The following is a 60333-nucleotide window of genomic DNA, read 5'->3' as shown; positions in this document are numbered from 1 at the left end:
CAATGTATGAGAGCTACTGGAAAAACTGGACCATAAAGAAGGCTGACCACTAAAGAATTGATGCTTTTGAATTGTGGTGCTGGAGGAGACTCTTGAGAGTTCCCTGGACTGCAAAGAGAACAAATCTATCAATTTTAAAGGAAATCAACCCCGAGTGCTCATTGGAAGGACAGATCCTGAAGCTGAGGCTCCAGTACTTTGGCCATCTCATGAGAAGACTCCCTGAAAAAGACCCTCATGCTGGGAAAGTGTGAGGACAAGAGGAGAAGGGGACGACAGAGGATGAGATGGTTGGACAGTGTCATCGAAGCTACCAACATGAATTTGACCAAACTCTGGGAGGCAGTGGAAGACAGGAGGGCCTGGTGTGCTCTGGTCCATGGGGTCACCAAGAGTCGGACACGACTTAACAACTAAACAACAAAGAAGTTGTTGTTGTTGTCCACAGCAACAAAGAAGTACAGTGTCTTAAATACAATGTCTGGATACATACATGCTAAAAATTCCAGCTCATTCTAGGACTGCTCTATTTGGAGCGTTGTCCTGCCAGGTGATACCAAAAATGCATCGGAGATCCTGAGAGGAAACAACACATCAGTTATCCTCCCTGGTGTGCAGCTGGAAGAGGGGCTTACCAGAAGTCTCAAGCAATCAATGTTACTACTAATAGGGCTGCCGGTTCTCAGGACCCCAGTAGAAATCTTAGGAATTGCTATACTTCCCCAACCATCTTGGTAGGATCCTAGGCCAAATGGAGCTGGAAGAAGTGAAAGTTTTGTGTATGAAAGGCATCTCCAAAGTCTGGGTAGTCTTCACTACCTCACTTTCCTGCTGGTGTCAGGACTCATTAATTCAGCTAAAAGACACCTGAATATGTGTTATGTTTTATTTCCCTCCCAACTCTTATCAGCTCTGCCTCTGTGATGTCAGAAGAACCTGCCAATAGTCTTCAGTTCTGACCCTGAAATTTCAGAGGAAAATATACTACTAACCCAGCATCTGACTGCCTTGGCAATTTCCATGCTACCATGCCAAATAGTCACAGATGCATAATCCATGGCAGGTTGAGTTGATAGAGATGGCACATCACACATGCAGAAGATTTGAGGAATAGTGAATTGTTATGAAAACCACTCTCCTATCTATAATACTCTTGTTTTCCTTCAATGAGTCTTGATGTCTAGCTGACATGAGTGTGAAACCATCAGCCCTTTGACCAGATATGGCTTACAGGACTTCCTTATCAAGGCTCTTCTCATCAGCCTGGTCACCTGCAGCCTCCCAATCTCTGGCAGCAATGGAAACTGTTTTTATAGCAAAATGGATATACCCTGGCAGACTGTAGTGTAGCTGGTGGGAGGGCTTACTCCTCTTCCATGTGGGATTTAGAGTGTGATAATACAGATGTTTGTCCTGAGTTGAAGAGAACTTCTCTATATCACACCCTGGGATTTAAATCACAGCCTCAGTCCACACAGAAATGTTTAATTATCCCACGAATGTGTGTTTCAAATGTCTACCAATCACACAGCCCCCCCATTTTCCCTCAGCCTTCTCTGCACCATTGTCACCTCTTTCCCAGGCACACAAATCCCATTTGCTTGGGAAATGAAATAGCACTGACCTGATAAAACCTGGTAAACATCTGAACTAGTGTGGTATCAGCAGGGCCAATCCAAGGTTCTGGTGAGCCCTGGGCAAAAAATATGATAGTGGGGGGGGGCCTTCCTCCTCCATTCCTCTCCTTACCTCCCACCTAAATAAGTCACACAATATGAACAATGTAATACAGTGATGCCCCGCTATACGCTTACCCCGCATGATGTCGAAATCACTTAACGATGACATTTTTCAATGCATTCCAACTCTAGCTTATGGGGTTTTTTTTCCGCTTGAAGACAATATCGCTTAACAGTGATTTCTCTGGAACAGATTATCGTCGTCAAGCAGGGCACCACTGTATAACATAAATAAGACTGCCTGGATAAGATAATCTTGGTAGCAGTAAATGAGTGAACAATGCTTAGGTAAACGAACAAACAACATAACATGGAAAAGAAACTCTAGCTTATGGGGGAGGGGCAAAGAAAAGGAAGCCTAAAGCTGAACTTCAAGGCACTCTGCATATGCCCAGTAAAGAGGAAATGTTGTACATTCTGTGTGCAGAACATACCAAAACTGCAACTCAGAGCAGGCCCCCTGTGGAAGGGAGGGAGAGAGGTTGCCTGTTGTGTGCCATTGTAGGACACCGGGCTCAGGTGTGGGAGGAGACAGAGGTCCATGGGCACTTTGAAGGAACAGCCACTGCTACCCAACGGAAGGTGCTGGTGGGAAGAGTGCCTCTGAGCCTAAGCAGAGTAGCCCACGTGTCATGGCTGGCCTTACTCCCCCCCTTTCCTCATCTGACCTGTTGGGAAAGGTGGGTCTTGATGAGCTACCTGAGCTTTAGGACACCATCAAGCCGACTGGGGACAAAGATGGCTGCGTGCACTTCCAGGGGCGCAGCACCCTCAGGTCCCTGGAAGACGTCCCAGAGCAGAACTTCATGGTGCAGGAGGTTGCCTTTCTCCTTTTTGGGCGGTGGTGACCAGCAGCAACTCCCGCAGGAACACCTTCTGCTCACGCAGTAACACCACCCAGCACAGGAATACTGTATCAGCTGCCCCGGCAGCTCATAAAGCAGAAATCGCTTCCCCCTGCACTTTCTTTGCAAAACCTGGAGAGGGGAAGCTGCTTTTTGCAACGAAAATGTAGGGAGAAAGCCGAAATCGCTTCCCCTGCATTTTCTTTGCAAAACCTGGAGGGGCACTTTGATCCCTCCACCCTTACTTCCAAGTATAAAATGACCCTCAATTTTTCCTTCAATTATTTTAGGAAAAAGTGTAATTTTATACATGGAAAAATACAGTATATGCACTGGTTAAAATTTCTTGTATCTCAGCAAAGCAGTTACCCATGTGCAGAGCAGCTTATCTCTCAGAAATGCTTAATCTTCCTTACAAAGCACTTCTTCTTTGGCATTTGCTTCCACCTTACAACCTCCATGCACTGCACCACCGCCCCAGGCCGGCCTCGCCCTCACAGCCCCAACAGCTTCCAGCCAGCTGCTGTTGCTGCTTTGGCTGCTCCATCCCCCTCTTCATTTGGGCTCCTACAGACAGTAGGCCCTGGGCAAATGCTCACTTTGCCCTCTGAATAAAGTGGCCTTGGGTATCAGTTTAGTGCTACAATCCTAAACTAGGAGATTGTCATGTATTTGTAGTCCTTAGCAATGTGAGCAGAAGACAAGCAAAAAAAGTCAAGTTCACTCCCACACCAAGCCCCCCTCTGTGCTTTATCAGTGATGTCATCTAGACACACACAACAACAGTCCTAAAGGACAAATATAAGTAATTACACAAGCAAAAAGAATGACTAAATAATTTGAGTGAAAATGCTACCGAAAAACAAAAACAAAACAACAACACAAGCCCTGCCATGGGAACAAAATACAGTGGTGCCCCACTTGATGATTATCTCATTAGACGAGGAAATTGCTTAACGATGAAGTTTTTGTGATTGCTTTTGCGACTGCAAAACGATGTTTTAATAGGGGAAAATCGCTTCACAATGATCGGTTCTTTGCTTCGGAACCGGTTCAATGCGTTCCGATGGGTGAAATACCTCAGCGTCCAGCGAAGATCCTCCATAGGGTGGCCATTTTCCGGTGCCTGTAATGCGAGGAATCCGTCCTAAAGCACAGCGGGGAGCCATTTTGCACAACGAGAGGCCATTTTGAAGACCTGACGATCAGATGTTTTGATCGTCATTAAGCGAAGATTCGGTTCCCGAAGCAGGGAACTGATCGTCGTAAAGTGCATTTTCCCTATTTAAAAACTTCATCGTAAAGCGATTTCCTTGTCTAACAAGGCAATCGTCAAGTGGGACACCACTGTGCCTTTGTCCTCACAACAAACTTGTTATGTGGGTGACTACAATCCCTATTTAATTGTCTAGCAACCTGAAGCTGAAGAAACAGAGCACAGCTGAGTTGAGATGAGAAGCCTGATTTTCCCTAGCCCAAATCAACTAAGCTGTTAATACTGATCATTTATTTAGCATTCAACAACAGCTTTACATATCCTGGTCCAAAAAACAATGGGAGAAAGAGAGGGTATGTCACCATCCCACAGCAAGAAAGCACCCAGTGTACAAATATCTGCACAGGCTGCATCAGAAAAACTATTATGAGGCAAGGCACATAATTTATATGGGCATTACTGCACTGCAGAAACACAACACCCCCCCATATTCTGCCTTCCAGAAGGCATGCATAAATCCTGCAAAGCAGATCTGCATGCAGTCATTTGTTTCTGTACACAAACTGTATCTAAAGAACTGGGCAAGTGAGCTGCTGGCCCACCTCAGGTACATACTGACCTCAACCATCTCACTGCTACCTGCCTTCTGCCCAAATGCACAGGACATGTGTGTTAATGTGTTTGGTTGTCTGCCTCTATACATGAGTGTGTGTGCACCTCAGAGTGTGTATATAAACACTGACTTTTGTCTCTGGCTCCTCCCACCATTCATTGCTGCACCTCCTGCCTCACCAACTATAGTGGGCACTAGTTGACATTGTTTAACTGTCTCAATCTTGTTCATAAACACATCAAGCCACTGAGATGGCCAATTTATTTCCATTCCACAGAGCGGTAAAGCAGCCAAGCCAGAGAAAATATCGTTCACTGAGATGTAGAGTGTCTGGTTTGAATAGAATTTGAATCAAGGACTCACATACCCCAATCCATCATCACATCTAACTTTGAGAGCACTAATGGACAAATATGCTGGTGGAAAATAGATGGGTAATGGAGTCCTGACATATTGCCAATTTGTAAGATAAACCCTGTAGTTCCCACCTTTTCAAAAATACAGGGAGTCCATCATATATGGAGCATCCTGTCTACATGAAGAAATACTGTACATTTCTGCATGTAGGTTACATTTATTCTAACAGAGGGATTGAAAATGGTTTCATCCTTTACAGATGGAATATGTGTACACATCATAGAAGTAGAGACCCACATGTATGAATCCAGACTGAAGTAGTCAAGTGGAGTGCCAATGAAATCAACAGGACTTAATTTAGTCATGATGCTGATTTAATCTGAAATGAATCCATACAGTTTTGTTTGAAAAGACATTGCAATTGTGTGCCGAACTCTCTGAATCTTTTATGCTATTTGCTGAAACTCACTGGAACTCCTCTCATGTATGACAAATGGAGATAGATTGTTGAAATCTGCAGCAAATGTCCAGAGACAGTCTTTGGAACAGTCACTTTTACAAGGGGGTGCTGATACCTATATATCTGAGAATATCATGTGAGAGAGTTGGTGCCATTAGCCACAATGACTTGGAATTGAGAAAGCTGGCAGCAAAGTGGATCCCCAAACTTTTGACAACCCAACAAAAGAGGAAATGTGTGGAGTTTTGGAGTTTCGGTGGCTATTTTGGAACATTTTGCAAAAGATGAGTCAGATTTCCTGGGCAAACTGGTAACGAGACATGGATCTACTGTTATGATCCTGAGTCTAAGGAATGAAGGCACATTGGTTCCCCAGGCCAAAGAAGTTCTGAGTGCAAAGGTCGATGCAGAAGCAAATGGCAACAGTTTTTTGGGATAAGAAGGAAGTTCTGCTGGTGGACTACCCCCAACAGGGTTCAACCATCAATGCAAAATATTACTGTGCTTTATTGACAAAGTTGAGGCAAAACATCAAGGAAAACCATCAAGGAACGCTCTCCAAAGGTGTCATCCTGTTGCATGACAACGCTTTGTCACACACTGCAGGTGAAACAATGGCAAAACTGACCTCCTTAGGCTTTCAAGTGATGCCCCATCCACCCTATTCTCCCAACTTGGCTCCTTCTATTATCTTTTCCCCAAACTAAAAAAAACACCTAAAGGGACAACTATTTGTGAGTAGGGATGTGGTGGTGCTGTGGGCTAAACCGCAGAAGCCTGTGCTGCAGGGTCAGAAGACCAAGCAGTCATAAGATCGAATCCACGCGACGGAGTGAGCGCCCGTTGCTTGTCCCAGCTCCTGCCAACCTAGCGATTTGAAAGCATGCAAATGCGAGTAGATAAATAGGTACCATCTCGGTGGGAAGGTAAACAGCGTTCCGTGTCTAAATCACACTGGCCATGTGACCACGGAAAGATTGTCTTCGGACAAACGCTGGCTCTATGGCTTGAAGAGCGGGATGAGCGCCGCCCCCTAGACTCGAACACGACTGGACAAAAATTGTCAAGGGGAACCTTTACCTTTACCTTTATTTGTGAGTATTCTGGAGGCAACTAATGCTGCAAATGAGTGGTTATACCAGTAGTCTAAAGAATTTTATTTGCAGGGACTTAAGAAGCTGCAGGACAGATGTTGCAAGTGCATTGACTTCTTGGGGGACTACGTAGAATAGTGTGGCAGTTACAGATTCCTGGCTCAATTTTTTCTGGGAAATGCTCAATACTTATCAGCACCACCTCGTACAACTCCCTGAATCCTCCAGCCTGCATGATACAAATGTCTGAGCTATATATCCAGTAAGAATGCCCACTGCAGAATAATTTCTAGGGGAAGGTTGTGGACAATATGAAATACACAGGTTATATGAAGGAATTTGGAACAATAACTATTACACTGATCAGTTAAAAAGAAAAAAGCTCGAGCATTAAATAAATGCTACTATGGTCATTGTTATTATTATTAATATAATTAATATCCTGCCTATCTAGTCAACTCAGGACCACTCTAGGCAGCTAACAAATGCAAGCAACTGGTCTTGTGAGTTCCATTAAACTCACATGACAGATACTACTTAGTGCACAAGCACAAGTCTCATGTGAGTTTAATGGAACTTACAGAGCAGAAGATGGATTTGATTTAAATCATTTTAAATCTATCTGATTTAAATTTTAAAAACTGGATTTTTTTTCCACTTAAAAAAATCTAATTTTTATTTGATATTTAAAAATCATTGATTCCCCCCCCACTCTGTAGACTAGTTAAATGGATAAAGGATTGTCTCTTTACTCACTGCTTTAACTATTATCTTTCATTCCTCTTCCAACATAGGATCAATCATATCTGACAGAAATTGTATAAATGACAGTAAACAACAGCAAATAACAAAATGTTATTTGATGTCATGGATTAGATGAATAGATAATTGGATTTGCCAATATCCAGTCCAATCCTACTCATGTTTACTGAATTCAAGGGGCTATCAGGCATCAAGTAGACTCAGATGGTCATTTCAGATAGCAGAATTCTGGTGTTATGAAAGGACTGCAGGTTCATTAAGAACCTTGATCCACTTGTGGCTTTGTTTTTTTAACTGTCAGGGATGAGAGAAGTCTCTTGTAGGATATGCTAACTTAAATGGTCCAACAACAAAACACTTGGTTAGTCACCAGTAAAGTACTGTACCTTAAGACTCAATGAAAACGTATACAGACTTTCTTTTAATTTCCTTGAAGGTGACACTTGAACATTATGCATCAAGCTTTTTAAAAGCAGTATCTGCATTTCATAGTATGCTGGGATGCTTTCATTTTTACTGCTGTATCTTCTTTAATACAAAACCAAAATAAAGTGCTACACTACCTTTAAACTAAATTTAATTCCACAACTTCAATTTGCTTTTTCAAACATTGCATTTGAAATGCCGTAGTGGGTTTTAACCAAGCTCTCAATGAAAATTAATTTGTTAGTCTTAAAAGTACTGTACACCAAGGCTTATTTTTGTTTGCTTTTCCTTCTTCTTAAAAAAGACTAACAAAGCTATCTGAAGGCATTTATAAAATAGGCACGGTACTCATAAGACAGCCACGTTACACACTTTTTAAATTTATACTGAAATTGAATAAGCAGAAGGCACTAAGAGAAATAAAAATGTTGCACTTTAAGTAGATAGGAAAAATATCAAGCGTTTGTGATTAAAATTACATTTTAACTTTATTCTATTATTTTTAGTCATGTACTTGGTTAATTTATATTCTCCTTTCATTTGAGAGACATAGATATGTAATGTGTCTACCTAAAACCAAAACCCAGTACAGTAGTCACAAAATAATTAGAAACAAGCTCAAGAAATACAGTATTTTATCCTTTATCTCACCAAGGGTTTAAACACAAGGACGTGTTTCTATCCCTGCTTTGCCCATTCCGCTCTCTTTCCTTCATGACATCGATAGGCCTATCCTTCCTTCTTTCTTTTTCCCTTAATACCAATTAGCTATCTCGACGGTCTGAGGGTGTTCTTTTCCCGCCATTTCCTCCCGGCAGCAGGTCTCTCCTGGCACATGCGCAATGCCACCACCATCCCTTCTCTCCCCCCCTCCCCGTTGAATGAACGCGGCGTCGTGGCAACGTCACCGGAAAGTCCCGGATGTGTCAGGTCAGGGCGCTATGAGGAGACCACAAGGGGACGGCCGCAACCACCGTATATCCTTATCAGGTGAGGTGGAACGGGCGGTGGACATAACTCACCACATTGCAGGGGTAAAGGGAGAAAAACATATTACAAGCGGGCGGCTGCTTGCAAACTGCTAGCCGACGGCGCCTGACGCAGGAGAAGGGGCGGGGCAGAGGGGAAAAGGGCTTGGACGAAAACTGCGCAGGCGCAACGGCGTGAATGCCTCCATTAGGGACCTTGGCGCATGCGTCTTCATTCAAAAAATCGCGGAGTCTGCGCAGGCGCGTTATATAGACGGGCTGTCTAGCTATGGGAAGGTACAGGTGAAGTCCAGGGCAACCATACGATACAAAAAGTTTTGTGGCATGATCTGTTGCGCCTGCGCAGAAAGCAGTAAGAGAGGAACAGTCACATCCTGCAGCTTCGTGGCTTTTCTTTCCCCCATCCCACCCCTTTCCTGTTGCGCCTGCGCATAATGTTGCTGCAGGGGCCTTGCGGAATAATGATCCTCTGCAGCTGCGCAAGGGGGAAAGAATTGCGAGTGGGAGACATGCTGCCAAATAGTGAGCTCTGAGTGCTATTGCTGCTTCTCACAAGGGGAAAAGAAGAGAAGGAGGGGACCAGGAATTGTAGTGGAGTGTGGAAGGGAGTCTCCCTGTTTGTTACCTTTATTGTCTCCACCCACTACACCTGCCTGGATCATTAGCTTCCTCCTGTTTGTCCTGTTAGAGAACAAAGTGGCAGAAGTTATTTACTGAGCCCAACAGGTAAGAGTCCCTTGACCTGACCGTTTTCCTGAAAGGTGAGGAATGTGGGTGTCAGTTGTAAGCAAATAGCATAACATTATGTTTATCGGGGAATATGGGGATGCTGAACCTTAAAAGTTGAGCTGAGATCTCCTGTGGTCTAATGGCTGAAGAGTGTTGTGAAGTTACTGGTGAAGTCTGACCAAAGTAAGAGACTGTACTGCCTGTAGGCAAGAAGCTCAGTTTCTATTTCCCTTGTATGTTCCATGGTAAGGAGTTTCACAGTTTTTTGGTCAGGATCAACGTCTTAGGATCTGGGATGCTTCTAGGGAATGAACATGTACACACTGTGGGAGATATGGGCTGGATGGCCTTTGGGTTCCTTCTGGCTCCATGATTTAAAGATTTCTTCCACTATATAGGTTCCTTCAAATGTGGAGTAGTTGGGCCCTTCTGAATTTATAAAGAACTTTTGAGATACAGTGAGTCAGGAATGTAAACAGAGGCCCACTTCATGCAACTATGTCTCCCCCAGTCAGTGATTGGTGAAGAACATAATGCTTTATAATTTTAATTGTAATGATGATTGGGACAGAGTGTATCAGATTCTGAATGAAAGAGGGGAAAAAAGCAAAGCATAGTCGCAGTTCTGAAGTTTGTCTTGTCACTAATTAGAAAAGGTCTGAGAAAAAAGTTATGTGGAGAGTGCAGGTTACTGCATAAACAGGAGAAATTTTAGCAGGTGCAGCTTTACCTGTCACTTTATTGCAGTGATGGGGGAAGCTGAAGCAGCTAAAAGTCCCCTTGCAGCTAGTGAAATTGTAGAAGCTTCCTTTCCAATACTCAATCTGACGATAGTATTTTTTGTTATGGATTAAAATACAAGAGCTGGACATCTCTTGAATGCTTAGTATGTATATCTTTTTAAAAGTTGCACCTTGGTATGATGTATGTAACTTCTCTGAACAACCTGACAGAAGTGCAGGGACACTGAACTTAAATGAGCTGAATTAACTTGATGAAGTGTAGTGCTGGTTGATCAATACATTTAATTTTGATTATTAATGCCCCAAATTGCAGGGTAGATGACATTTAAATTTTAATAAAACACGATTTGTTCTTTAAACATACCCCAGTAGTCAGAAAAGCACACCCCTTATTCATTTATACCAGCTTGTCAGAGGAAATATATTCTGTCATTAGTGAAGGATATTGTGGCATTACTTCTGACATACTTTTAGGAAGAATTCCACAACTAGGGCTCAAGTGTGAAATCCTATTACATTGCTGTTGTATTCTGACATAATAGTTAATTGTGAGCTGTCAAGTCAGTTCTGACTTATGACAACCCTTTTCAGGGTTTTCTAGGTTGAGAGTACTTAGAAGTGGTTTACCATTCCCTTCTTCTGGAGTCATCCTAGGACATTGCAGCTTGCTGAAGGCCACACAGGCTGGCTCTTCTGGGATACACAGTCGGGAACTGAACTCCCAATCTCTGGCTTTACAGCCAGATATTTGAAACACAGCACCATTTTAGGGAGAAAGCTCAGTCTGCCCTCTTAAGAGAGGGTTAGGGGCAGAGAGAGGTGTTGGAGTAAACAGTGGAGAATTGCTAGGATAGAATAAAAAATAATGAGGTGATTTGCTAGTACTATGCTATAGCATGCAGTCAGTTCCCACCAATAGTGTGGCATTCTTTTCAGGGTGGATTTGATTTAAATCACAATTTAAATTTTTAAAAAATGATTATTTGACAATTTAAATCAAAAATCATTTTTAAAATTTTAATCAGTTTGATTTTTTTTAACAAAATCATTAATTGTTATCCACCCTCATTCTTTGGATAGGTTACTCACTACTGTCAATTGTACTGTTTATAGCAATAGCATGCAGGATGAGATTGATGGGTCAAAATAGTCTTGTGAATAGCTACTTAACTAGTCACTCATGACAAGCATGAATAGCTTCCAAGTAACCAGGCAGGAAAACTTTTGTAACTTGCTGCTTGTTTTCTTTTCAATGACATATTATTTCACACTGATGTGTGTGGGCAGGAAAGCTAGTTTTACAAAAATTATTTTTGTAGCATTAATTTGCAAGACTGTCTTAAATGTCTAAACTAACAACTGCTCTGTAGTTGTGGCTTGTTTGTTCATTGCAATGTTAATGAGACAGGGGTGTTCTAAAATGAAAAAAAAAAGGTTTTGAAGTGGTGAACTTAAACAATACAAGGATAGCTCATGTTCCCTAAAAAGTGTAGGATTTCTCTTGGCCATCCTAATAAAAAGAATGAAATCCAATGATGGGATGTACTCAAGCTTGGAGTTTCCTAGGGTAGAAACTGAAGGAGAAACAAAAGCTGCCACGACTCCACAGAGAAGTATTGTCCTTATTATCTGCCTGTTGAGGATGAGAGCGGAAGAAGAATACAGAGAAGTATTATCCACCTGTTGCGGAATGTGAGAGCAGAAGCTCTACATGGTGGCTCTATGTGCTAAGCCATGCCATTTCAGAACTGTGATAAAATGAAATATTAGAATGCTCTTCCATTTAAAATACATCGCTCACGTTAATCCAAGTTTATCAGCAGAAAGAACTGTCTACAGTTTTTTACTTGACCTGGTAGTTCTGAGTATGAATAGAATATTTGGGCACATGTAGCATTCATACATTTGATCCTCACTGAAGTGACATAGTCCAGGAACATATGAAGCATGTGGAGATCTACCTTTCTGTGTGAGCTCTGATAGTTGTAATGAGTAACCCAGCCACTCTGTTGGAGAACTGGTTGGAGTGGGTGTAAGACAGTCTCATAGCCTGATCAGCACATGGGAGGAGTCAAGGAAGAAAAGCCTTGTCGCTTCTGAAAAAGCTTTTTTTTCTGTTTTGAAACTGCTTGTTCAGGTATCCTGACTTAGATTTTTTTCCCTTTTGCTGATTCAGTAGAACCCAGTGTACTCAGGTTGAATGTGTTGTTTTTTAGCACCCTGAATTGGCAAAATTGTCTGTTTTAGTCAGAGGTGAGGGTTTCCTGCAAAGTACAAGCAGCTAAACATAATGAATAAAAGTGGCATGCATGAAGCTAGCAGAGTTTTTGCTTTAATGAGGCAATTTGAGTACCTTCTGTTCGAACAAATGACATAAGAATGATGGAATTCGTATCTACCTGCTATATAACAATACATTCTCTCTTCCATATTGTCTGATGGCTGGTGTTGATGGTATCAGGCATGCACAGACAATGTGAGCAAGAAAGGCCGGTCATCAGTTCTTGATGCTTTGTCCCTGTACTAACACACCACCACCATTCCCAGTGATCTTGACCATTAATGTTTTTCTATTGTTGAAAAAAGGAATACTGTACTTCTTTAAAGTAGTGGGCATATTTAGGGAAGTTGCCAAATCAAACATTGAGGGCATGCTATGATATACAGCAGGGGTGGGCAATTAATTTCTATAGGGGGGCCCACATGAAAAATCTGAACTGTGTTCAGGGGCCGAACCAACTTTACTTAAAAATAAAATGAAACAGTGATGGTTGTTGTGGGTTTTTCTGACTCTTTGCCCATGTTCTGAAGGTTGTTCTTCCTAACGTTTCACCAGTCTCTCTGGCCGGCATCTTCAGAGGACAGCATCTTCAGGCCAGAGCACAGAGTGTTGTCCTCTGAAGATGCCAGCCACAGAGACTGGCGAAACGTTAGGAAGAACAACCTTCAGAACATGGCCAAAGAGCCCAAAAAAGCCACAACAACCATTATATTCCGGCTGTGAAAGCCTTCGCGAATACAATGATGTTATGATTGTTTAAAGTACAGATGGTGTTTTATTAAATTTTAAATGTCACCTACCCTGCAATTTGGGGCATTAAGTACATTAATGATCAAATTCAAACATCTTAATCAACCAACACTACGCTTCATCAAGTTAATTCAGCTCATTTAAGTTCTCAGTCCCTGAGTTCTGTCAGGCTGTTCAGAGAAGTTACATACATCATACCAAGGTGCAGTTTTAAAAAAGATATACCGTATTTTTCGCACCATAAGACACACTTTTTCCCCACAAAACAGGGGGGTGGAAAGTCTGTGCGTCTTATGGAGCGAAGAAAACAGATTATATTTTCCTGTTTTCTTCTCCTAAAAAAAATTGGTGCGTCTTATGGAAAGGTGCGTCTTATGGAGCGAAAAATACGGTACATACTAAGCATTCAAGAAATGTCCAGCTCTTGTATTTTAATTCATAACAAAAATACTGTCTTGTTCTCTTTCTAAATGTACTAGTTCTGTGCCATTCCTAAACTCCATGTGCTTCCCTGGTATATTTGCCTTGCTTCTGCTCTTCCCTTTCCTTCCTCTTCCACATAGCACCTCAAGCACATTCTTCCAAGATGTTTTATTCTCTACTTAGCTGGTGTTCATAGTCTGTGCCACTTTTTCATCTTGGCTCCTGCACACATTTGCATGCGCACAATCCATTTCATACCCAGAAGATGGTAACTGAGCTTTGAACAGTCACAGGATCAACTTCCACCTTTTCCTTACAGCAAGTCTACTTGAGGTCAAAACCAATGCTTTGAGCAGCCACATGCTATGAATGTTTATAGATCTGTTTCCAGTAAAGCATGCAAAACTGAGTTCCCACCCTGCTGGCCTAGCTTTGTTTTTCCAGTTTGAACAGAGCTGTCACAGGCAAAGACCAGAAGTGTATCAACTTGTTTTGTCAAGAGCTGGGTTCGTAGTAGAACAGTAACAGCAATATTTAGGACTTAACATTGTTAAAAGTATATTTTAGCTTCACATAGATTATTTCTGTAATTTTTTAGAATGGCTGTAAAAGCAGACAATTTCCCATTCAATTACACATATTTGTGCACCAAGAGAATTTCCTGAAGGCACATTACACTGTTATATTATTAAAATTATTTAGAGTTCGTTCTGGCTAGTGCTTAGATGGAAGGCTATGTGTGAACTGTGCATAAAACCCTTTAAGTTTCTTAAAGGAAAAAGTGGTGTTCTGTGTGCACACGTATTCTGATAATCCCATGCAGTTCAGTGCTTCTTGGTGTAATGAAAGCTAGATACTTTCCCTCACAGCAGGAAAGACTGTATTTCTGGAATTCTGACTGGCCCTGGCATGTAGCTGTAAGGGTGTTGAGTGCCTTTGCTTGTCTCTGTTTGTGGTCTGTTCTTCTGGATGCAGCAATTATGCCAATCCTCAGAAGCTTCTGACAGTCTCTTAATTGTGGTTGCTTACCACTTGGAGACTATCTTTATTCCCTTATTTAACCCTAATTGTACTTGATTAAACTTGCCCCAAGAAAACACAGGGGTGTACAGCTGGCTTTGGAAAATGTCACAGGGATACAGCTGTCCAGAATTATCTTTATAGATCAGGCCAGGATGGTTTGGCTTCCTTTAAAACAAAACTGAGTAGTCTATTTTTGAGCTATACCTACTTAGGAGAGGCTTGAAAGTTGTTTTTGTTGAAGTTGCATTCTTTCCCCTTAAGCTTATTGTCTCCTTTTGGACTGTATTTGGAACGAGATCACCTTCTTGTGTTAGATAGTTCACTTCTCAAGGAACTAGATTCCTATTGGCTTAGAGTTCACTTCTGTGGGAGCATTAGAAGTGTTCTATCTACAGTGGTTCACTTCCCTGTTGAGGCTTATAACTTATCCCCTCTCCAGTCTTTGAGTAGGAAATGAAATAGGTTTCCTATTCTGAAAGCTTGCACCTCGATTATAGCCAAGTCAGCCAAGTGGTTGGCACTGGCTCTGCTATAAATAGCTTGATTGCATTTTAAGTCCCTCCCTAGTTCCACCTGCCTTCTGCTAAAATATATTAAAAAATATAAAAGCCAATTTAGCTGTTACTTCATTGTGATAATGTTGCCTCCCCCCCTCCATGCTTTCAAATGCTTCTGTACTGGGGAGGCAAAGCAATTAGTACCCCCTGTAGAGACCAGTTAGTTCAACCAACCAGAAAAAAGGGTTATTTAGCGTAGATGAATTTGCTCAATTATGAGGACTTTAACAAGTACTGGCACATAAATAAAACCAATATATAAACTGCTTTCTTGCTGGACATCCCTCTTACTGGCTTTCCTTTTCATCCATGAATTCAGTATGCTCTATTAAATTCATTGCTGTCCATTTGTTATGATAATGTTACCATTTTCATTTAGCTCTGTACACTTTGGCAACTCATTCTTGGTTTTAGTTCTTCCGAAGCATTCCATTTCCATCACTTAGACTGTTCTGTACATCCTTGTCCTATATCAGTCTTCTTTTTGAGGCATCCTCCTTAAAAGTGCTTTCTGCTACATTGTGTCCTGTACCTGAAGAACTTTTCGATTGTCTCTTTTTAAACAGCAGCTGCTTGCTGGTTCATTGGCTTTCTTTGACACAGTTCTCTGTGGGACTATGAGACTTATCATGTGTCTTACATCTGTGATCTCTTCTCTCTACTTCTGCATGTCTGAATGCAATAGATTGTGTATTCTTTTTTTCAAGAACAGCTGTTTCATGTGCCCAGGAATTCATAGCTCTGCTTCCCCGCATGTTTTTGGATGTCAGCTCCCAGAAGTCATAGGTAGTATGACCAGCGGAGAAGGGGTTTTGAAATTGTATTCCAACATGTAGAGTTTTGCAGGCTGGGAAGCAGTGTGTATGGAGGAAGAGGCTGAGCGGGGCTGAATTAGGTGGGAGCTACAAGGCATTAGGAATATGGTAGTCTTCCTGCCCATTATGCTCCATGCAGGATGCCCCTAAGAAAACTACTAGACCATTAATGCTTTGCAGCTCTCACAAAGCTTGGCCCTGCCCCCCTCTGCCATCTACATGAAGATTCATCATGTGTAACTGAGCTGGAAATCTTGCAGGAATTCTGAAATATGTTGTAGAGTTCTGGGGTAGGCACCATGTGGTTCTCCAGATGTTTTAGCCTATAACTGGCAGCATTTCTTACAACTGGACATGCTGGCTAGGGCTGATGGCTGGTGCAATCCTAGAATATCTTGAGGGCTGTACAGTATTTTGCCACCCATTGCGTAGAGAGGCACCTTGTTTCTAGCTGGGGGTGTAAATATTTACCCAGCTGGACTTTTTCCCCAGTCTCGCTTGATGGCTGAACAATATTTTAAAACCTGGAAATGCTGCAGGGCTTGTTAGGATGTTGGCTCTGCTGGATTGATACTAAATGTTCGGGGCCAAGTCTTGCTTCAGATTTGGCTGCCACCATTTTTTCACTACAGAAATGGAAGATTTCGGAAGATTGCTATTTGCAGAGAAGCAGGAGGAGTCAGGAATGGGAATGCTTAAGTATTTTCCCTGCCCTCTAAATGTACAGGAGTTTTTCCTCCTGCATTTTCAGTAGCAGGGCTTCTAAATGTAGAGATGGGATTTTTGGAATTCAAGAACTCATCCCATAATTCAGCCAAGACTCCCCAGGTGAAATTATGAGAGTGGGGGCCCTCAAGCCAACAGGAGGCAAAAGAATTTCTTCAGTTCCATGCTGTTCCCACACCCTTTCTTTGAGGCATTGAGAAGTGATCTGCTGCACAGTGGAAGTTGTGACAATTCCCTGCAACTTCCAGATGTACATGGGAGAATGGGTCACTGTGGAAGCTGCTTCTCATCTTCCACTGTGTAGCAGGACACTTTTCTAGCAGTTTAGAGAAGTAGTGTGGGAATAGCATGGAGATGAGTGGACAGCTATGCTTTCTGCTGATTTGGGGACTCCTGCTGATTTACTTTGACCTTGGTGGTTCCTGTCAAATTATGGGACTGGGAGTATTTGCATCCCCAAAATCCCATCCCTCTAATCCTCATGGGGGAAAAAAGTCAGGACCCCATCTCTAGGGATAGGTGCATAGGACAAGTGACAGAAGGTGGAAGGTTGAACACCTTAATCTCATGTATTCCATACAAATTAAGCCCCTCCCTTGAATGTTGTTCTTCAGTGGGCACATGGTGCCCAGAGTTTTGAAATTGTTCTTCTATACACTTTCCATCAGTTATAACAATAATTATCATATCGGTCTATAGCAGGGGTGGGCAGTTAATTTCTATAGGGGGGGCCACATTAAAAATCTGAACTGTGTTTGGGGGCTGAACCAACTTTACTTAAAAATAAAATGAAAGTGATGTTATGATTGTTTTTATTTTAAACTTATATTCACAAATACTGTACTAAAGAGATTTTTTGCAGTATGTTAAAGATAAGCAACTGATCAACTTTGGACAAAAAGCTAGAAATAATTTTGATGTTCAAAACTGTCCGCAGGCTAGACAGGAGTGGCTCGGGGGCCGTATGTGGCCCTTGGGCTACACGTTGCCCAGGTCTGGTCTATAGCAATCCTTTCCAGCGTTTTGTACAAGTAGAGTACTCGGAAGTAGTTTTCTGTTCTTTTCTGAGAGTACTCTGGGAACATGTAGCTTGCTCAAGGCTACCCAGGTTGGCTCTTCACCTCCAAGCCATAGTGGGGAATTGGACCCCTGACCCGCAATCAGGTTCTTCTGCTTACTGAACTATCCTGTGCATTTTCATCACATAGGAAGGATCACAAATGGAGAAAAATGGGGATCCTGAACTTATTTTTTTTCTATTCATATATATACTTTAGAGGTGAAAGCAGAGATTTGACCAGGCATTTACCTTGTCTAGCATATATTCATTCATTCTCTCTCTCTCTCTCTCTCTCTCTCTCACTCACTCACTCACACACACACACACACACACACACACACACACACACACATTGTAGTTGTGTTTGCAGATGGTTACAGTACATCACCTGAGAAGCAGCTGTCACTATGTCATCTACACAAAGTCCCCAAATGTCCATTCAGTTTGGTACATGGGTTTTTGCTGGGGAAAAACATGACATCATTCATTTCCTTTCAAAGTTCAGTTGTGGGCCAGGCGGCACAGCCTGCTCAAGAGACTGGGATGTGTCTGGAATGCAAGGTTCACTTAGCACATGATTGTGTAGCTGGCTTATGCTGCCAAACAAATAGTGCACCAGTAAAGTGTTTTCGGTTTGTACCAAAGTAAATGATATCTACTCAGAAATCACTTTTATTAGAAGTCCACTTTGATTTGTGAATGATGGCATGGAAGGCTAAAGCCCAATTCCTCCTCTGCTTAGTGGCCTGCTGTCAGATTTCATTGCCACAGATATTTTTATCCACTTCTCCCTTTTCCATCTGGAGTAATGATGGAAAGGGCTGTGTAGCACTTCCCAAGAAACATCACTTGAATCTCTTTTATTTAATTAAAAAAATAAACAGACCATAACACTGGAAGACTAATTTTTCTTAATGTAATTATATAGCCTTCAATTTTTCTAGGAAATACCATAGGAGCTTGGTGATGATGCCCATTGAATACAAGTGCTCTGCCAAAAGTGATGTTTTCCTGAGGAATTATCTATTTGGAACTGATATCACTGAACAGCTGACAGATGAAAGATGTGCAGCTGCTGAGGAAGCAGTTTTATAGATCTTAATACCATGTGGTTTCCAGACTATAGCCTGTGACCCCAGTGTCGGTAGCTTCTGGTCCTTAGTGATGTTGCAGCTGAATATCTTGTAACAAATTAATGATCTGTCGGCTAGTTATGATCCTATAGACCCTGCACATCCAGATGTTAGCTCTTGGTGCCAACGTTTGCACAAATTGCTGTATCACTTTCAGTCAGGGCAGTTTTGTGACACTGTAGTCAATGTGAAAACTGGTAGTAAAGCAAAGGTCCTTGTATTCAGTGAAATCTTGCCAAGCTATAGAATTTGGTGTTTATTTTGGGACCTCATCATAGCCACTTCCTTTTTAGATTGGTTTACTTTTGGTACTTGAGCATTTGTCATTTTGATGTGCTCCTAATTATTTTCTAATATCCTTCCAGTTTCTGATATTTTCTTTATTTTTCATTTTTATCTTTTATTTTTGCTCATTGAGTTTTGCAATAACAGATAAGAAAGGAGTGTGCTTTAACTATCCTGTGCTCCTAGAAGTAAAGGTCCCTGATTAGCTTGGAATGCTAAGTGTTTTATTTCAAACATAATGAGTGGTTTCCTTGTGGAGGTTTAAATGTAACATCTGTTTTCTGAAACAATGTATATCTGCAATAAGCCATGGACAGCAATGATGAAAATGGAAAATTTCCTAGAAAAACATTCTAGTACTTAATTTTTGTCAGCAAACTTTTTCTTTAAGAAATTTTTAATAAAATTAATCAGGAACCGTGTATGGATGCTGATACAGTGCTAGGCAAACTTATCACCATCTAAGTTGACTTAGCCAACAAAGTCATTCTTGAACAAGATTTAAGTCAAGCATCTGTTTCAGTTCAATCCTAATTATCTGTTGAGGACATTAAAAAGGGTAGTTTAAGAAATATGAGTCAGACAGTGCTAAATTAAATCACATTCTAAAACACTGGAGAATTTTCTGGAAAATTTGTCAAGTCGAACTTTTGCAGAAAACCCACATCATTGAAATGGTTGATGCATTGCAGGCAGAAATGCCCATTTTATGCCTTCTCCTGCTTAGATTCAAGGCATCTGTTTGTCTCCCCAACAATCACAATACAGTATAAACAGGCCATCAATTCTGAAAAAAACTCAACATGTCCTGTGGGTTATAAAGATTAAGGCCAGAATTCTGTTTGATCATTCCATTCATGCAGTGGGCTGTTGCACAAATTGAATAGCGTTGGCAGAGTTTGTGCATGGAGATGTGAAGTATTTTCTTGCACAAACAGAAGTCATATATTTGAGTGGGTACACTTCATTATATCTGCCTGCACAGTTGAAGTTGAGGAGAATTGCTGCTGGCAGCAGGGTGGATAAAAATCAATGATTAAAAAAAACACATTGATTTAATAATGGTTTAATTTTAAAAAATTGTTGTTTCATTTAAATCATCCCCCAAATCTGATTTTTTTAAAAATTTAAAAACCAATCCCACCCTGGGTAGTAGAGCATCACACTCCACTGATAGTCAACAGGATACTGCCCTGTCAATCCAGTGTTAGTGCCAAGTAGAATAGACCCATTGAATTAGTGCAACTTTCAAAATTGTTGTCAAATTGTTGACTTAGATTAGGCTCATTGAGTCAGTGGCAATTTGGCCAATTAACATTTATAAAAATTCCATTTTTTCAGTGAATGCATTCTGGTTGGTACTAATAGTTGGATGTGGCCTAAGTTAGTCCTTTGGGTGCTCTAAGAGCTTGTGGTGTTCAGTGCTACAGACTGAGACAGCTACTTTTCTAGAATTTGCTTCGAAATGACTTGAATATTTAGAGTCATATGTTGTCTCACTGCTGTTGTCTTCCATCTGTTTGTTCTCTCCCTAAATTTGGCAGGCCTTCATTTTCTGCTGCACATGCCCCAAGAAGAGTGTTATCTAACCCAGACCAGTCAAAAGCATCACTGTTTAGCCTCATGTTTATTTCTTCAGTAGAGAATGACTAGAATTTTGTGTTTACTAGATTCATTCTCTTGTAGCATCAGTTTAGTACCGAATTACATACCATATTTTTCGCACCATAAGACGCACTTTTCCCCCACAAAACGGGGGTGGAAAGTCTGTGCGTCTTATGGAGCAAAGAAAACAGATTATATTTTCCTGTTTTCTTCTCCTAAAAAATTGGTGCGCCTTATGGAAAGGTGCGCCTTATGGAGCGAAAAATACGGTAGATCTGGCAATACAGTATTAAAGAATAGCATTGACAGCAATTTTCCTTTCTGGACTGTTAAATAATCTTTCATATAAATGGACCAGTGTTTTTTTTTTCTTGGTAGCTTTTGCAACTTGATAGTCAATCACATTTCATTCTGTTTTACCTGCATGCCTCTTTTTCCTAATTATATGTCTCATCTCTTGCTTTTGCCTTACAGGTTCTATTGTCTCTTTCACATTAATTTCTTTGCACCTTTTGTTGTGCATGGAATGTTTTTGTGTGCCTTTTTTAAGGCCCTAACACATACACACCCTTTCTCATCAAAGATTTTACATTATTGCTGATTTCTATCATTGATGGGGATGGCTCTCTGGTCAATTTTTCTCTGATAGTGTTTTATGGATCCAGCAATTTATATTCACTTAAAATCAGGCCTTGCTTGTTTGCTTCTGTTCCATCTCGTAAGCATCTGAATGGAAACTGTAGCCAATTACAACTAATATCTGAATGCTAGAATATTTTATCTTTTGCCCTACACCATAAATACTGAGCAGCTAGATGAAATGAATGTCAGGCTCAAGTTGAGCATAGTTTGCCTTGAAATTTGGCAGTCCTCTGTAGTGAAAAAATGGTTCATCCAGCGTAAGCTAAGGATGCTCCTCTCTATGCTTTTATTGTTCTATGGGATGTGTAGTTAATCTTGTTGGAACATTAGTGTCATCTGAACTTTGACATTGCAGTGGGCTGTAAGAAAGGCAACAATTTCTTGATTCCTACATTTGACCATGACTGTGCTAGCTTTATATCATGACCTTGTTCGGTGTAGCTGAAGCAACACTTGGACCTATTACCATGTTGGAAGCTGCAGAGAAGGAGGAATAAATCAAAATGCTTAGAGGCTTGCTTTATGGCATTAATCTCTATGTTTGGTGTGTAACAAGCAGAGGAAGCCTGTTTAATGAGAATTAGCCTCCATTCTTATACTCTCGTCTGAGATTAAGACCACTTTTACTTCTGAGTATACATTTATAGGATTGCACTGTTAATTGCTCACTAAGTCTTGTGGGATGGTGCATCCTTCTCTTTCTACTGGCTTTTCTAGTTTCTCTTAAAATTTAAAGGTCATCAAAACTGAAGAGGTATGTTATTTTTAAAAACAAGAAACTAATGGCAACCTATTCAAAGAGTGCAGCTCCGGAATTGGTTTTTAGTTTAAAACATGAGTCATAGAATTTGTGAAGCAGCAATAAAGGTAAAAAATATATAGCTTTCCTCCACTGCTTTGACACCCCAATTGTCTTCTCAGATGAAGTGAGACTTAGAATTTTATAGCTCTGTATATTGCATTCTCTATATTGCTGATATCTTGACCCTGATTGAGAGAACAGCATACCAAAAAGTATGTTTCTTGCTGTGCCCATGGAATAAGAATATGTATGTATGCTATTTGCTTAGCTTACTGCATGTTCCTGCATGCAAAGTCTGTGCATTAAGTTAGGGAGTTTTCTTATTAAAATTGTTTGTGTGCTTAATCTGAACCTAGGTCCAAAACCTGTTTTTGTAATTTACATCAGTGGTTCTTAACCTTTGTTACGCGGATGTTTTTGAACTGCAACTCCCAGAAACCCCAGCCAGCACAGTTGGTGGTGAAGGCTTCTGGGAGTTGCAGTCCAAAACTCCTGAGTAACCCAAGGTTAAGAACCAGTGATTTACATGAAGTAGGCTTCTGGATGCATCTGCATTGCTACCGTGTTTCCCTAAAAATAAGACAGGGTCTTATATTAATTTTTGCTCCAAAAAATACATTAGGGCTTATTTTCAGGGGATGTTTTATTTTACAGTTATGTCATCATCTGGTTGTTGCACAGTGGTGGAGAGCAGGGTTTCACTTAACTAGAGCTTATTTTGGGGGTATGGCTTATATTACGAGCATCGTGAAAAATCATACTAGGGCTTATTTTCAGGTTAGGTCTTATTTTGGGGGGAACAGGGTATGTGATCCCTGTAACCAGCCCCAGTCAGCGATCTGGATACTGCATTTTGGACACTATCCATTGGCAGCTCCACATAGAGCAGTGGTTCTTACCTGGGCAATATAGCCCCCCCAGGGGACGATTTTGTTTTTCAGGGGGGGCGATGGAACCAAAAGGGGCGATGCGGGGGCGAACAGAAGGGGGCAATAGAGGGGCGATGGAGCTCCGCCGCCATGCTGCCGAGGGAGACTACAGGGCCCGCATGTCTGTCTCGGACCCGGACGAGGAGGGAAAGGCCGGCGGCGTGGCACTGAGCCTCCAGGGCAGCGAGGGTGCCTTCTCGCCGTGACCCTCAGGCGGCGACGGTGGTGTCTCTTTCCTGTGCGTTGAGGGGCCGCTGGCCCTGGAGCACCACACAGCCTACGAGCTCCAATTGGTGGCTGTCAACTTGGGTGAGTTCCCCTTTTCCTCACTGCACGCTCTGGTCCTCTGTGTGGCTGACCTGAACAACCAGGCGCCTGTGTTCGCGCAGCCTCTCTACTGAGCCGCCATTTCTGAGGCGGCCTCGCCCAGAACCGTCGTGCTCTGCCTCAGCCTCGCCCAGAACCGTCGTGCTCTGCCTCAGCCTCGCCCAGAACCGTCGTGCTCTGCCTCAGCCTCACCCAGAACCGTCGTGCTCTGCCTCAGCCTCGCCCAGAACCGTCGTGCAATGCCTCAGCCTCGCCCAGAACCGTCGTGCTCAGCCTCAGCCTCAGCCTCGCCCAGAACCGTCGTGCAACGCCTCAGCCTCGCCCAGAACCGTCGTGCAACGCCTCAGCCTCGCCCAGAACAGTCGTGCTCAGCCTTGCCCAGAACTGTCATGCTCCGCCTCGTCCAAAACCGTCATGCTCTGCCTCATCCTCACCCAGAACCATCGTGCTCAGCCTCGCCAAGAACCGTCGTGCTCTGTCTCAGCCTCACCCAGAACCGTCGTGCTCCACCTCAGCCTCGCCCACAACTGTCGTGCTCCACCTCAGACGCCAACGAAGCTGGCTCCCTCAGCGCCCAGGTCCGCTACGCCCTGGACCCCTTGCAGGACCATGGTGTGCTTTTCCCCCTTGTCCCCCTCAGCGTCGTCCTCAGCACCGGGGCGGGGCTGGACCACGAGCGGAAGTGGTGTTGGAGCTGCGGGTGCTTGCCATTGTATGCCTGGTTGTGTATTGGACGGTCGGAGAGAATCAGGAAAGGTACTTTTTTGGAGCTTGGGCTCCCATCCCCAGCATCTGGCAGATGGCATAATGATTTCCCCATGAAGAGACCAAGGGGAACCCAGCCCCACCATCCCGCCCCACCACCTCTTCTGAATGTCCAGGCCCACAAAGGGCTGACTTCGACAAGGCCTCCCTCTTTGGGGAGAGTCAGGACCCATTGCTCCCCATGCCCTCACCGAGGGCATGGCTTCACCCTCCTCATGGGTGCAGTGTGGGGTGATCCAGAGGCTGGATGGGGGATGGAGGAACGTCCCTCGTGGCAGGACCCTGACCCCCTCCCTGAGACACCGACCCCCAGGATCCAAATGCCCAAGGGGGACGAGGATGGGAGTTGGCTGGCGAAGTGGCCTCCTTCATTCCCTTCTCGGCTCATGCCTGCCCTTTGTGAAGTCATAGAGGGCTCCCCATCCTGAGGTGGCGCTGAAGCCCACAGGCGGGCAGGCAGGCAAGACAGCCAGCCACGGTTCACCTTCCCTCAGCCCGGCCTTGTGTGTCTCTCCCCCACTTTTTTCTTCCCTCCTGATGGCGCTGCTCAGGGAAAGCCACCACCCCTCTCTCCACAGCCTGTCATCGCTCCCTCCCTGCAGCGGTGGCGGCGATGATGATAACTTCCTCAATGGCTCAAGGGGGCGTTTCTTTCAAAAAGTTTAAGAACCAGTGACATAGAGTGTGTTACAGTAATCCTAATACAGTTCTTTAACAGAAATAGCAGGCAAAAAGCCACAGAAAAAATTATAGTGTGCTTTTCTGAATTTGTTGAAAATACTTGGATCCTGTTGACTGCTAGACACAACTGAAATCTTTTTTAAAAATCATCTGTAAAGCATCATGAATGTCCTAAAACAATTGTCAAACATAGTTATCTATAACAACATAGGAAAAGAAGAGAGAGTTTGCTAAGACTGTTTTTAACTAGTGTAAAACCAGTTTAAAAGAGCAAGAACTAGCATTTCCCAGGAGAAAGCATCCTAACTGGTTATTTCAAGGCTGTTTGAGAGCCTGAACTGATGCGGTAACATTTCAGTCAGGGTAAACTGCTACAAAATCAGGTCTGCAGTGGAAAAATCACCGCCCTTGATACTCCCCAATCCAGTTGCCTTCATTAGAACTGGATTAGAGGCAACAGTTTTGGTGGCAAATAGAGCCACCAAAACTGATCAGGAAAAAAAAAACACAGGAAGATTTTTACAGGAGATGGTAGTCCACAACAAGAAGCAACAAATGGGGTTTGCTTGAGAATGGTGGAAGAGTCCCAAAGGGACTGCTACTTTATGCTTCTCCTGACAGAGTCCTGCTGCTTCAGGTGGTCTGTTGTGTGACTTGGGAAGCAGAATCAGCAGAGAATTTGTAATCCAAAGTTAGCAGGCATGGAGCCTTCCATGGGAACTTGGCAGGACAGATCTAGGAAGATGAAGTGATTTGCAAGGTCTATATGCTTGTTTTTCTCTACCTAAGGGTATTAAAAGAACTATCTGTAGTTCAAGTTGGTAAACGTGCTGCAAAAGGAGGAACCAGGGTTTGAAGGGTGCCTGTTTGTGTTTTGACTCTTGGGGAAACACAAAGAATTTCTAGACAGAATAAAGGAAGTATTGCTTGAACAAAATCAGGAAGCAACAGTTCTTAAGCAAGAAGACCAGACATAGGAAGCAGGCAGACAGAGGAACAAGATAATTGGGAAGAATTCTGTGTATTTCAAAATTCTGAAAAATTCTCCGGATGTACTGATCCTGCACCTGGAACAGGAACAGCTTCCTCAGAGTCCATATAGTGTTGATAATGACACAAAGACTTCTATGAAGGGAAGGAATCCTGTGGCTCCACCATGAGAAGACAACATGTGATGGTAGCTGGTGATTCTTATATCAAGAGGGAATGGAGGTAGTGCATTGCTATCCTGAGTAATCCTCACAAAAAGTACATTGTCCCCCAGTACACATATCCAGATTGCAGTGGAAAGCTTGATAAGATTAATCAGACCCACTAAAAACTAGCCCTTCCTGCTTATTTGACCAGCTACAGTGTTCAACATGTTGATTGTGGTGCCTTGAATAGGAAAATGAAAAATCAGAGGTGGTGGTGCAGGTTACTGTTCTCTTCACTCTTCCTTTCTTTTGAAGGTCATAGGAGAGAAGGATAGTGGAAACACACTTGGCTGAAATTTTACAGATCTTATCAGGATGGCATAAACAAATCGTGTGAAAGAGGGGAAAGAAAGTCCTAGATATATCTGACACTGTGGACTAGGCAGCATACTTTGGCTGAAACCAGGACAGATACCCAGTAAGAAAAAGTAAGAAAAACCAGGAAAGATATTGCCAGGATGTGTAACCCATGCCTGCTTATGCCTTTGTAGAAAAGATTGGCAGGTCTGGTATCTTCCAGTTGTTTGAACCCATATTCCTTTACCACTCTCAACAAATTTCTGTTGGCTTGATCTGATGGGAATTGTCATCAGGAATATCTGGAGGGTACTATGGTATCTATCCTTGTTCATTACAGATGTACACTGCTTGGAAAATAAAGAGGACAAACTTGAAATCTTAACACAGGAAATTTTGATTTAATAGGCGTTAATAAACCAGTAGGATGAGGCTCATAATTGCCATGTTGAGTTTGAATGGTATAACTAATTGAAAGGAGCAGATCAAACGAGGAGGAATAGCATTGTGTGTAAGGAACTTGTGCACAAGGAAATCTATAAATGTGAACATGGATGGTTGGTTGAGAATATTTGAAGAAAACATGAATGAAGAAATAGTGATTATACTTTTGGGTGATGCTGCTGAGTGGCAAGTCAGACAGAAGAACTCATTGATACCTTCCTGCATCAAATTACTACTTTTTAAAGAGGACAAACATAGCAAAACACTTGAGTTACCCTGAAATTTGCTGACAGTCAAACTCTGCTGAGAATAAAAATTTGAAGAAATCCATGTTTTTGCTCATAGACAATTCCATCTTCCAGAATGTAGAAGAATATGGCTCCTGATAGGTGCAGAAATGCATTTGTTCTTATGACTGACATATGCCTGCAGTATGTGCAGGGATTATTGCTCTTTAATTCTATGGACTGTTTTATATCCAAATCTTCATAATATACTTTTCATGTCATTTTGAGTGAGTGCAATGTAGCCTTAATACATCTTAATACATCGATCTGTGAAAATATTGCATCAGTGTATTTTTCTAAGTTTCCACTATGTTTCATGGTGCTGTAGCCCTTCACATATTTTTTTCTATTTCATGGCAGAAGGGACAGTATGGTGAATTAATCCTGCTGAAATTTCTGTACCTGTTATTCTTCCACCTTTGAATGTGTTGAACAATCCTCTTGAAATACAAATGCTGTGTTGCTACAGGTATTTGTGATATATAGGGAAAATTTGCTGCCTTATGAATTGGTTTTATTTGCTCTTTTATCTTACTGATGAATGGCTTTTAAAAATGTTTTCTTGAAAATATTCTATTTTGTTACTACAGTACGCAGAATATTAACTGAAATTATATGGAGCTGCAGGAAGAGAGAATTCACCTTCTTCCTCTGCCTTTGCTGCAAGTTGACAAAAGAAACTTCAATGTCTGCTTAAATAACTTGTCAGCTTGGAGGATTTTTTTTCTCTTTTGTGATGTTGACATCTCCTCTCCAGGAACAACCTTAGGATTTTAGACAGGACTTGGAGTGCACAGTGCTTTTGAGCCAGGCATTTGATGAACTATTGTGGACACCAAGTGTTTGTTTTCAAAATAACACAAGGGGATAGGCTAGAAGGTACATGTTCATATACCAAACCACATAACTTAACTGAGTTAGAAAGACAAGCTTACGTCACCACCTCTTGCACAAGCTGACTTGTCTGGCATTCAGTAAGTATTCTGCTCTCTGAAATATAAACTAACCCTTGCATCTGAAGAAATCTGGAACTGGCTCAAAGGTAATGCACAGTAACTGCAATTCATGTGCAGAACAGTCAGATTTGTTTCCCTGCCAATTAAAATTAGGATGTTGTGTAAGAGCCCAAAGAGAAAGTTCAGTGGATACAGGTGTCTTCCTCATTATGCCTTGGCATAGGTATCTATGGTATCTGTCTAGCTGTGAAGAGGTTAGAATGACAAGGGCCTCATGAGCCTCTGGTTTCAAGCAACTCCCTAGAATTTAGTCTTACCAGACTTTTTAAAGGGATCCATTCTGTGCTCCTGTCGTCATAATCTCTGATCCAGGAGTTTACTCCCCATTCCTCTGCAGAGAGAGAAGGGAGTTCTGCAGACGTTTAGATACGTACTTTTTTTTCATCAAGCATGTAAATACAAAGAAGAAACATCTCGAATTATGCAGTACTCTGTGCTGGTCAATGTTTTTTGGAACATGGCCGGTCACTTTGGACTCATTACTTCAGATTGTAAGTAGACTATCATATATAGTAGCAACCCAGAAGCATACACAAAGCTAGAAATGTTTTGGGAGAGGTGCTCTTACCTACCTCAATCCTTACTGTGTTGTGTAGTTTTTGGATGACAGTATATAAAGTATTAAAAAAATATAGAAGCTGTAACGGGTAGATATAACATAACATGTCCGTCACAGCTGGGCAGTGAGTCATCAGCTATTTTGTTCTCTTTTACATGTATAATGCCCAAAATAATGCTGTGCACTAAGGTGCAGTACATAAGCACCATTAATTAATTAATTTTAGAAAACACATTTCTGTAATTAGTGGTCAGGGAGGAATAAGATACCAAAATATGTTCTGTTGCTCTTTTTGTTACATAGCTGCAAAAAGGTCAGGCAGTTTATAACCTTAGCCTGTTTCAGAGTTAGAACACATAGATTTGTCTTGCCAGATCAGACCAGAATCACCATATTCTTTGTTTTCAATCACAATAGCTAACATGCTGCTTGGAGGCTCACAAACATGGTTAGGAAAAAAAGAGCCATCATTTATTTATATTTACATCTGACCATTAGATGCACATTGCCTTTTACCTTCAAAGTCTTCTTTATCAGCCATGTATAATAGGTGTTGAGAGACCTGTCTGGTGGAAGGGGGAAATGAAATGATCATTGTCTGTGCCAGTTTTCCCTAGCCTGGTAGTTTCCAGATGTTTGGACCACAGTTCCCATCTTTGCCAGCCATCATTAGCAGTTGTAATTCAAGGCATCTGGTGCACACCAGGTTGGGTAAGGTTGAGCTGTGCTGTAATAGGGCAGAATCCCAGAAGTGTCTCTTTTTTTAAGCCATTTGAGCTAGGGGCCATCATTGCATTTTGCAGCACTAGATCCCATAAAGGAATGAAATGGTGTTTGTGTTTCTCATGAATTGAGTGCTGGTCATTTTCATTGGCTGATCTGGAGTTCTAGTCTTCTGAGAGATAGCAATTGTGTCCATTCCTCTCATGTGCTTCTAATAATCATGTGCCCTTCAATTCTGACCCTTCTCGGTGTTTTCCTGATAGAGAACACTCACAAGTGAGTATTATCATTCCCTATTTCTGGTAGCATCCTGGGACTGTGGAGCTTGACCAAGGCTACACAGGCTGGATCTACTCACAGGAGACACGTTGGGGAATCAAACTTCCAACCTCTGCCTCCACAGCCATGTACCTAAAACACTGAGCCTATTTTTCTAAACTAATAAAGCTTCAATATATTTTGTAAGGAAGAAGATTTATCCTCTTGATCAGTATTTTTCTTCACTAGCTTCATGTTACATCTTTTATGATCCAATATTCTCCTGTGTGTAACGCACTTCATCAATCCGCCCTTTTCCTTTTTACACTTTTCCCATAGCTTTCAGGTCTAATCATTTGACTACCCCTTTTCTGCTACTAGTTTAAGAGACTTGTAGGTTCAGTGTAGGAATTTCCACCACAAATACATTCTTTACTTCTTTGCCAATTTGCTGGGCTATGTTATGTTTTAATTTTTTATAGCTCTTGCTTTGTATATCTACTCTCCTGTATAACCACACTTTTGGGCTTGTTTGTGTCTTCTCTTTTCGATGTGATTTTAGTCTGGTTTTGTAAATAACCTCCAAGCTTTCTGCAGAGATTTGTTCCTCTTAATTATACTTTTCAGTTTCCTTTAACCTTATCACCTTTCTGTTGGGTTTTTGACTTTTTTCCAAGATACCCTTTGCATGGAGGAATTTTGTTTCTTTCATGACCTGAAATACATTCACCTAGCTAAATGTGGTGGAAGTCACCTATTATTATTAAACATCACCTGCCTGTGTGATTTTTTGCCATTAGTCTTTTGGTCAGAGGGGAAATGTTACATAGTAAGTATAGTATGCCCTGCATTTTTGCTGTATAAGAAGATTGCCTCTGAGGCAATTTATAATTGCAGTGAAACATGAAAAAGGAAGATTTTTACTCTGTGGCTGGATCAAATTAGTCAAGACGATTTTGTGATGGCCATTGACTCTGGCGTGCTCCTGTCTTAGGGGAAGTGTGTATGCTTGTCCCTACAGTTACACTGAGATCTAAAAGCCAAACAAACAAACAAACAAAAAAAAACACCAAAAAAACCAAAAAACAAAACAAAAAAAAACCTTTTTGCGATTTGCAGGTTCTTGAAAACTGGTCTCTGATCATCCCTCTTTTTTGCCCTCACCACAAATGTTATTGCCATCTAAGAAAAGCTTGTTTGTGGAGTTTAGGTTAGAAACCAAAAGATATAAAAGCAGCATTTGCGAAGAGAGGAGAAAAGCTTAAGTGGTAAAACATGACTTTTCTCATATGATTTAAAAAGGTGCTGTTCATAGCTGTCCCCTTCACCACTTTTATCTTCCCAATAACCTGGAGATCAGCCCCAGAGACAGTGTCTGCTATAGGTTTAATGGTTTAGCAGGTGTTTTAACATGGATTTCCCAGGTCCTGTAGAGCAGCGGTCTCCAACCTTTTTGGGACTGCAGACCGGCTGAGCCTTCAAGGAAGGTGGGGGGCCACAGGTGCCCGCGGGTGTGTGCACGCTTGGGTGCATGCACAAAGTGGTGGGGGTGCACCCGCCAGCGCTGGCATGAGCACTCCCCTACCCCTTCACGCATGCGCAGGGGTGCCAGCACGCCTGCCCGCGTGCCCTGTCACTCCTTCACACGAGCACTTGGGCGCATGTATGAAGGAGTGGGGGAGCACTCACGTGGGCATGTGCACAAAGCAGCTGTGGGCAGGGGAGTGCATGTGGGGGGGAGGTCTGTCTTTGCAGCCTGGTCAGACTCAGGCCACCGACCAGCACTGGGCCACGGATGGGGGTTGACAACATCTGCTGTAGAACAGTGGTTCCCAACTTTAGTTCTCCAGATGTTCTTTGACTGCAACTCCCAGGAGCCTTCACCAATTAGATGTGCTGGCCAGAATTTCTGGGAATTGCAGTCCAAGACTATCTGGAGACCCAAGGTTGGGTACTAGAGCTATAGAGCAGTGGTCCCCAACCTTGGGCCTCCAGATATTCTTGGACTACAACTCCCAGAAGCCTTCACCACCACCTCTGCTGGCTAGGATTTCTGGGAGTAGAAGTCCAAGAACATCTGGAGGCCCAAGGTTGGGGACCACTGCTATAGAGGACAGATAACCATATCACAAATATTTGTGTGTACCATCATTAGATTTCCAGGTTTCCTTGTCAGCATAGAAATAGGACTTTTTCTGACCATTTGCCATTGAGAACTTAAGCTCTAATGTGTATTTCACATTTTGAATCACTTTTTTAATATGAAGCTGAACTGGTATTCCAGATTCCTTAGCAGCGCTTTTTTATTAGTCCAATTAGGCCATAGTTTCTAGTGTTTTGTTTTGCCCCCCCCCCCAATGCCTGCTGTACATTGTCACCTTCTGTCTCAAGTAGATCACTATAAGGGAAATAACAGGGAAGAAATCAGTGGGGAGCATGCATGCCATGGTTGGGATGCATGTCAGGGCTGTGAACCGTGTTCAGTGCTCAAAATATTAGCAGGAGGCCAGCTGTCAATTTACAGAAGAAGCAAAACAAAACAAACACATACAAAGCTGGGATACAAACAGGGAATTACTCTGTTGACCAGAAGAAGTATCAAGCCATACAACATGACATATGTTTGGGTGGGGATTGTTTGGGGGGTCTACATTCCTACCAACCAGATATTCATTGATTCATAGGGCTTGCATATTTTTCTTTCCTTGGTTACTCAGTACTGGAAGTCATGATTCCTGGCTACTGAAAAGGCACAGTGGTCTGCTGTCAAAAGCCCTTCTCAAATGTTTCTTTTTCTTGCTTTTTTCAAACTCTAAAAATCAAACATCAGATCAGAACATTTCAGTCCCTTCAGTATATATGTTAAATGTGGGTAAACATCCTTTAAAAAAATGTTTAATTGCTCACATCCTGCCCATAACCTTGTCGCCATGTTGCTATACCCTGATAACAATAGAAAAGCTGTGCAGGATCAGTCCAGACCTCTGCTTCAGTGTGGGAAACTTGTAAGGAATTGCACTTCATCCTCTAGAACTTATATTTTAAAAAATGGTGCTGTATTATTGGAAATAATGCATATCAGTTGTAGTTTTCAGGGGTTAGCTTCATTGCAGCTCACTATGTGCTGTTTCCTTTTATTTCTTCACTTAGTTGGCTGGATAGCTCAGTGAGTTAGGTATCTGGCTGTGGAGCCAGATATTGGGAATTTGATTCCCTGCTGTGTCTCCAGGGAGAAGAGCCAGCCTGTGTGGCCTTGAGCAAGCTGCACAGATCGAGGGTATTCGCAGAAGAAGGGAATGTTAAGTCACTTATGAATACTCTCTACCTAGAAAATCCTGAAAAGGGTTGCCATAAACCAGAAATGACTTGATGGCACACAATTATTATTCATCTGCAATTCCTCTCTGGCTTTTCGGTGGATCATCTTATGGGTTGCTTTTTCCTTTGAAACCTAGTTTTCTCTACATCTGTTCAAACTTGTTTGTTTCTTTGTTAGGCATAGCTTGTGGTTCTGAGAGTCAGGTTTTCAAAGAATGAAGATTGACAGTCACTTGTACAATAGTGGGCAAGATGACTATGATGGATGTTGTCCGTTGTTGCCCAAAGATCAAGGAATGATTAACTTGAAAGGATTTGGTGGGAAGGACAAGTAGCTACTACAGTGGGGTCTCTACTTAAGAACTTAATCCGTATTGGAAGGTGGTTCTCAAGTTGAAAAGTTCTTATGTTGAATCTGCATTTCCCATAGGAATGCATTGAAAACCATTTAATCCGTATCTGCTCTTTTCCGTCCATAGAAACTACAGTGGAACCTCTACTTAAGAACTTAATCTGTTTTGGAATGGTGTTCTTAAGTTGAAACGTTCTTAAGTTGAAGCAAAATTTCCCATAGGAATGGACTGAAAACCAATTAATCCGTTCTGGCTGTTTTTTTTGTTATGTAGAGGTGCGTTCGTACATTGAAGCATTAGTTCCCATAGGAACTAATGCAAAGCTGGTTAATACGTACTCTACCACTAGGGGGAGAATTTTTTTTTAACCTAAGATGACCTAAGGTTAAAAAAAGAGCAGGAAAGGTTTTTTTTCCTGTTCTTATCTTGGATTCTGTTCTCAAGTAGAAGCAAAATTTAGCAAATGGAGCTGTTCCTAAGTTGGATTGTTCTTAAGTAGAGACATTCTTAAGTAGAGACCCCACTGTATATTTAAGAAATAATCCCAATCCCTGGAAGTTCTGCTTAGTGTAAACTACTACTCCTTAAAGTTTTTCTAAAAGATACTGCCCAGAATTTTTTAAATCACTTGTAAATGGCTGAATTGTGAAAAATAAAAGGAACTGACTTGACTGGAACGTTTTAAATTTTGTATCAGATAAATACTACTATGGTTTACTTTTCCTCTCTTTGTACATTAAAAAGCATCAGATGATTTCCTACTGTCCTTTTACAGACTTCACTGATACAGTAGTTCCCTTTTAAGGTTAAGGTAAAAGTTCCCCCTTGACAATTTGTCCAGTTGTGTCCGACTCCAGGGCGTGGGGGCTCATCCTCGTTTCCAAGCCATAGAGCCAGCGTTTGTCTGTAGACAGTTTTTCCGTTGTCACGTGGCCAGCGCGACTAGACACGGACCACTATTACCTTCCCACCGTGGTGATGTCTATTTATCTACTCACATTAATTATTATTTCATTTTTATCACTTATTTGTTTTAAAAGGTGGGCTAATAGGCTTCTTCGTTTTCCATGAAGTGCTGTTGACTTCAGTTGATGTCGCATGTGTAGCAGTAAAATAAATTTCAGCAGTAAAATTGCAAATATTCTAAATAGTGTACTGCTTTTGTAAAAGGCAAGTTGCTGTTTTACTTTTTAAACTAATGGTGTACATTGTGCTCATATTTATTAGCTGGTTAACTGGATTTTGCTTTGGAACCCCTTGCCTTAATTGTTATTAGTTTGTTTCTGTCTCTAAGAAAAAGTTGAACATAATTTGACAAAAGGGTTAGTGGATTTTATCCGTGAAAGGTCATGTTAAAATATAATAGTTAATCTTTAAGGTGCCACTAAATTTTTGTCTTTTTTATTTGTTCTTTTATTTTTATTTTGTTTTTGGAACAAATAAGGGGGCTTGGCTCCTCTCAGGACCGCCACCATCCATTCCAGCAGAGCAGTGGGATTCTGATTGACAGACTTTAATGGGGAAGGGTGGGGTTTCTCCACTGGTGTCAGTCTCTGAAGTCTCCTGAGGTCATGCAAAGTCAAGGCCATCACAGCCCCTTTATTTCCTCTTGAGGAACTATATGGATTCTTGCATGACATTTTACATTAGCCTTCAGTTTACAAGTCTTAATTTGGAATTGGATGTACAGCATTCCTTGAACTAGTTTTCAGTGCCAGGTTTAGCCTTGCATTAATTTCTGCATTTGCTATTTCATAATAATACAGGACTAGCCAGGGCCCTGATAGCTATTTATGTGGCCAGTTTCACATATGTTCTATAGGATTTTTTGGGAAAAAAATTGATTTATAATATATTTTGTCTCCAACGAATTTAGAGTAGCAAAAAGCATTTACAGTGGTGCCTCGCTTAGCGATTGCTTCGTTTAACGATGTATTCGCTTAATGATGGTTTTTTAAAAATTATTTTCCGCATCGTTTAACGATGCTTCCTATGGGCGATTTTCGCTTAGCGATTTCGGGACGACGCTTCGCATAGCGAATGCGTTTTGGGTCCCCTGTTTCATCGGGTTCAATGCATTCCAATGGGGGAGAAAAAAATTCACCAAAAAGTAACGAAGAGTCAGAACAAAGCCAAATTAAGTTTGCACACGTTTTAGAAGGTGCACTAGCGATTCCAAGCATTTAAAACAGTTTTTGAACATTTTAAGACACTTTAAAAATTGCAAAAACGGATATTGCAAAACCATTGAAATGCATTGAATAGGCTTCAATGCATTCCAATGGGGGAAACATTGTATCGCTTAGCAATGTTTCCTATGGTGATTTTTGTTTAAGGACAGCAATCCGTTCCTATTGGAACGGATTATCCGGTTTTCAATGCATCTCTATGGGAAAACGTGTTTCACTTAGCGATGTTTTCCCATAGCGATGTTTTTTTGGAACCAATTAAAATCATTAAGCGAGGCACCACTGTACTTTGTTCCTCTTCCTTTTGACCTCACAACTATTCTGTGCAGTAAATTACACTGAGAGATAGTGAGTGGCCCAGGGTCATTTCCTAAGCTGCATAGAAGAGTAGGGATTTGAACCTAGTCTTCCTGATCTTAGTCCAGATGTGGACAGTGCTGGCCCTCCAGGTGTCTTTAGACTACAACTCCCATTGACTGTATTGGCTGGGGCTGCTGTGCATTAGAGGCCAAGAACACCAGTTATCCCAACTTCATTAACCACAACATCTTAGTAGTTCTCGATGTAGTCAAATACAGGAAGAATCCACTGGATTTGCATATTGGTTCCTCTCAGGAGACGTGAGCTTATCAAACAAATTTTCTGCGACTGTAGAGAAATTCAATCCGTGCAACAGTTACGTGCATGTAATTTATGCCCCACCTTGTGTATAAAAGAAGATCTAGTAAATGGCTAAGATAACACTATTGAAGCCAGCCTGCTTCTGGTCAAAAATCATCTAATTGTCTTAATATTTTAATTTGTTTTTAATTTAACCTATATTTCATATATGTCCATAATTTTTTAATCATGTAAACATTCTGATATGAATAAAGAAAGACGGCTTGGGTGAGAATGCCGCAAAAGCACACACAAGAAATCACATTAGTCCTTAATTTAGAGCTGCAGTCTATCTTAGAAGCTACAGTTTGGGGATCGAGTGAGGAGCTAAATGGAAGAGAAGGTGTGTGTGCTGAGGTTTGGGTTAGATAAACTTCAGATGCTTATAAACATGATTCCAGCAGCCACGAAGATTTTCAATTTCTATCCCCATCCCCCAACATAAGGGATCCTGGCCAGTATCTCCGAGCCTGCACAGAGTTTCTTTTTCTCAGCATTGCCTCTCAGCAAGTTTCCATGGACCTTGTGGAGTCCGAATGGTGTATCAAAAGCTCCAACACCACTGCTCCTGAAGAGTCCTACACAGCAGGAATCAAATTAATGGCTCATTCCAAGCAGTAATTTGGTGCCCTGGCATGGCAGTGTGTGAAATCTTCTTTTCAGAGACAGAAGAAGCATGGTGGGTAATCTCTCTGTGCCAGGCTAATCTCAATATCTGCTGTGTTTCTGAAAGCTTTGTTGCCTTTTGAAAAATCTATTTAATTTTCTCTTGGTGATTCAGAATTGTGTTGATAATTCTCTTATCAGTGTGCTTTAAGCCTGACATGTATGGTATATACAAATTTGTCTGTTTATGATGGGGTTTTGATCAGCTTCTGTCACTTGTGTTTAACTTTTCTTTGCACGTTGCTAGGAGACACTCCCCATTTCCCCATCCCACCCCCAATGCTGTGGTGTATGGTTTGGCAGTGAACAGGCTTCAGTTTTATGCAAATGTTTTCCTCTTATATCAATAAGCCCATCATATAATGAGAACTAATATTACATTTCCTTAATCAATTCCCTCCCGAAGCATTCCAGATAACATACCCTCCTTTTGGGCATGAGAGTTCTTGCTGGAGGATGGGTTGCAGAAGAAGTTGGAGCTTCCTGGGGGCAGAGTGGGCCACAGGGATAGCCTGAGTGAAAGTAGTTGTAATGCCAGTAGAACCAGTAGAAGGATGAAAGTTAGGCTCTGTCCAGACCGGGTGGTTTTGGTGTGGGGTAGATCAGGCTACAAAGGGTATCTTGAGGTAGGTAGGTAGGAACAGTGGTGCCATTTGGTGTGCTACTCTTATCTGAACAGCAAATGACCCCTCGATTAGGTGCTTCCCTGAACTTCTTGGGGAAGTGAACTTACTCTCTTTTTTAACATCACTCCTCTTTCCCCCTGACTGCGCCATTCTGTTTCCCTTCCCTCATTCTCATCCCACTCTCTCTCTCTCAAAATCTCCCTCCGAATCTGCAGCTGTTGGCTGTCTCCCTGCTAGGGAGCCAAAAGAATGTGTGCCCTACCTCTGGGCCAGAAAGGCACACAACAGCTTTCAAAGGGGGAGAATGGATCGTTTCAAACAGAAAGACTTGTGGACAAGGTCTCCCCCCCCCGCGAATAGTGACCTCAGCAATCTATTTAATATCTCTACTGTATATGGCAGTGTGGGCAGGTCCCTAAGACTCTAATCTAATAGACCTCTAGTCTCATTCCTATCACGGGATCCCATCCATGGATTGTCTTGGGCATTGAGAATCTCCAACCTTACAGGGTTGATGAGCAAGTAAGTGGACATAACAAACATAGAATAGAATTGCAAATACAATAACTTTATTTAAATTTAGTGGCAATGTGATCTTGAATTTTAGTGCAAAATGGTCATTTTTTAGATATACATAGGCATCCTTCAGTCTTGAGAGACTATGGTAACATGCTCTGTATCAAGAAATGACCTCTCCAAAGCATGAAGCCTGGGTAAAGTAGTATGGAGGATAGGCTGTTACCCAAACAGCAAATCCCCCCTTTCCACGTTGCTGAAATGGTCCAGTGGAAAGGCAAGAGCCAATACAACTGGTTCCAGCAACGTCACAGGAGTTGGCAGAACGACAAGAACTGCCTTCAGGACTCCAGCTCTAGATTTTGCCTCTAGGTTAACTCCTGAAGCATTTTCCATGAGTGGATATAGCCACAAGGCAGTCGAGATTTGAAATTGGAGTTTTCCTTCTCCTAGATGCAGGCAAACCTGGTCTTCAGCCTCAGCTCAGCCTCCTAGGGAAAAGGGCCTAGGACCCTCATTTAAGGAGGGAAAGCCCCACTTCCTAGGCCATGTGGTGGTAGGGGGAACTGGTTCCATGGAGGCTGCAGTTTAACCACTGGCACAGTGGTTAAACTGCAGTACTGCAGTCAAAACTCTGCTCATGACCTGAGTTTGATCTCAATAGGCTCAGACAAGTGGCTCAGGATTGGCTCAGCCTTCCATCCCTCCATGGTTGGTAAACTGATTACCCAGCTCGTTGGTGGGACAATATGAAGCCTGCATAATTAAAATTCTAAAACCAAAACCAAAATCACTTTACTTGAGATGGAAGATTTTTCAGAGGTAGCACTGATCCTCTTCCCGTCTGTGTTGACTGTGAGGAGTATAAAGGGAGGCAAATGCTGGTTGTGATGAGAGCTTGATGGTTGTAATAGCTGTTACTTAAGGAGGTCATCAGTTTTTCAGCTTAGAGTAGACAAAGAATGTTGATACCTTGCGTGCAAAGAAGCATTTGAAAATTGCTTCAGGAAAGGTAATAAAAGCTCTGAAACTCATATGTTAGTTTTGCAGAGACAGAGCAAGGTCTCATTTTAAGTTGCTTTCCAAAAGCAGCACTTCTGTTCTCTCTCCCTGTTCCCCAGCTCCAGTTCTACAGGAACATCTGTTTCTCCTTAGCTTATCTCTTACACTTCTGTTATTAGTGACAGTTTTGCTGTTGTAGTTGTAGTTGCTTAATTTTAGATTCTGACAGGCTGTTGGATACACAGATTTTGCCAGCTGCTAGCAGTCAAGTGTGTCGGGCAGCCACAGAGAATGGGGAGCAAGTGTGTTGTGTGCTCCTCTCCCAGGAACTGGTTCCATGCCTTGCGTGCCCACCCAATGGCAGGCATCCATTGTGCATGTCTTTGAATGGGTAGGCAGTGCATAGAAAGATAGAAGGGACTCTAACAGGGAAGCTGAGAAGCCCTGACACATGAAGAGAAAGAGATTTGCAATCTTGTTGATTTTAGCTGGCTGTGCAAAAGGATTTCTGTGTGAGTGAGCTTTGAAGGGTGCATCTAAGGCACATGAATCTGGTCACAAAGTCTGACATACACTTGCTTCCTTGGAACAGGTACCAATCACTCCAAGGCCAGAAGTGATGAGGCTGACTTCTGCATCATATATGTTGTAATGGTCTGAGAGTTTACACACAGCAAATCAAGTGTGACTATAAAACCCCCCACACATATCATGAATCCATTACCCCTTGATATAAATAGCTGATCTTGAAAGAATATTCATTTAGTCATGGAAAAACTTTTAAGAACTTTTACTGTATAAAATGCTGAAAAATTAACAGTACATGTACATTTTTCTTGGTATAGATTGGTGCTTGACAGACAGGAGAGTTTCGTAATGTTTCATCTTGCAACATACAGTACTAATGGTAGACAGCATCTTTGAAAAATTCCTTAACTGAAAAGCCTCGGCCTAAGAGACAAAGCAGAGCAAATACAATCATCCTCATTCTTAACTGCCATGTCATGTTCTATCTGGTAGTTAACCCCTTCAGATAACCTTTGGCTAGCATTAGACATCTGGTTCCAGTGCAGTTCAGTAGTGCGCACACAGTCAGGCAGCTCTCTTTTATTTTTCTTCTTATTAGAAAGTTACACTTTGAATCTAGGCATTATTTATTACATATTACAAAGTGCATTACGTATTACAAAGTGCATCAGCCTCAGTTGGCAGTGAGCCCTTCCACCGTTCCCTACCCTTGGTGGTAGTGAGTCAGGGTCTCATTTTGCTTTCATTTGAATTAAGCTTGTATCTCCACATGTTAGACAGAGCAGCCTCTACCTTTCTCAGTGGTCTTCACTTTGTATTTATTTCTACACACTTATTTTTTTTACCTGCTAGCACAGTGTTTTCCAAACTGTGCCGCCCCGTGGCACTGCAAAACCCAGCCAGCAGCACTGTGGAAAGGATTGTTTTAAAATGCGAAGGGCAATTAGAAGCCTGCAGGCGGGGTGAGCTGTAATTCCTCCTTGGGCCTCTGGGGGAGGCTGACATAAAAAAAAACAGCTGTGGCCTAGGGAGCAATTCTATGGATTCTGGGAAAATGTAGTCACATAGTTGCCCCCACTGTAGAAGGGGCCTCCTCTGGCCAAGCAAGGCTACCTCTGGGACTTCCTGGGCCCCCTCTGTTGGCACCTGCTTTTGGAGCAAGCCCATCTGGCTGGCCCAGGCACCTACCCCTGAGCTTGGAAGGTCCTTGTGGTGCTTCTGTGACGCTCTGCCAGGGGATGTGTTGGAAGCTGGCTCCTGTTGGTGGCACTTTGGGGGCCAAGAAGGGCACCCCTCCTCTTGACCTTGGCTTCAGCAGGAGAGGCGGAGGCTGAAGATGGTTAGGGGGCAGTGGGAGGGGGAAAGAGTGGCTTCTTGTTTCTTTGGAAATGCATGCTTTTAGAACCCTTCCAGGCACATTTGATTTCTCATAAAACCACACAAAAGCATTTGCTCCACCACACACACAACAAAGTGTGGGGGAGAACATGTCTTGTTTTAAAAGGACACTCTTGGAATGAGAAGTATCTTGTGCTGCTGCTGCTAAGTTGCAACCTGTATTTGACAACAAGTGGATGAAAATGAGTGATAAAGCTACCACAGCTGGGACAGACTGTGTACTCAACCTAGGTTATTCCTTGGCTCAGTCTTGCCCCAGTGTGATGCGCTCAAAATACATTAGACTACAATTCTCATAATCCCACAATCCTGATATGTATGGTGATTGTAGGATTGCAGGAGCTGGAGTCGAAAACATCTTGAGGAATCCATGTTTGGGAAAGTTTGTCTTGGCTGTTACCTTAGTTCTGAGTAGGTCTGAAACTTCTGTATTTCTTGGATTTCAGCCCCCAGAATTTTGGGATCTTTAGCCAAGCAATAAAAGTTTTCAGTTAAACACAGCTGGAGAATGGGAGGTGCATTAACGCAACAGGATTTTGCCCATTATCCTTTGTTTAACTGTATTTTAATATTCTAACATCATATCTGTAGTTATATTTGTTTTTTAATAATTTTATAAGCTCTCCTGGATTCCTGCATTGGGAAAGGGTATTGAAAATGTATATGAGAGTTTGTGCACAGTTGTTTTAACACATTATATTAAAAACCACAGAGAGTAGAATGGATAGTAGTCTCTGTTTTGTGTGTGGCCAGTAGTTGAAAATAAATGATCACTTTGTCTAGATTAAAAAAGATTAAAGAACTTTTACTGTATAACATGTAGACTAAAGTAAACAGTGCTTTGACATTTTGTACTTTGTAGACTTGTGTTTGACTTATTCATATTGATTTATTATCTTCATACTTGATATACAAAGTTACTCCTTATATAAGTCTCTAACATAACTTCTAGAGTGTCTGACAGACACCATCTCTGACATACAACTAACAGCCTAACTGATCAAATAGTCAACTATCTGCCAGTAGCTTTATGTATCTATCTGACAGGTAATCTTCTCAATTTCTATTGGGTAATGCAAGACAGATTCTTATTGGTTAGAATGCACTATCATGCAAATATCACATTCTAGTTCTTCCCATAAAAACACGTATATATATACATCTATATATACATGTTATGTTGTATAATTGCATTTTTCAAGAAAGAGTAGTAGTAGAAAAAATGAAATGAATAAATAAAGTAGCAGAATTTCTGTTGTGGTTTTGTTGTTTTTAAACCATTGTCTTGCACTTTCTTCAACCAGAGTGAATCCTCTACAGCCACATTTTGGTAACCGAACTCTGAGATCTTGTCTGACCTCCAGACTGGCGATGTCAAGGGTACCGAGTCCTCCTCCTCCGGCAGAGATGTCAAGTGGACCTGTGGCGGAGAGCTGGTGTTACACTCAAGTATGTCTGTGGTTTTGAATCTTTTGGACAGAGCGGAGAATACCAGACAATAGTTGTAATACCAGCTGGCATTCATTGCTGTAGTCCTAGGTAATTCTAGAAGTAGGTATCAGCAGAGACTGCTCTGCTAAATTCTGCACAGGCCATGTAATAATCCAGGTCCTTGCCCCCTATTGCGTACTTACTGTAGTTGAAATGAAGTAACTATAATTTCTGAGAGCTCATGTGATAATAAATTTGTTGTTCTTTAAAGTTCAACAGAATTCAGTCTGTAATTTCTACTGCAATAAACTGATGTGACTTCACCTTCGGACAACATTGGGAAATCTCTGGAAATGTATATAGAACAAGGACACTATTTCTTTGTGTTTTGTTCTCTAATTCAGGTTTTCCTAGAGGCATGTAGTGCCCCAATTGAAAACAAAATGAGACTAACACTATATACTTAAACGTGTCACAAGAATAAGCACTTTCAGGTCCTTATGGTTTGAAGGGAGTGAGGGTGAAGCCCATTTATTCTCAAATTGAAATAATAAAGATTCAAAGTGGTCCGTTCTGGCTGGACTGCATCTCATATTCCTAAATACTTCAACATTTCCTCATACCTGCTTAACATCAGATGTTAAAATACCAGTGCAAGCCACATGTCCAGGACAATCTCTGCCTTGATTTGGTGAAGACTGTATGAACCACAAGGCAAGGTCCTCACCCTTCCTCCCACCTTCTGGGGCAGAGGGGCAAGCATGGAAGTGCTGTGGAAAGGAGGTGGTTGGCAGAGGTCAAATCTTTTTAGCATTATGTAAATTGTTTTTCAATAGAAATGTGGTTTTCAAGAAAATATAACTCATAATCATTTCCTTAATATAGGTAATGGAAAGATTTTCCCCTCAACCACATTCCTTTGTTTAGCAGAATTAAGGTGCCATGAGGTTTTTGTCATTCAATTTTATTCTGCCTTATTATTCATCAGTGTATATGAATTGCTTTCCTTTTTTTCCTTTCCTTTTTTTTTTTTTTTTGGTAAGATTAAAGTAGTAAAATTTTCCTACATGTGGACCATCAACAACTTCAGCTTTTGCCGGGAGGAAATGGGCGAGGTCATCAAAAGTTCAACATTTTCCTCAGGAGCTAATGATAAATTGAAATGGTAAGGACCAGCGAACAAGAAATACATGGCTGCAGCATGTAGTGGAAAAGAGCAAGAGGGGTGTTAATTAGTAGCCTGAAGCCGAGTTCAAAATCCTTGCTCAGCCTCATATTCACTGTGAAACCTTGGGCAGGTTGCTCTGCTCACCCTCAGTACTGCCTCCCGCCAGGTGCTACTGTAGTGACTTGACTGATAAGAATTGTTTTCAGACTGGCCAAAAAAAAAAAAAAAAATACTTGGCATGCAGTTTGTGCTTAAGTAGAAGGTAAAGGGGCTGTAGATCTGATATGCCAATGTGCTTTAATTATTTTTGATACTTTTTTATTAATATAACAAAATTAATAAAAACATAAATGACAAATAGAATCATGACTCAAATATACAGTACAGTGTAACTCACCACCATTGGGAAGATAAATTTATAGATTTATATTCTCATCGATATATTTCATCTTAATTTATATCATGTGCCCCATCTCTTTCCAAAAATATAATGATTCTTGTGTTGGAGTATAACCACATGAACATATGTTATACCAGCATCCCAGTGATAATTTGTGTCTTTCAGTACGTATCTATATCCGAAACATGACCTAGAAAATTTATAGACTCAATTTCACTTTCATTTTCACAGCCTAGTATCTCTAATGGTTTGGAAAGAGGCAAGCAACACCAGCTATTAAGTACAAGCCACAACCTGTTGTAACAGAAAAAAAACAAAAAAAACACAGGAACAGTAATTCAGAAGGCTCAAATAAGTGAGCCAAGTTGCATCTTTAAAGGAAATAAATATGCAAACACTGGTTAAACTGAACTATGAAACAGCTGTTTCCTGACTACTGGCAAAGCAGTATCTGTAGATCGTAGGTGTGAGTAAAACCCATTCAGTAAGAAATTCCATGGAAGAGAAATGAGATAAAAGTCTATCTCACACATTGCTCTGCTCCTAGTTGAAACTATTTTCGATACCCTTGAAGGCGGAGGAGTATGGCCGCCTAGAGTGGTCCTGACACGACCAGATAGGAGGGATATATATATATATATATATATAAATAAATAAATAAATAAATAAATAAATAAATAAATAAATAAATAAATAAATAAATAAATAAATAAATAAATAAATAAATAAATAAATATGGATGTAGGAAACATAGATCTTGTAGCAGGTAGAAAAATATTCAAACCTAGCTAAATGTTTCTGTTTGGGACCTCTGAAGTAGCCTTTCCCTGTTTCATGCATAACTGTGGGGGTTTCCTGAATGTCTAGGGCAACAAGATTAGATGTAGGAACTGGTTTTGAGGGAATGTTTGTATAGAGAAGCTGAAGACGGTTTTCTGCCTCTGCAGGTGTTTGCGTGTGAACCCAAAGGGCTTGGATGAAGAGAGCAAAGATTACCTTTCCCTTTACCTCTTACTGGTCAGCTGTCCAAAGAGTGAAGTCCGAGCGAAATTCAAGTTCTCTATCCTGAATGCAAAAGGAGAAGAAACGAAAGCAATGGGTATGCCTGGTGGAGGGCTGAGTCCATTTGTTTTTTCACTACTCATGAGCAGAAGAGAAATAAGAGCGTCCGTTGTGTTTGCTTTGGGCTTTAATTTCCTTTTCTGCTTTAAAAGACTCCTACCTTTCATATGTTTGCAGAGAGTCAGCGGGCCTATCGGTTTGTTCAAGGCAAAGACTGGGGATTCAAGAAGTTTATTAGAAGAGATTTCCTGTTGGATGAAGCCAATGGACTTCTTCCAGATGATAAACTCACTCTCTTCTGTGAGGTAAGGAGGGGAGAAGTGCAAAAGCTTGCTGCTTGTGCAGGAATACACCGAAGCTGCTTCTCTCATCTCTGCCATCTCGGTTCCTTTTGTAGGTTCAGGTCTTTGCTGACCCTGAGGGGTTGTGCTCTGCTCTTCTTTGGAGAGCAGATTCTCTGTCTCCCTTCTGTAGGGTGTAGTGCACTTTGCTTGAGTGTTTGGGAGCTGTTGTTCAGTTAACAGCTGTTCTGTTGTGCTTACTTTTGGCCTCTTGTTTTGTGGCCTATGTAGAGTTTGGGAGCATTCCTGTTTTGGACTGCCTCTCCCACACTGACTGGGAGAAGTTTGGGAATTGTTGTCCAAAAAAGTAACCTTTCTAAGCTCTAGAATTCTGCCGATTGGCCAGCAGACCAGAAGGTGGTGAACCAAATCTTTGGACCAGCTTTGCTAAGGTTGTGTAAGCAGCTAGCCGTCCTGTTCCCTGTAAATTTCTGCTCTAGCCTCAAGACAGCGAAGGGTTTGTCTTAAGCTTTTTCCCCTGACAAATTTATAAATCTGTGAAGCCAGAAATTCTGCACATAGAACATTTTTTTCTTTTTTCTTTGCTATTGCTTAGATGTTTTCTTGGCATTTAGGTAGATCTGCCATATATTCAGCTAACTCCTCCTCCTTGGCCACAGGTGCCTACAACTGCATTTTTGTTTAGCAGGAATAGTGTTTGAGGTGGTTTTTGTTGTTGTTGTTGTTGCACTTCTGAGATGTTGTAAAAACTGGGTAAAATTTTGCAACTATGCCAAGGACTTCAGAGTAGTGAGATAGTGCTGAGGAAGTAGTTTGTCTGATTCTTAGTGGCTTACTTAAGTTCTGTTGTTTCTTTCCTCTGCTAACCTGCAAAAAGAAAAGCTAACCAGGGGTCAAGTTTGGGTTTGGTTATACAAAATGTTCTTTCACGTTTGTCTGCATAGTCCCTGGTTTTGCTGGTCACGTTTGGGCCTGCCAGCTAAGTTGTGTTGGTATGCCTGAAGCTTCTTTTTTTTTTTAAGTGTAAGCTAATTGCTGACGGAGAGTCAAGAGCCAGTTTCCTTGCATTCCATGGGTGCAATGCAGCATTCAACACAGACTGTAGCAGCTTTGGGATCTCAAGTTTCACGTAATAAAATCTAGACATTTGGCCCTTCTGATAGCAGAGATGCTTAACAGAATTTAGTCTCTTGCATCTTCATAAAGAGTTGCATCTTTATGAATCCTGATCATTTTGTGAGGGAGAGATTTCAGCCCATTTATAATACTTCTGTTCAACCATTTGGAACTTGAGGGCTTAACTTTTGCTGTATCATTCCTTAGCCTTCTATTTTGATATCTACTTATGTAGAAAATGCTTGTTAAACTTGCTGGAAAACTGTGAGCTTCAAAGCTGGATTTTCAATGCAGACTTTTCAACTAATCCAGCTTGGATGATTTTCTGTGTAAGAAGGAACAATGTCTTACTCTGGTTGTGTGTGAAAGAGAGAGAGAGAGAGCACAGGAGTACCACCCACTTCAGATTGCCTTCACACTTGCTAACACAGTTTCTGTTAACCTGCATTTTTCTAATCCCCACCCAGCATGGTTCGCTGATGGTGATTGGAATTATAGTAAGGCACATTTTAGGGACTCTGGGTTGGGATAGGTTCTCCTTACAGTTACCACTAATGTAGATGGTTTTAAAAGAGGGCAAGAGTAATATACATCCACGAAGAGCAGATTTATCAGTCATTACTAGCCGGTGTGCCTATGTGGAACCTCTGTCTTCGAAGATAGAATACTTTTGAATATTTGTTGCTGGGGGCAACAGAGAGAGAAGTTTGCTTTCTTCCATGTATGGCTCTAGCCGCCTAGAGTGGTCGAAATGACTAGATAGGCGGGGTATAAATACAATAAATAAATAAATAAAATGAAGATCTCCTAGAGGTAACTAAGTTGACAACTGAATGAAAGGGGCTGCTCCACTAAGTGAAGGTTTGGATTGATCCTGTTGATCCCTCTGAACTGGCTGTTAACATCACCTTGTAAAGTTTGTAAGCCTTTGCACTGGCTAGCTTGACTCTTCATTTTTAGGACTTGGAGAGTGGTTTTGCTCAGTCTTAGAGGCTTTTGAACATCTGTATGCAAAGTAAGGAACAACATAGCTAGTGAAACAGAGTAAGTACAGATGACTGCTTAAAGTTGCAGTGTACCAGCGTGAAAGCTAAACTGCAGGGGGTGGGGAGGTTAATACTTCGATGAGAGACCACCAGGGAATAGCAGAGATCTCTAAATTAGAAACATTCCTGCCTGAAACCATGGAAAGCTACTGCTGCTCAGAGCTGTCACTATTGACCTTGCTCATCTCCCTCAGTATAAGGCAGATTCCTAAGTACATGCCTGTATTTATTTGGAGAGCAAGATTTATAATGTATGAATGTGAAATTTGAGATGAGTGAAGGTCTTGGCCAGCAACATATGGAAGGTGGTATTCTCAGTTTTTACCCATACACCGTAGTTAGTTACCACAGAGGAAAAGGCAGTTGGTGCTCACCGTCCTGAGAAGTTCTTGTAGTGTGTATCTTAATTGTTTATCTCTTCTCATTTGAAGCGCTTCTCATCTAGGGCTTGGCTCTCTGTTCCACCCCTTTGCTTTGCCTGTGGCCCACAGTGGCTAAGATTTCACAGACTACTTTGTATAGAGGTTAATGGGCCTGTCTTTAAACCCAGAAGGGGTGAATACATACAGTGGTGCCTCGCTTAACGACGATAATCCGTTCCAGCAAAATCGCCGTTAAGCGAAAACATCGTAAAGCAAAAAAAAAAAAATTGAAACGCATTGAAACCCCTTCAATGCGTTCCAGTGGGGTCAAAACTCACCGTCCAGCGAAGATCCTCCATAGGGCAGCCGTTTTCGCTGCCTGTCTTGCGAGGAATCCGTCCCAGAAAACAGCGAGGAGCCATTTTGTTTACCCGGTGGCCATTTTGAAACCGCCGATCAGCTGTTTTAAAATCGTCGTTTTGCAAAGAATCAGTTGCCGAAGCAGGGAACCAATCATTGCAAAGCGAAAAAACCCCATTTAGACCATCGTTTTGCGTTCACAATTGCGATCACAAAAAGATCACCGTAATGCTGTTTTGTCGTAATGCGGGGCAATCGTAAAGCGAGGCACGACTGTATAAGCAAACTCCTAATTCTGTCCAAGTGTATGGAAGACACAGCCATCCACGCTGAGGGGTGGGAGGACAATTCTCTTTCCTGTTGCAGTGCTCTGTTTGTCTCATAAAAAGGTCTGCTTTGCGGCATGAGAAGTTTCATGGGATTTGCTGCTGGATCTTTCTTCTTTTTATGCTGTTAAGGTTCATTGCTAATCTTACCTTTGTAGACATGTTGACCCCCTGTGCTTCCTTGCAGGTGAGCGTAGTACAGGACTCTGTCAATATCTCTGGCCAAAACTCCATGAATATGGTGAAGGTACCGGAATGTCGCTTGGCTGATGAGTTGGGAGGCCTTTGGGAAAACTCTCGCTTCACAGACTGCTGCTTGTGTGTGGCAGGCCAGGAGTTCCAGGCTCACAAAGCCATATTAGCAGGTCGGTATTGACACAGGCCTGAGACTTAGCAGGATGGTAGGTGGAGTGGTCTGTGGCATTGATGAGTCTCCTGTGGGCTGCTTCTTAAGAATTGCTACTTTTAAAGAATGGGAACAACTGGCTTCAGGAGAAGGATGAGAGGCAGTGGGATTGCATCTTGGGAAATGAGAGAAAGAATTCAGTGACATGGTTGGGAAAGGTAACAAGAAATATAAAATTAGTCTTTGCAAAGCTATTTCAAACTAATAGTTTCCAGTTTAGGATTTCTAGATACAGTGGTGCCTCGCAAAACGGTCGCGCCGTAGAGCGACGAATCCGCGCAACGGTGCCATTTTTGCGATCGCAAAACGGCACCTAGATAGGGCACAATTCACAGAGCGAAGGTCGGTAAGTGGTTCGCTTACCGACCTTCGCTTTGTGACCCGCCGATCAGCTGGTCGGCAGGTCCAAAATGGCCGCCGCGCGACCCCAAAATGGCCACACGCAGCGTTTTCGCGCCCTTGGTAAGCGATGGGAGGGCGCGAAAATGCTGCCGGAACAGCTGAAATGGCTGCGCACAGCGTTTTCGCACCCTCCCCTCGCTTACCAAGGGCGCGAAAACGCTGCGGCCGGCCATTTCGGCTGTTCCGGCGGCCATTTTGGACCCGCTGGGCAGCTGATCGCAGCCATTTTCGCGCCCTCGTTCAGCGAGGGGAGGGCGTGAAAATGGCTGCCAGCCGCCCGGAAGCATCGTTGAACGGTGAGTATTCAGCCCAATTGGAACGCATTAAACACTGTTTAATGCGTTCCAATTGGTTTTCTTGCCCCGTTCAATGATGCTTTCACACAGCGAGGGTTAATCCGGAACGGATTAACCTCGCTGTGCGAGGCACCACTGTACTATTGAATTCTTGCTCCTAGAATCCCTTACCATTGTTCAAGCTGGCAGGGGATGATGAAAATTGTCATTTGAGCACTTCTGATGACCCAGGTCTGGAATTTATTATTTTAGAAGATGTGCATGTATAGTAATGCTATAATCTGTCGGTCCAGGGTGTGTTGGACAGCATTTAAGTCTCAAGTTGGTTTGTTGGTTGGTTTAAATATGTTGCCAGCTCTTTTTATTCCTCAAGATTAATTATCTACACAGAATTATGTAATATATACAGATTAAATGATTTATGCAAATTGGATGGTCCAGCTACAGATTACATCATCTAGCAAAACTATTCATTGAGTACTGAACAGAATGCATTGTGTTTAAATATAATAGACTCCTGTATATACTGTGGCAAGCCAATCTAATGCCTCTGGGTTCCTGGCAAGGGACTATCCCCACCCATCCCCTAACCCTATCCCTACCCATCCCCTGATTATAGTGAGATGAATTGAGAATATTTATCAAGTGAATGGCACCTTCCTTGGTCGGGACAGTGGAAGGGTGGTATGTGAGATGGGACAAAACACATTCTAAATGTGTTCACTTTTTCTAGAGTACTGTAGGTATTGTCCTTAGGAAGAAATTTGATACATTTCACTCATAAACATTCTATTTATTTTATACCTGACTGTTTTATTTGGTGCTTGTATTTACAGGTACTGATTGTACTTGTCTGGAAAGGAAGGTTTATCTCTTACAGTCTTTAAAATTATGTTTATTTGCTTTTTTCCTCTCCCCTCCTCATCTCACTTATGGCCACAGCCCGTTCTCCAGTTTTCAGTGCCATGTTCGAACATGAAATGGAGGAGAGCAAAAAGGTAAGTTAATGGAAAAGGCAGTTTTCAGGTCATGATGAAGAGCTCTGTATTGGTCTACAGAAGAAGAGACATTGAGGAGGTTACAAGAAACAATCCTGGTGAACTAAGGAGAAAGCGTAAATGTGTTGCAGATGTTTTACTTCCGCCAGCCAAGGTCTTGCTCAGAGCATAAATAAAACAAATCAGTGTCAAAGTCTCCAGGTGAACAAGGCATTTTGCTGTGGGACTCCTTGCACTGCATCTTGGAACCTGGGTCTTGACTGGAGCGCTGCCCATGGAAAAAAATCAGTGTCATCCAGAAGTTTATATTAGGGTTTGTTTGCTTTTTGTTTGCTTGAAGTAACCAGAACTAAAGCAGTGGGTGCAAATCTGCAATTCAAATCCCTGCTCATCTGTGAAGCATTCTTTGCTACAAGTTACAGAGTTTTTTTTTATTATTATTTTCTTACTTTCTAGGTTTGTGGGGAAAATAAGATTGAAAGACAGGCATGTTGTAACCTGCTCTGAATTTTATGTGTTGGTCAGGAAAGAAATCTGAATAAACACTTGTAAAGTGGCTGATAGGCAACAATGTGCATATTAGCAAAGCTGGATGAATCCAGAAGCAGTGTTACGATATTAAAGATTAAGTAACATAAGTGTCAGTATTTTCTGCTTGAGAGATAGCAAAAGAGGATGAAAATGGAGAATTGCAATAAGTTGTTCCCTGTAGCTATAGAGAAGCATGCACGAATGAACACTTTCTGTGTACTGTACTTATCTCCCCTAAATGCATGTGTTCTTTCCAACCTTTGTGTTAAAAGAAGGATTCAAGAAGGAGCGGTATCTCTGGATCTGTTGCCTGAGGGACATAAAAATAATTTCCATCTTCCTTCCCATGTAGAATCGAGTTGAAATTAATGACGTGGAACCTGAAGTTTTTAAGGAAATGATGTGCTTCATCTATACAGGGAAGGCACCCAACCTTGACAAAATGGCTGATGATTTGCTGGCCGCTGCTGATAAGGTATCCAAGGACCATTCTTTGACTCTTTGGTCTATTTTTAAGAAAAGAAGGCGAAAGAATCAAAACCAGCTTGAAGATCCAGTTTGTTTATTGAATTAAATAACTATGCTTATCCCTCTTTGGTATCCTTCAGTTGTTTTGGAATACAACTTCCATCAGCCCTGTTAGATAAAAGACTATTGGAAGTCCAAAAAATTTGGAAGTCCCCAGATGAGAAAGAGTTGAACGAAGGCTTTTATGTTGCAGCTAATTTACATTTTTAGATATATGTGCTTTTGATTGAGGATAATTTCTTGCTGCTCAAAATACATACAATGAATTTGATATCTTAACAAACCAATTCCTTGATCTTTAGAAGCATGTTGATTGATTATTTAGGCCATTTCAACTCTCTTCGTAAGGCGGGGCATACACCTCCTTGGCCTAGAAGAGAACCAAATTTCCTGTGCCAAGATGTTGGATGAATGAATGAATCAGCTGTAAGTTTGCCACCACCTTTTCCCCCTTCTCCCAGCAGCTTAACACAGGAAATTTATTAATAATACGAGAAGCAGGGCAAAAAATGATGAACACCCCTTCTGTAGAGTACATGAGGCAAAGACCTCCAAGGAGACACTTTTTTTTCATAGATGGGGTGGGATGCCTGCTGTGCTGAAAGCAGATTGTGCATTCCTTGCTTAGTGCTTCTAAGCAGGTCTCTAACAATAGGGATTTGCTTAGAAGTGATGTGGTGCCCTGTTTTTCTGTGAAATGAGAGATTCCCGCCTCACTGCAAAGGCTTTTGAATTGATCTTTCACTCCATGAAGAGAGAGTTGCCTGCAAGTTAAGGAAGCTGTGCCAACCATTACAGCTTCTGCTGCCCTCAGCCTACATTGGATTGTGAGGCACAGTGCCATTTCTTATTTGACAGCTACTTTGTCCACCAAAAGGCAAAAATGAGTGACTGGCCACATCTAAAAAGCAGGGTTACCCCTCTAACTTCTCATTTTGTATGTATGTATGTATGTATGTACATATTTAAAACGTTTATACCCCACCTTCAACCAGACCTGGGTGGCTCACAGTATAAAAACAAACAGTATTGAAAACTAAAAGGAATACATATATAACAATGTTTTAACAAGAATTGAATAGATATCACATTAAAAACAAATGGGTGAAACAGTTTTAAAATGTTCTAAAAACACATTAAAAGGAGCCCTTTTAAGAACCTCATCTTAGGGAGCCAGTTACTGAGAAAAAGCTTGACTGAAGAGAGGCTGTGTAGACTGAGATTACAGGAATTGGTTGTGATCCTTCAACCAGCGTTTGATCATTCCTGCCTTGCAGTGTATTGTTAAGGGCAAGTCAGTGTATGTCCAGTCAAATGCAACCCTTCTCTCAGAAAATTGTTGCAGTTGCAAATGTTTTGGTATTCACTTGTTCATTTCTTTGGTTTGTATTGGAACAACACTCTCTCTCTCTCTCTCTCTCTCTCTCTCTCTCTCTCACACACACACACACACACACACACACACACACACACACACACACACACAGAGAGAGAGAGAGAGAGAGAGAGAGACAGAGACAGAGACAAAAATTATTGGCACCCTGTCTAAATTGTAAGAAATAATTGCTTTTCAAGCATGTAATGCTCCTTTAATTTGTATTTAGACACTCCTGTCACAAGTAAGAGGAGTGGGCAATATAGTAATCACACTTGCAACCAGTTAAGATGGAGAAAAGTTGACTCAATCTTTGTGTTCTGTGTAACACTGAACATGGAGAAAAGAATGAAATGTAAAGAGTTGTGGATTTGAGAGAACAAATTGTGGAAAAACATTGACAGTCTCAAGCCTACAAGTCCATCTCCAGAGATCTTAATGTTCCTGTGTCCGCTGTGCGTAATATCATCAAGAGTTTTACAGCCCATGGCACTGTAGCTAACCTCCCTGGACGTAGACAGATGAGCCAAATTACTGAAAAAATACAACAAGGTGTTGTTCAAATGGTGGATACAGAACCCAGATTAACCTCCAAACAAATTCAAGCTGATCTGCAGACACAGGGTACAAGTGTGTCCGCTCGCGCTATCCGTCGCCATCTGAATGAAAAGGGACGCTGTGGTAGGAGACCCAGGAGGACACCACTGCTGACACAAAGCCATAAAAAAGCAAGACTGGAGTATGCCAAAACATATGTGACAAAACCACAATCCTTCTGGGAGGACATACTGTAGACAGACAAAAGTAGAGCTTTTTGGTAAAGGGCATCATAGCACTGTTTACACAAAAAGAAATGAGGCATTCAAAGGAAAAAAAAACAGTCCCTACAGTCAAAACATGGTGAGGTTCAAACATGTTTTGGGGTTGCTTTGCTGCTTCTGGCACTGGATGCCTTGACTGTGTGAACAGTATCATGAAATCTGATGATTACCAAAGAATTTTGGGATGCAACGTAGTGGCCAGTATCAGAACGCTGCATCTCCACCAGAGGTCATGGGTCTTCCAGCAGGACAATGACCCGAAACACTTCAAAAAGCACTCGGAAATGGTTACAAACAAAGCACTGGAGAGTTCTGAAATGGCCAGCAACGAGTCCAACTCTGAATCCTATAGAACACCTGTGGAGAGATCTCAAAAAAAACAGTTGGGAAACGACATCCTTCAGATGTGAAGGCCCTGGAGCATAGTGCTGTTCCAAATTCTCATGAGAATAAACAGTCAAAAACCCCTTGGTTTTAGAAATGCTTCTGCAGAGAAGAAAACCAATACTATTGTAAAAATCAATACTGTTCTGAAAATCAGAATGTATTTCAGATGGAGCATCTCAGTTTGCTCTGGTAGGAATTTATCATCACACAGGTTGGAATATTTATATGTCTCTTCCCCTCCCATATTGTGCTACTTTTCTCCTATTATCCTGCTACCCAGCAGCTATCAAGTAGGCCTCTGTACATACACACCAAACATGTCTCAAGTGTCTGGGTCTTGTGTATGGCAAGTACATTTTAAAGTAAACACATCTAAGTTGGTAGGGCAAGAAAACTGAAGGGGCTCTTAGTTGTTTGCATGTGTAAGTGACTTCTTATGCATCTTTCATCTAAACATCATGGGTGTCTCTTTAAAAACAGAAAGCAAAACCTTTTATGGCTGTACATGAAACTTATTAATATCTGCCCAAGAGGCTTAGGAACAGCTTGTTCTTTCTTTCCTCCAATCTCTTGAGGAAAATACGTAATTACTGTAGAAACGAAACACAGTACGTATCCAGAACCCTGGAGATCTGCCATTGGGCTCTGAAGTGAAGATGTGATTAGAGAGTTAGGCTTTGTCTTTTGAAAGTGTTATTGGAGAAGATGGAAGAGCAATGGTACTGTACTGGAAGGGCCCAAGAATGTTAACTTTAGTCCAGCTGCATATAGGGGGTCCTCTATTGGCCTTCTATGTTCTCTATTCCCAGACTTGCAAAATTCTACCAGATGAACAAGTTAGGCAGTTTAGATACTACATATAATTCTGCTTTTAGTGAAGCCTTGGTAGTAATGTAGAATATTTTTTTACAAAACAACAACAAAAACAAAGGAAAGGAAACAGGTGAGGAAAGTCGAAGTGGTATTTCTATGTTTATCTCTCCAATGGAAGTCCTTGTAGGTTTTGTTCATCTGAAGATTATATTCTGAGCCTCCATGAGGAACTCTGAAAAACAGCCTCTCTCTGTGTGTGTGAGTGTGTATTACCACTACCTGTTGAGTCTTCAATTTTTTGCTTCAAAACATTTTGAGAGTTCGGTGGTGGTATTAGTTTGGATCCAGAGTTCATCATCTATGTGGCTTCAATTAGCCACAACCAAATTAAGTCTCACTGATTTTTGCATGAGTACTGTATGCATTACTTAAGTCTAGATCCAGTTTTCTGTCCTTTTCCATTTCTTGGTGTGACATAGTGTTATAGTGTTTTGTGAAGAATTTAGAATATACGTTCCAAGCAGTATGAAGATGTTGTAGGGTTAAACAAAATGTAAGTGGGTGGGAGAGGCAGAACTCACCTGCCCACTCACATTTATCAATCCAAACACTTTGGGCTATAATTTTGTCGGTTCCAATAGTTCAACAATTTTCTTTCCTGGGTCATCTCAGCCATCTGTGTTTTTTAAAAAAATAATTTATTGATTTATTTTTGCAGTATGCTCTTGAACGCTTAAAGGTGATGTGCGAGGATGCTCTGTGCAGCAACCTGTCGGTAGAAAATGCAGCAGAGATTCTGATCTTGGCTGATCTACACAGTGCTGACCAACTTAAAACACAAGCAGTTGACTTCATAAACTAGTAAGTACATTTTCCTTCTGATTACCTCAGAATAGGAAAAATCTGGCAAGTTGGAGGGACTGAGAGCTGTTCATGCACACTAATTTGTATCCAAGAACTTTTCCCCCCAGCTCTACCTAGTCTACAAACAAAATCCCACCTTCTCTGTTTTGGGGGACCTGCACCTTCATTTCAAAAATCTATTGTTTCCTTCCTTATTAGCACCCTCCTTTACCTCAATGGACAGTGAATTGCATCTGCTGCTTTGTTTTGCTTTTATGTGGAAAAAACAAGCTGTGGTTATTATTCCTTTACAAATGGTGTTTGGAGAAAATGCCCTTTGGAAAAGTACCTCTGTTATTTCTCCTCAGGACAGCAGTATTACATTTCTAGTCTAGACTTATAAAACAGATCTTGTCAGTGTCTCAAATCTGGCCATCTTCATGCAGTGAGATAACCTTTTGCGGATTCTGTACAAAAAGGGGGGGGGTATGAAACTAGTGCCTCTTCTTTATGCACACTCTCACCGGACAAAATAAAGGATTATTAGCATGCTCCTTAATGCACTCTCTGGGCAATTTACAATTTAATTATGCAGGCTGCACAATGCCCCCCCCCAGCAAGCTGGGTACTCAGTTTACTGACCTTGGAAAGCTGAGTGAACCTTGAGTCATTTACCTGGGATTGAACCTGGGTTATCAGCAGTGTTTGGGCTGCAGTACTGCAGTGCAACCACTGCACCACAAGGCTCCTCATTCAGAATTGGTCAGAACTCATCTAGCTACTAGATCCGCTAGTTCACCCGAGAAGCCAGTGCCCCATTTTCTGGTGATTACCTTTCACAGATGCACATACACAAAAAACAGTCTTATAAATGTGGAAAATCTGTCTGAGATCAACAAAAATTATTTGTGCTAGGTTGAGGGTTTGGCAAAGAATTGAAGTATGTCAGGCCATCTCACAAAAGCAACAATTTTAAAAGAAACCTTTGTAGGACATCCCCTGTTGTAAATTATTCAGAGGTTTCTTTTAGAGTGGCATGTGTTCAGAAAGCATGATCAAAAGACAAGATGATGCCCCACTGCCCTTTGTGTCTGAATGGTGAGCTAAATGCAGAACACAGGGATCTGTTGTGGATGCAGACAAGAAGATGAGAGCCAAAATGGCTATCTATGTGTTGTAGGACTGCAGCTTCTGTCAGCCCTTTCCAGCATGACCAGTGGGGAGAAATGCTGATAGTTGCAGTTCTGCTTTATATGGAGCGCTGCCCTTTGCCCACCCTTATTATAAGGCCAAGGTGGCATTAATATTGTGTAGTACATTTTAAGTATACCTACAAAAAGGCTGTTAATTTGTAGGAGGACAATAAAACAAGATGTGGATGTTGATACAGAGTCTCCAAAATAGAAATTACGTTTGTGAACTCTTGTGGTAATAGTTTGCTGTTTCACTGTTCATCTATCCTTTTCAAACTGTTAATTTTGGATTTTTGATTATGTGTTTTTAGCCATGCTTCTGACGTCATGGAGACTTCTGGTTGGAAATCCATGGTGGTGTCCCACCCTCATCTGGTGGCTGAAGCGTATCGTTCACTGGCCTCCGCACAGTGCCCCTTTCTGGGACCCCCACGCAAGCGGCTGAAGCAATCCTAAGATTGGGACCCCCGTCGCACAACCCTGCGTGTGTTTGTGTGTGTGTCATTTTTAAAATGGAAGTAGCGACGAAAGCAGCTGCTTCTCCAACCTTGACCACCAGGTAGATGATGCCAACCTGTGGAGCTTTTTACTCTGTTGTGGGGCTGGGCGGGGGTGGGTGGGAAAAAAGACTGCTTTGGGACATGCAGACTTTTAAAACTAAGATGAACCAACATACAGCACCAAGTAAACTTGGGGGCAAATGGGGGAGGGGTGGACTTTGGGTAAAGGGGACTGTTCGACCTAATATATCCCTGTTGCTGCATTGTCTGTATGTTCCCTTTGGCTTGGCTGAGTCAAGAACTTAAGGGGGTTGGCCAGGTGCCGGCCCAAGACAACAGATCCCAACGATGACGAATGGAATTTAAGGCAAAGAAAGAAAGATGCTGTAACAAATGGCTTGTGCATCTGAGGGCACAGAACAGGAAGTCAGGCATGCTTGGAGCGAAGAGGACACAGTTTTGCTTCAGAAACGATACAGGGGAATGGGGTTGAAACGAGTCTGCCTTGATGAAATGGAGCCCCCTGACGGGAGCATCTGTGGGATTGTATATCCAGAGACTTCTGAGAGAGGGAGAGCCCTGCCGGTCAACTAGACCTCCTTGCAGTTGCCATCCAGCTGTGATGAGGCGGTTGTTGTTTTTCCTCTTGGTAGCACTTCGACATGAACTGCAGAACAAAAACAAACAGACAAAATAGTTGAATCCCTCTTGGAGAACATACTGCAGAAAAAAATGAACAAACAAAATAGTGGAATTGCCTCAGAGAACAGCGCCTTCTTAGAAGTCAAGAGAGGTCAAGGAAGATGTGCTGTGTGGATGGTTGAAGGCGGCCATTTAACAGCCTTCAGGAACTGTTGGTGATATTCTTGGCTTGGAAATGACTGTTTCAAAAACAGTGGTTACTTGTTTAGATATGGTGGAAATTTTGTTCCTCTGGTACGTCCTTTCCTTGATTTAGTTTTGTTCCCTTTTGACTCCTGTGATTCCTTCACACCCTCTCAACCTTTTTGCTTTTTTTAAAAAAAAGAAGTTCTATTGTTCATGAACACTGTGTCAAAGTTTTCTTGTCCTGAGTTGCTAAAATAATTCTTAATGAGTGTTTGTACCTGATCTGCTGGTTTGTAGAAGGTCTGGTTCTACTCTGTTCAAAGTCAGTTTTCTTTTACAGGAAAGAAATTCCAAAATAGCTGGTAAAGCTTTTCTTTTCTTTTCTTTTCTTTTCTTTTCTTTTTTTGAAATATAATTACTCTTTTGTACTGTGTGTTGTTCTGTCTTGTCTTCATGGCTTTTCTCTCTGTTTTTTAAAAGAATGATTTCCCTCTCCTTAATTGAGATTTGGTTTCATGTGTGCTGTATTGATCCTGATCTCTTTTTTGCAGTTCACGAATCATAACAGCTGTTGTTGAAGTACTTTGGCTTACTATTTCAGTATGAGCTGGTTTCGAGTGATGGATACCTTGGAGTTAGCATGGGCGGAACTGACTTCTTTTGACTCCACCTCTTCAGCTTTGCCTTAAGTAGTTGAACCAAGAGGCAGCAGACAAGAATCTGTGTCCTCGCCTTTCTTAAAATAGTAAAAACAAGCAAACAAACAAAAAACCCACACAAAGTAGGGCATGAGGGAAACCTATCCCACAATCACAGCATGAGTTACACAGGTAAGAGACCCTTTGGCCTAAATCCAGTTAATACTTCCCAACTAGAGTTGACCCATTGAATGAACTGCTGAATGTTGAGTCAATGGTTAAGCAAATCACACTCTAGATGGGAGTGCCAGTTGGATTCAGGCCATGCTGTCAGATTCTTACACAGCTAAAAAGAAGCAGGTGATGTTTGATGGACATATTTGATGGATTCCTAGAAGATTCTCCCCATAACAAAATGTTGTAATAAGAAGCCTTCATTTCATGACACCATCCATTTTATCAAAATAGACCAACTCATTCCTCCCCATTCCTTTTTTGTTCAACCAGCAGTTATATTCTACTGGGCAAGCTCAGCCCTCATTGGACAGATGTGGGCACAGTTGCCTTCTTAGGTACTATGTCCTGGATGGGGGTGGGAGGGTAATTCTCTGACCCTTGAGGGATCTGTGAAGCATATTGGAACACCAGTCACTGACTGCCTTAGGATGGGAGCAGCTCCTCAGAGAGTAGAAAGAACAAGGCCAAAGGCCTGTGCTCGAGATCCCTTTCTAGGATGACATTCTGGAATCTGAGCAATGTGCATGAACAGTCTACTATGGGCTTGATAATAGATTATCTCCCTGTAAATGGGACTGCTCCCTCTCCCTCATGAGGAAGTGAGGACTAAAGGAAGAACTGCTTGAATGTGTTTCCTTTATGTTTAGGTTCTGTAGTATCCAGTACAGTTCTTCAAGATGCCTTGTCTATCTCCTGTTGATGGACTATGTTGTAATTCCACAAGAGTAGAACAGAAGGGTCATACATTTCAACATGTGTTTTAAACTCCTGTTTTTAATTTCAAACACATTTTATGAAGCAGACAATCATTCTCTTCTACAGCCTTGGAACTGAGGGCTTTTCGTTTATGTAACACACAGGTGGGCCTCATAGAGTTGTGCCATTATCCAGTGCAATTGCACAGTCAGATAGGGATGTAAAGGACTTTTTTATAAACCTCATCTGCTAAGGTGCTAGTCACCTCTCTTGTCATGCTGGCATAGACTTTTAGCAAGCTATTTTTGTTCTTATCTTTAAAAATTACTTATTTACCAAGCAGGCGTCTTGAGGAGGAACAAAGCTAAGAGGAAAAGTTCTGTTCCCCTGCAGTCAGCATGAAAGCAAAATAAAGATAACTGTATGCCTTTAATATGCCATAAATGTAAATGACA

The 60333-nt window shown here is 41.7% G+C and overlaps 1 protein-coding gene across 2 annotated transcripts; it reads left to right on the top strand.

The window, feature by feature from the left end:
* Positions 1–8018: 8018 nt before the first annotated feature.
* Positions 8019–58740, top strand: LOC110079152 (speckle-type POZ protein). 2 transcript variants are annotated; one of them, XM_073004371.2, is made up of 10 exons: positions 8019–8502; positions 42118–42262; positions 43288–43409; positions 44760–44911; positions 45052–45179; positions 48574–48751; positions 50433–50488; positions 51372–51494; positions 55662–55804; positions 57291–58740. In XM_073004371.2, exons 1-10 carry the CDS (start codon positions 8348–8350, stop codon positions 57433–57435), a joined length of 1347 nt encoding a protein of 448 aa, XP_072860472.2. In that variant the 5' UTR covers positions 8019–8347; the 3' UTR covers positions 57436–58740. The 2 variants fall into 2 exon arrangements, with proteins under 2 accessions (XP_072860472.2, XP_072860473.1); XM_073004372.2 differs by lacking the exon at positions 8019–8502 and adding an exon at positions 8660–9227.
* Positions 58741–60333: the final 1593 nt, after the last annotated feature.

This window comes from Pogona vitticeps, chromosome 6 (genome assembly GCF_051106095.1).
Source record: "Pogona vitticeps strain Pit_001003342236 chromosome 6, PviZW2.1, whole genome shotgun sequence".
Lineage (NCBI taxonomy): Eukaryota > Metazoa > Chordata > Lepidosauria > Squamata > Agamidae > Pogona > Pogona vitticeps.
Note: the sequence above shows the minus strand (reverse complement) of the source record. Positions and strands in the feature narration are given on the sequence as shown.

Coding starts and splice junctions, on each gene's coding strand:
- LOC110079152 (XM_073004371.2), top strand. CDS start 8,348: ATGCGCAATGCCACCACCATCCCTTCTCTCCCCCCCTCCCCGTTGAAT. Junction 8,503..42,117: donor CCACCGTATATCCTTATCAG/GTGAGGTGGAAC, acceptor TTCTTCAACCAG/AGTGAATCCTCTACAGCCAC. Junction 48,752..50,432: donor TCACAAAGCCATATTAGCAG/GTCGGTATTGAC, acceptor TTATGGCCACAG/CCCGTTCTCCAGTTTTCAGT.